General features: G+C 36.7%; 1 protein-coding gene across 2 annotated transcripts; it reads right to left on the bottom strand.

The window, feature by feature from the left end:
* Window positions 1–2,309: 2,309 nt before the first annotated feature.
* On the bottom strand, window positions 2,310–59,712 carry DNAJC13 (DnaJ heat shock protein family (Hsp40) member C13). 2 transcript variants are annotated; one of them, XR_008354249.1, is made up of 57 exons: window positions 59,508–59,712; window positions 51,783–51,863; window positions 46,066–46,141; window positions 45,006–45,155; window positions 44,013–44,054; window positions 43,086–43,286; window positions 41,549–41,755; window positions 41,344–41,439; window positions 41,022–41,113; window positions 39,565–39,731; window positions 39,135–39,214; window positions 38,832–39,001; window positions 36,698–36,797; window positions 36,141–36,248; window positions 35,560–35,715; window positions 35,107–35,163; window positions 34,593–34,714; window positions 34,409–34,484; window positions 33,627–33,722; window positions 32,700–32,843; window positions 31,868–31,950; window positions 31,045–31,198; window positions 29,358–29,461; window positions 29,104–29,263; window positions 26,501–26,563; window positions 25,319–25,420; window positions 24,913–25,017; window positions 24,185–24,387; window positions 23,322–23,406; window positions 23,024–23,178; window positions 22,318–22,363; window positions 21,038–21,192; window positions 20,346–20,547; window positions 19,730–19,845; window positions 19,248–19,326; window positions 18,783–18,918; window positions 18,153–18,334; window positions 17,754–17,828; window positions 16,956–17,075; window positions 16,377–16,556; window positions 15,907–16,074; window positions 14,850–14,963; window positions 14,295–14,411; window positions 13,817–13,994; window positions 13,581–13,672; window positions 13,200–13,299; window positions 12,421–12,495; window positions 11,775–11,887; window positions 11,285–11,454; window positions 11,082–11,124; window positions 10,433–10,606; window positions 9,743–9,922; window positions 9,509–9,649; window positions 8,837–8,980; window positions 7,960–8,059; window positions 5,295–5,403; window positions 3,137–3,250 (listed from the first exon to the last, which is right to left on the bottom strand). XR_008354249.1 is itself a non-coding variant. In XM_053466329.1 (56 exons), exons 2-56 carry the CDS (start codon window positions 51,848–51,850, stop codon window positions 3,153–3,155), a joined length of 6,720 nt encoding a protein of 2,239 aa, XP_053322304.1. In that variant the 5' UTR covers window positions 51,851–51,863; window positions 59,508–59,712; the 3' UTR covers window positions 2,310–3,152. The 2 variants fall into 2 exon arrangements, 1 of the variants encoding a protein (XP_053322304.1); XM_053466329.1 differs by lacking the exon at window positions 5,295–5,403 and having other exon boundaries at window positions 2,310–3,250.
* Between the last annotated feature and the right edge of the window lie 1,556 nt (window positions 59,713–61,268).

Raw genomic sequence — 61,268 nt, 5'->3', positions numbered from 1 at the left:
CGCGCAGTCGTGTGCAAGGGCAGTGTATGTGTATATGTGTGTTTATGGGCAGGTGTGTGTGCAAGGGCAGTGTATGTGTATATGTGCGTTTATGGACAGGTGTGTGTGTTTATGTGTTTATGGGCAGATGTGTGTAAGGGCAGTGTATGTGTGTGTTTATGGGCAGGTGTGTGTAAGGGCAGTGTATGTGTGTGTTTATGGGCAGGTGTGTGTAAGGGCAGTGTGTGTTTATGGGCACATTTGTGTAAAGGCAGTGTGTAAGGGCAGCATCAATAAAATAACCTCTGTTGAGGAAAAAAAAATAGCGAGAGGGGGCACAATTTTCTATTCTTGTGTCATGCGCAAAAGGTGATTTCTGCTCACAACAACCAGGCATGCGAGAGCCTGTCGCTCTTTCTCTGCACTTATTTGTAAAGTATAAGGAAAAGCTTGTCAAAGCCGCTCAGATCCTTATGCTTGGTAATTTTTCCTATTTATAACACTTTAACTTTGAGGACAAAATGTTCACTTGCTGCCTAATGTATCCCACCTACTGACAGATGCCATGATAACAAGATTATCAGTGTAAGCCACTTCACCTGTCAGTGTTCATAATGTTATGTTAACGGTATGTCTGTGTATATCTGTGAATAATTTAATGTGCATTCTTCCAAAATGAAGAAAATGACAGTTCTTACTTTGCAGAGATTGGCGATGAGCATATCATGTGCGGGGACACGTGCTCATCTGAACATTTAGCTGGGAAAGGGGCAAATGCATATTAAGGGGATTCTGCAGAAACAGACCACAAGAAAATATTAAGGGACGATGCAGCTATCATATTCACTGTGTGCACAATTATTAGGCAGGTTGTATTTTTTAGGATTCATTTTATTATTGAACTACAGTGCTCTCCCGTCAATCCAAAATGTTAAGAAACCTTAAACCTGAATATTTAAGAAAGTAAAAGTGAGGTTTTGGCTTTCTTAGTTGGGCAATAATAGATATTCTCCTATCAGTGTGCGTAATTATTACGCAACTAAATGAAAAAAGATCATTTTCCCTTGTGTTCATTTTCATATATTAAAAGTGAGAATACTAAACAAACAACTCAAAACAAATCAATGACCAATATAGCTCCCCCTTCTTTTCAATAACAGTCATAAGCCTTCCATTCATGGAATCTGTCAGTTTCTTGATCAACTTTTTGCACAGCAGCAACCACAGCCTCCCAGACACTGTTCAGAGTGGTGTACTGTTTTCCTTCAGCGTAAATCTCGTGGTTTAAGAAGGGCCCACAAGTTCTCTATAGGGTTAAGGTCAGGTGAGGAAGGGGCCATATCAATGTTTTCATCTTTAAGGCCTTTATTGGCTAGCTACGCAGTGATCCATGCGCTGGAGCATTGTCCTGCCTAAAAATCATGGTCTTCTTGAAAGATGCAGACTTTTTCCTGTAACACTGCTTGAAGAAAGTGTCTTCTAAAAACTGGAAGTAGGCTTAAGAGTTGAGTTTGAGCCAGTACCAGTACCCCTCCTCTACTTTGCTGGCATCTGAGTCAAAGTGAAGCTCTGCGCCTGTTACTGATCCAGCCACGGTCCCATCAAATCACTTTCATCTCATCGGTCCATAAAACCTTCAGATATTTCTTGGCCCAGTCTTGACATTTCAAATTATGTGTCTTGTTTAGTGGTGGTCGGGTTTCAGCCTTCCGTACCATGGCCATGTCTGAGCACTGAACACCTTGTACTTCTGGACATTCCAGGTAGGTTGCAGTTCTGGAATATGACAGCACTGGAGGATAATTGTTTCCTGGTAGCTTCATGTTTGATTCTTCTCAAATCTCTGGCAGTTAATTAGCATCTTTTCTCAACACGTTTCTTGCGACCCTGCAATTTCGATGCTGCATCCTACTGAAAGACTTTTCACAATTTTTGACTTTTCAGAGTCAGCTAAATCTTTTTCTGCCCATTTTGCCTTAGCAAATGAAGCTGCCTAATAATTGTGTACACCTTGTCATAGGGTGTTCATCTCCTTAGGCCACACCCTCCTTCATTACACAAATACACATCACCTGATATATTTAAATCCAATAATCATTCAAGTTTATACAGCTTGGAGTTAGAAAATATGCATAAAAATGATATTGTCAAAATACTCACTTGCCTAATAAGTGTGCACACACTGTACATTAAAGTGCATATGATGGATGGAGTGTTCCTTTAATAGCACACAGATCATATCAAAATATTGTATGGCCTCGTTACACAATGTCTACATTACTTATTTATGTCTATACATCACAAATTCAGAAGTTACAAGTAGAACATACTTAAATATAAAAGTCTTTAATAACACGGCAGTGTTTCTATTTTAACAGTGGGACAGAGATCTAATTAACAAGGTTGCCAATTCCCTTTATTTTCTTAAAATTTTATGTACATGAAGGTTTTGTATAATGTACATTCATAGAAATCTCTATAATAATGTTTAATGTATGAATCATGTGACTATTACACTAGGTTCTTTCATAGCAGGCTGACATTTTATTTATTTTGTTCTTCATACAGATACTCATTTTATGTGTATTTGGTATAGCTATGCTGTACAGGGAATGACATATCTTCTTCATTGGATAGGATAGTGTTAATGATTTATAAAGGACACAACAAATGAGATAGAACACAGTCAGTAATGTTCAGGGAGGCCTACCATGTAAAACATGGAGGAAAACAGAAATGCCCTTTAGACCATATTTTTTTTACATGTTTTACTCCACAGCTCTGCCAATCCATGGAGTATAAAATGGAGAACAGGGAGACTATTTTTTGATTCACAGTTTTGTAAACAAATACAGATGAACAGAATCTGCTCAAGTAGAAAAGAAAGATGAAAAAAAAAATGTGGTTTAACCTGACAACTGATCCACAGAGTGCTTTCTTGTTTATATTATATAGTGATACTTCATGAGAATCACATCCCAGATTTGTTTTTTTTTATATATCCCTAAATAAAAATAGATTTATTACAAAAAATGAATAACACTTTGTCATAAAACAAGGAAGGCAGAAAACAATAGTCCTTTCAATCACTGGAGGGTAGGTTTAAGTAGCTATCCCTTGTGCAACAAGTTATCAAGTCTCTTGAAACTTCATGGGTGGAGAATCGGTGTCACCTAGCCAAGGTCACCCACTTCATGGTCCACAGGTGGTGGAACACTGGGCAGAACTGTTGATGACGATCCTGCAGTAAGGTAGCCAGCAACTCCAGGTCCTGTATAAGGATTAAGAATAAACATTTTTAAGTTCCCTGGATCTGGCTGGTGGAAAAGAAAGTAAGTAAGCTATTCCTCTCTCTTCACTGAATAAGTGTATACAAAACATCCATGTCAGGCATCTAACGGTGTGCTTACTTGGCCGTGAAAACTAAACAAATGTGCTATTTTCTAGATGCACAAAATCCCTTTCCAAGTCACCAATAAAATAATTGGTAACTCAAGAATTTAAATAACCAGCACTTACTTTACTGACTGTGTGTGTATTGCTGAAATGTCACAGGCTCCAACAAAGTTAAAGATTGCTGGATAAAGAAATGTACTTTAACAAAAACTTGTCTGTCATCATGGCGTTCCCTGCTCAAACACCAGTGAGCTGATTTCTTATCGCAATTAAGTCCTTCTTGTACAATACAATCATCCATATATTTTTATTAGTCAATGCGTCAGGTCTTGTGATTAAGACTGAGTCATTTATTTATTAACCACATGTCAATATGTCAAAGAGTTATGTCTAGTAGACTAGGTTAAGATAACATACCTAGGACACATACACTGACATATGCTGCTGTCTGATATGCTACAGCCCCAAGCTGACTAATCTAAGACTGGATGGGCCTTCTGGCTCTTATCTGCCGTCACTTTCTATGTTTCTATGTTTCTATGTTTCTAATCTAATGTAACAATGCTCTTAAGCAGAACACTGTTAAAGGACAAAACCAAGCTTTTAATGCCAAAGGGACATTAGAGTGTCTGACACCCCCACTACTTTAAATCCCTTCAAGACCATTTACATACAAAGTACGTCATGAAAGGATGTCCCCACAAAAACCATGACATACCTTGTACGTCATTGGTTAAAAACACTTTGTTAGGGTTAGGTAGGAGTTAGGCGTGCAGCAAGGTTTCACCAAGCCAGCGCTGGAGCTAACTAGATATGTGTATATCATGGGAAGTGAGATGCATACAGCCTAAACACATCTCCTGCATAAGCTAGGTGTCAGTGTATAAGTGTATCTAAAGCAACGTTCATCCTCTGGCAGTGAAATGTGTGCCCTGAACCCCCCCCCGATCACATGGCATTAACTATACCCAAGTGGACTCAATTTAACCAATTACATGAAATCTGAAAGCAGTTGGTTGTAACTGTCAAGATTTGACAGTTTTTAAAAGTAAATATTCCTTGTAAAATTATTTTAAGGTAATCTTATGGCTCGGAGCAAGGGAGAAAGAAACCACAGAAAGACGTTTAGGTGAAGTGCTGCGTTAAGGGCACAGTCGTGTGTGTTTCAGGAGCGCTTTTTTTAAAGGCTCCGTTTAAATTGTGAGTACGCACTCTGTTGGATACATATATACTACTTCTATATACAGACATACTGCACTATTATTTTTGTATTTCTGTTTTTTTCATTACATGTTACCATCCAGCGACTACTTATAAAGGGTGAGTCAAAAAAAAAAAAAAAATTAGGTCTATAGAGACATGAAAAAAAAAACAATGGGTAAATGGGAAGGGTCCCCTTTGTTATAGGATTAATTGCAGGCACCTGTCCTAAAGGGCATGAAGGCATTATTACCCACTTGTAAGGCTACCGCATAGAGGCTAGGGAAAAAAAAGGCAGCAACATAGAGAAATCTAGATTGTAAAAACCTAAACCTGAAGGTTAACTGTCAGTGCTGAAAAGCTAAAGCTGGCAAATTTCCCAAACATCTTCTGGCTTCTGCAAGTGTGTTGACTCTCTAGAAGGGCTCTTCAAAAATATTTTTTGAGTGCAAGGATCAAGCCAGGCGCACAACGAAGAGCAAAACATCTAAAGACAAACTGTAAAATACACAGAGCAAACTTGGAAACAAGCATACAGAAAGGTACACATAGCTTTATATATTCAAGTCTATTACTACATAAGCCAGGTTCGGTTATTCTTCTTATAACCACTTTTTACTTCAAATGTGCTTAAATTGTCAATGTGCATAAAAAGGGATTGCATAGGAGTGCCCATTATTAGCATTAAGAGTACTGGGAACAGAGAGGACATGCTCTACCTGCATTTAAAAGCTACACAGCAGTTAGCAAGCGACTTGGAAGAGAGCATCTAAAGCCCACTTCTCAGGTGATGGGGACTGCTACCAGTAAGAAGGGAATGGGAGACACCTGAAGGAAAGAAGAAAAGAAAGGAAAGAAGCAAGGGAAACAAGTTAGGAAGTTGCAGAAGAATAGGGATACAGAACACGAGGACATTCCCTCCTAAGGATGTTTGTTACAGTGTGAAAGGAAGGTTTAAACACCAAGTACAGTCAAATGTTAGAGTAAGGGGGCCCTACATTGTTCTCTCCTCACATTACAGCACACTATTCAATGGCTGGCAACATGCACTAATATATATATATTTATTAGCAGCCATCCCTCCTGTGTTCCAATGGCTAACGTTGTGTTATCTAATTTACATTTAAAAGCAGGGCCGGCCCAAGACAAAATGCTGCCTGGGCGAAGTTTAAAATGCCGCAGCCCCCCCATTATCTACCCCCACCCCCTGTACTTACCTTTCAGCAGTCCTGTGGCGAGTCTCCCTGCTCTGTCTCGGTGCCGGTTTGTAATCCTGAGCACCGGAAATGACATCATCTTCCGGCGATCAGCATTACAAGCCGGCACCGAGACCGAGCTAGAGGGCTCGCAGAGGAGAGAGAGAGGGGTGCCGAGCAGGTACTGAAAACTTGGTAAGTGAAAACCACTCGGCGCCCCTCTCTCTCTCTTCCGCTTTAAAAAAAAAAAAAAGGGGCTCGGGGCAGCAAGGTGCCGCCTGGAGCAGTTGCCCCACTCGGCTCCATTGTCGGGCTGGCCCTGTTTAAAAGGCTAATTGGTCATTAGAAAACCCTTTTACAATTACAATCAAAACCACACAAGTGTCTGCGCACCCAAATATTTGGGTGCGCAGACACTTGTGTGGTTTTGATTGTATTTAATTTGGAACATTTTGGGGAGTTTGTTCCTGTGTTTTTGCAGCACCACTTCACCAGAAGGTGTAACATTTATATTTAATTAGAATATTGCGCTTCACTTTTTTTGTATTTTGCCTTTTACAATTACGTTAGCACAGCTCAGCTAGAAATTTCCTTGCATTTTATGAAAGCAGCTAAGTCACCCAAAACATTTGAAATGTAGTGTACATGCATATGATTGATAGATAAAATTGGAAAATCCAGACTAGTGTGTCAGACTAGAGATAAAGCAATCTTGCAAAGGAATTTTGTTACACACAGAATCCCATTTTAATTCAATGACAGAAGAGGTGGGGTGTTAAGGGTTTTGTAGATAGTGGGCAACACCTTGCTGATGTATCTTTGTACCTGATCTGTGCTTGGTAAGCATTTCAGGTTATGAAAATACACGTCAGTCTAATACAGTGATGCAGAGTGTTAGCTGTAGTTTCATATGATCAGAGCATTTGTTTCAGATTTTACACTAATGTAACCAAACCAACTTTACTCATTGATTCAAACAATAATTATTTTAGATGGTTGATCGATATGTATCTTTTTTGAGTTTCTACCTTTTTAACTTGTATGTGTATTTTGAATCTCTACATCCCTGAGGATAGGGGAGGAGAACCACAGGTGCAAACAAAACGCTCATAGTATAATGGAATAGTGTTAAAGAAACACTCCAGCCATTATATGCACTATAATGCATTCCATAGGTGCATGGTCCCTTAACAATTTCATGTGGCCCATTTTGCAAATGCATGGGGGATCCCAAAATGCATTTGCCTCGTCAGCTAACAGCCCTGCAGGAGATGCATTCGGCCACCTTCATCTCCATCAGCTGGCTTTATCACCTGCTCTGGTTAACACTGCGTACAAGGGGCTTTTTTTAGACCCCAGTATGCATGTTTAAAGTCTTCCCCTTGATTGGGAGCACATTCCTGACACAGATTGGCTGCTTGAGCTGTCAATCATTGGCATGATGTACTCCCCTTGGTTTAATTGGAAGAACTTTGTTTTACAGATGGACAGCTTAAGCAGCCAATCAATGGCAAGAAACTTCAGATCATGAAGAAATAAAGAAGATTTTGCAGCATGGCTGCAGATTCTGGGTAAATTCCGGGTAAATGTTTTTTGTTTTGTTCATTTTGGAAGAATGCATATTAAAGTACTCAGAGTACTATAATATGCATACTTCTATGGTAGGACCCATTACATACGTTTTATAGATTAATGCACAATACTTTATTTAGAATTTCAACTTTGGGAGCCCTTTTTATTTCAGCCGTATGGTAGATAACTGTAGCCATGTCTGGTGGAGCTATTAAGATAAATGGGGGAACGCAGTCCTCAGTAATAAGAAGAGAATCAGCTTTTTAAAATGGCAAAAATGTTGAGAAAAAGAATACAGTAATTAGTAAAAGTAATGCAAGAGGTTACAACGCCAGCAAGTGTTAGTGGTGGTTAGATATTACGACATTTTTTAGGAGCAATGCTGGGGATAAAAGGCAAGAGGCTGAAGGGTTGGAGCTGCTGCCATAGATACTAGAGGGGCAATCCCACCCAAACGCTCTCTGATTTCCCCAGCAACATGCAAAGCAAACAGCCAATATATTTTATGAGCCCATTTTAACATTCATTATCAACTTTCAGAAAATATTAGTCAAATAAACCACTTTATTAGTTTGCCTAGAACCAACTTGAAGAGACAATGGATAAAGCGGTTTACCAGTGAGGTATCCTGCTGTTTGTGATTCAGAAATGAACAGGTCGTGTTTCTGATCTTTAAAGGCACTCCAGACAGAAGATCGAGACAGGATTTCATTTACCTACAAAATTAACATCATTGAAATAATCACAGTCCAGATTGAAGTAAATAGATTTACAGTTCACATTTATTGCAAATACATAATTGAACAGCAAATAGCTATCAACCATTTGTACATCTTCTGGAATTGTTCTGAAAATGAAGAAAATAAACTAGAAACTATTTGGCCAATCTATTCTGCCTGTTTTCTCCGATGTAACAACTCAAACCTTAATTAGTCCATGGTCTCGTATGAGATTCAGAATAGGAACATGCCTATCCCATTCCTGTACTTAGATACCACATTTGTGGAACAGTAAAGAGAAAAACGTACTTATGTTACATCAGCTGTGACACAATTTTGGACTATGACTTCTTCTAACATTTCTTCTCCTTTGAAATGTACTTTGTTAAATCCTTTTCATGTATTTAAATGTATATATCAAATCCTCTCTCACTCTTCTCTCCTCCAAGCTATACATATTTAGATCTTGTACTCTTTCATGATATTGTTTTACCCTGAAACCATCAGCCATTTTAGTAGCCCTTTTCTGAATTCTCTGTAGAATGTCGACCTTCAGAACTATACATAATACTCTAAGTGAGGTCTGACCAGAGATCACAAAAGTTGAAAACCGTATGTCAAAAACAAATGAATCAGTGAAAAACGATTAACAAAAAACTGACTTTTTATGTTTTTGTAAAGATGTGTAGTATTTTTTCTAACTTCAATTAAAATAATAACACAAGTAAGTAAGGAAGAGGACCATGGCAAACCCGGCAGAGTATGGGTACTCACCTGTTCTCCATACTGTAGACTATGAGTCATAGATTTAAGGGCTTTAACAATCTGAGCCTTTGTAGCTGCAGGGCTTTCCAAGTTCTCAAGGCCTTGCCCTTCCAGCAACCTTAGTAAATATGGAACGAGGTCAGCTTTCAAAGCCTGAAATACATTTTTAATTAATCCATGTGAAATCAAGTCTGCATAGATGTTAAAGTAACTTAAATAAATATCACTCCATAGGAAAGTTTAACAATAATCAGTAAATAGGTTTAATGTTATTTAGTTGTAAATAGATCCACAGAAAAAAATGATTCTTCCAAATTAAATATATATAACATTTTATTGCATATGTTGCCTTTTGTTCTGGAACATCTACAAGTCAAATAATGACTATATAATATATATATATATATATATAACAATATTTTAATAATAATTGTTAACAAAATGCACCAGTTAACATGAGGTACAAGGGGGAAACACTTTTAAACACATTCAATTGTGTAACTAGTCCTGTGACGCACACAGAATAACACTTTGTGTAAAACATTCCTAAAATTGTAAGCTAATTAGTTGAGATATTTTAAGAACACTAATCAGTAATCTACAATTATGCCCAGTGGCAAACAGCAAGGTTGCAATTACTAAATGTTCTAACTTCTAAGATACATTGAATATTCTTCTTACTTGTGCAACTAGCTCTGTTTGCTCCTTCTGAAACATTCTATTAAGTGCTTCACAGACCAATCCAATCACGTCTGAACGTCTTTTCATTCCACACATTAAAGGCCCGATAGTTTCTAATGAAGCCATTGATCGGACACATAGCTATAAAAGAAAGGGGGGATAGTATATTAATTCAAAAACCTCCAAAAATAATGCATAAGACATATAAAAATGCTTGTCAGATGTTAGAAATACCTCATTATCTGTCATAGTGTGGATCACTCTTATTGCACACTTTGGGATGGCATTGTTCTTATGGCTCATGGCCTGCAGAATCTTGGGCAGGTGACCCAAGGGTGGCACTTGATCCAGTAGCTGAGGTTGCGCACTAAAAAGACATACCGCTGCTGTGGTCACAGTTTCTAAAGTTTCACCCTAAAGGAATACAGATTTAAGCAAGTAAGTCAAAGATATTAACACAGAACAACTGCAGCCTAATATTTTTATTTTTTTAACTCACATTCTATTTACAAGGATAAACATTTATCAAAGAAAAAACATGACAATATAGTGTATTTCATAATGCAAGCATACATACGTATTACGGTTAATGTTAAAACTTAAGGCAGATAATGAACAAGGTGAAGATGCCAGCTAAAACGAGACAAGAAGAGAGCAAGCTCACAGCATGAGTTGTTGACCCACTCTCCCGCCAAATCCATTTTAGTAGACACCAGACTCTAGCCAAAACCAAACAGGATGGCCTGAGGACATGGCCTACCTGAGGGAAGGGTCACACTTAAGATGGCTTCAGCATTGTTTACTCTGAATCAAAGATAATGCCATCATTCTGACTTGTCTGTCTTTCATGTATTATTGTGAACGCCTGCTCAGTACTTGCCCTTTACTAACATTTATAGTTCATCCTTTTTAGCTTCAACTTACATGCGCATTATTCTTTTCTAGCAGTTCTGTGAATTTTTCTAGGAGGGCAATAAGAAAATCTCTTGGCTTCCGAAGCACCCATGCTGGCTGTGCAATGAATATTCTTAGGAAGACACCGCCTATGGCCAGTTCCCCTTGTCCCTCTCCAAATGCAACAGTGAAATCATCTCGCAGCTGTGCGGTGACAAAAAAAACGATGCTGTTAACAACTTGCAGGCAACAACATACCATGTATGTATTAAAAGGAAGAAACGAAAATAATACAAGAAAACTAAAAACACATTTATTGATAGATTAGGCACAATCATACAGCATATTTCAGCTGGTATCCCCTTAAAGGTATTGTTTTCTTCCTCTTGCAAATGTATTTGGCATCCCAAGGTCTTGCAGAAGTATTTTAGCTAAACAAGTCTGCTTACCAGTGCACATTTGTGTGCATTTTTTTTTCTTTCAACTGAAGAAGAGATATTATAGTACTTAAAATATACTTTAATATGGATTTTTCATTGAATTACTGTTTGCTGATATATTAATACTGGAAAATCGTTAGTACCACAAAGATGAATGTACTGCTTTCAATATAATGTAAAAGGAAAAGTTTAAAAAAAGTACACACAATATACACACACACAGGATATGAAATACGTACCTTCCAGTTTACATCAGGATTTTCTGCTTGTTGCTTAAAGTGTCTGAAAGAAATATGTTATTGCATTAAAAAAAAGTATAACAGGCAAAACATTAGATCAAGACTTTAAGAAAATATATAAAATAATCAATGAATGCATATGATTGGAGGTAAGACTTGTATAACATGAGGATCCTACACTGAACTTTCTTTTACCCACTTACTCTAACATCATTTCTCTAACTGTCGTAGAAACCTTTTCCCTGGAATTATCATTCCAGATTAGTTCCGGATTTTCGTGTGTTCCCTCAAAGATATGCACGGCGGCCTCCGGGTTGTCCCTCATGGCATCCATAAACACTCCAGGCAAAAACTTAGTTAGAGCAATTCTAACCTGCAAAGCCAGAAGAAAACCATTTTCAAGCAACTTCTAATGTATTTTACTTTCATTTTTATGTTTGGATTACAAAGTCACAAACAATTAGCTGGCAGTGAATGTTAAATGTTATCAAAAGCTCCCTATGCCTTCCTAGAATATCCCAGAATGCTAGGCAGAGCTACTTTGCTTTTGCAATAATTCCTTCCTTAGTAGAAGTAAGCAAATACAAACTTTCTTAACATAAATGAGAAATGTGAGGGAAAACCCGCCAAATCCTTGTAAATTTTACAGCTATTTTTTTGTGTGCATATATTTTTACATGTGAGCTAGCTCACCTTTGGGCCGATAAGTTTATCTGTAGTCATCTTGGCAAATAACTCAGCTGTTTGTGTTCGGACTTGCGGATGGGTTGAATTGCAAAACATATCTAGTAAGTAGATTAAAGCACCTGTGGGGAGATAAAAGGTTTAGCACTGGGAACAAAATATTGCTTAAAAAACACAATGTTTATAAAATAAATGATTCTTATCTTTCTTTAGAGATCTGACAAAACATTTGGTTTGGTAAGAGATGCAGAGGTAGAGCCAATCAAGAACTAATAGGAGTTCATGAAATTTGCATATGGTTTTATTGTGACTTGCTTCAAGTCTCATTTCATATATTGAAATTCATTCAATACAATAGTGATAAGCTTTATGTTTGAGTAATTGTTTTGGAGGTATTAGGTTGAAAAGATCACTTGAACTAAACCACAACAATCATCAACTTAGCAACAGAGCGGAGATAAGTCGATGCGACCATAATCATTAAAGTTAAGATACTTTCCTCAAGGAGTAAAAATAAGGTGGGATTTATTACATTTATATTGATTATTCTATTCTGTAAACACTGCTAAATTTGTACATAGTTGTAAGATATAAGATTTGGAAACGGTGACTGATTTAACTCCCGTATATTTAAAATAAGTGAACCACTAGATACCTTTTGCCATGGCCTCCTTTATAATTTTTGTACTTGATGTCAGAGAATATAGAGTTGCAAGAACAAGCTGTCGGCCTACAAAATGTCATAAGCAAACAAAAAAAAGGTTAATCAACAGTTTTTAGGTATTTAAAAAGGTAAAACTTTTTGAAGCATACTTACAATAATCACCAGTTTGAGCAAAATCATTATCATTTTATGGTACAATTATAAAAACTATTAGGTTTTGGAAATATTTCCAAATTCCAATACAGGCTTTTTTTCTTTTCATAAAATGTATTTGCACAGTAAGCATATGGAAACATTCTTTGTGAGAGTTTTAGAGGTTGGCACACAAAAGAACATTATTGTATAAAGGCAAGATTTTTATGAAAACTTTCCCATATGAAACAAATTATTGTTATGTATAACTAAGCTTAAACATAATTCATAAAACATTGCAGAAAAGATGTACAATTTTAGATGGACCTATAAGCATACCTAGGAACTTCTGGGCTCCGGCTTCCCGGAGCCCTCCCTTGCGGGACACGGCCAGGACTGCACACTGACGTCGGCGGGCGTTCCCGCTGACGTCGGCGGGCTTTCAAGACCCCGCTCCCGCAACCCGGAGGATTCGGATCTTGACCCGGAGAACCGGAGGAGCAGCGCTCACCAGGCAATCTCTGGGTCAAACCCGGAGAGTTCCCAGGTATGCCTAAGAGTACATTTAAGGACGTGGAATTAAGCCCAAATTCCTGTTTACTATAGGTGGGCATTTGTAAGGAGAAGCCAGTACTTACTTGTTGGTAATGAATGCAAGAGAGAGAGCAAGCTGGACAGTACCATAGACTCTGCAATGTTGTTAACACACTCCTGATTACTGGTCACTATATTGACAACCTATTGGACAAAAATAGAAATCACAAATTCTAAAATAAAGAGTACCTGTTTATTTCACAAACTATTCACATGTTACAGTTACATGATAAGACTCCATTTTGAGGAATGTAAAGTCTACCTTTTCTGAATAGCCTACTAGTAGGAAAGAACTTGGGCCTTCACATATAGTTAAGAAACCAGAAAATTATTTTTGCTCATGATAGACTCAGTTTAAGCAGGTCAATTAACACTTATGTTTACAAAGCAAAAATGCTGACATTACCACTGATCTAAGTTGTTACCTCTAAAGCAAGTTGCTGAACTTTGCCTGCTCCATGGACCCGCAACAATGAAAATAATAGTTTGAAATGGCCAATGCATTCAGTCTCAGAACCTAAAAATTAAAATCAAATAATGAAACCAGTGTTATTCCAGGTTAACGGGAAACAAGATTAAAAAGGATGTCATGATAAAAAGAAATTATATTTCACACCAATTTCACCATAGAAAAGAACATTTATAAAATGATGTCCCTTACCAGGGTTGTGTTTAATGACATTCCTCAAGGCTTCCAAAGCCATTTCCACTCTTTGTAATCTGTCCACATGCTGATCAGATTCCACCTTCCCTGTCTGGGTAATGGCCATCAACGTGTGGAGGTACTGTGCTTGAGACCCAATATAATCCAGAAGACTTGCTGCAAATGATTTCGGATGCTGGTCACAAAAAGAGACAAGTTATAAATTTAGGCATTAAAACCTTATAATAGCAGGCATTTTGTATGGCCCACCCGTCATTCATTCCTACACAAAATGTGTGAGGGGAAAAAAAGTCTCAATTCTTGTATTCAAATTTCACAATTCATTCAAAGCCACTATTCAAATCTTAAACTAGACGGAGATATTTTGTAATTCTTGCAAGAATTATTTATTTGATTAAGATTATGGCATTAAACACACTTTACAGAGGACACTCCCCAAAAAAGCCAACATTTTGGTGACGGGGCAGATACTCACTTCCAGTTGGAAAGTAGGCTGCTCGTTGTATACCCGTACAAAAATCTCACCAACAATAAGTTCCTTTGCATGATCGCTAAACACAAACTCTGCTCCATAGCTTTTGTCACAATCTCCCTAAAGATAAACAAAAATAATGCAGAGAAGATTAAATTGAGAAACGTAGGATTAGTATACAAAACCTAGTGACAAAAACATTGGTGATATTTCAACAGCAATTCCAATATACCATCTTAAACTGTACAAGGCCAGATTCATATTCAAGACCATTTGATCACTGGACCATTTTACTGGAGACCAGTGGTAAACTCTGTACAGAGTAAGTGTATACCGTGTGCAACAAATCAAGCTGACAAACTGTACTGAATAGTTGAAGGACAAGTAACAGACACATATTAGGCACACATCGTAATTCAAAATAAATTATTACTGGACTAAGTAATTTCCATACCCACAATACTATGATAAACTCAGCCCTGGTTTCTTCATTTAAAGGTAATATGTAAGTCTCAGGGAGACAAAGGGACTGATATGTGTAAAGTATAAATGTCTCACCCGTCTGATCATACTCTCCTGCTCGGTTTCAAGAAATTCCAAAATCTCAGCTCTTGTCCCGTTGTTCCATATCAGATAAGGACTCTCTGTGTTACTGTTGAGCATCTTAAGAATCTACATATACAAAATATCAGATACATAAAAAAGTGCTAGCTAATAATGAATCAGAAATGCGTGAATATGCTCTCCCACATTCTAAAGTTAACGGCTTTGTAATTTATTTGTATAAAACCATGGTAATGTATCCTAGGCATGTAACTCCTGCATACTGCAAACAGGTTAATAGACTAATTCAAAGTAATCTCCAACTCTTCTATGCACATTTTTATATATTTCATGCCAGTGATTTGTTGCTGGGATTGTGGAGCAGACATTATGTTGCAGACGTTGGAACTTCAGATTTCACAAACCCAAAAGAAAAATTCATATTAAAGTACTCACAAAGTACTAAAAAAAACATTTATGTTTGGGGTGAGGCTGCTTGGAGAAGTAGATTATCCCTCTCTTAAAAAAAATAACAAAAAAATCTTATGTCAAATTATTTGAGGAATGTGCTAAATATAAAATGAATAAGCATGATACAGTTTTGGGAATTCAGTGATACAGTAAAGGGACAATAATACTCTTTGTATCCAAAAATGATTTGTTGGATGGGAGATTCTGATTTTTAGAGGCAGGGTTGGACATCTCCTGGGACTAAAATAGCTACAGCTCTTAAAAGTGTTACTGCTGGTGTCTACATCATTGTGCTTCTATAATGCTCTTTAATAATATCAAATTATACCCATTTGTGATACATACATACTTACTTTATTTTAATAGAACTTAATACACTTCTGCTTCTAGAGTTGCTTACTGTCCTTACCATTTATTAGACATATACTTTAAACTTTAAAGTTGGAAGCATGAGTCAGATGTTAATGTAACACTTTACTTAATGAATCAGTTTGTCGTTGTCTGTCAATTGAAGTTTTGTTGTACCCTGTAAATATGTATACTGCAAGAAGCGCTGCGTAAATTGTTGGTGCAATATAAATAAAGGACAATAACAATGTACCTCTGGGGGAGATGAAACAGAGAGTTTCCTGGCTATGTAAGGGGTCAGCATTCCAGCTAAACTTTTCCGTATGGCCGGATTTTCAGGCGTCTCATGGTCTCCAGATAAATAACCACCCAGTCGGCTCAGGGCAAGAAGGCTCAACTTGGCAAGGGTGTTAGCAACTTCCTATTGAATAGGAAAAAAACATTTTAATTGCAACCAATCAAAACCAACAAATCTAATGCTAAAATGCAGGATAAACATTCTAAAGTCTGTGAACCAAAAATAATAGTATTAGAATATTTAAGACTTCAGTGCAAGTACTACAATACACTATGAAACTAGCATAGCAGTAGAAGTAACACATTACTCCTTTACAAGAAAACACTTTCAATTTAAAAAAAAGCTTAGTTTTTGCTTACAGATTTTAATATACAGTTCTTGGTACATATGATAAGGCTGTGAGTACAGTGGGTGGTTTAAAGTACCTGTTGATTAGTGTCTTCATTCTTTTGAATTCCACTTTCCTCTAGTGTAAAATCATAGTTGAAAGGGTAGACCAGCAAATGCCACAAAATCCCTGCTTGAAACAAGTGTGTCTGTAACCAGTAATCCACCGCAAAGGAGCTGACGCATTCCACTGCCAGGGCAGCCAACCTTTGGACCTTCTAAAAAAAAACAGAAATATCACCCTGTTTTAACAATATTTAGATTTTAGCTTTGAAATATCATTTTAACAGACAAGTACTGCCTTGATATTAACCTAATATTGATTTTTATGATGGACTATATTAAAAAAAAATTGACACTAAGTGGGCATAGACATAGGGGGTTATTGCTTACAGGTGCACCATATGCAAAGCCTAAACCAATCTTACATATAAACAGAACTACCATTTCATACACAGGATGTGCCACATAGTGGTTTTTTGCTCATTTTCATTTACAGATATTTTATCAGATGCAACCCAGCTTATTATATTCTTATTTTTTGTTTTCCATTACTCCTGATGTATAGGAGGCACCAATCTTACTATAATATCGCAAGCAGTAACAAGCAGCCGTACCTTGCCATAATAAAGAACTCTGCAGAGGTCTTTAATGATATTGGGCATCTCTGTAATCTTCTCCCTGCAATCTTCAAACTGAGCCGCAACACTGTAGCACTTACATATATACCCACATACCTGTAAAGAAGTGTGGTCAGATTATCAGAAACTTGAAGTTTAATATCTAAATTCGATATTTAACACAGGGTTATTTGAGAAACAGAATAGCATCACTTGGGGTTGTAATATTAGTTATGAGTAGACACAAAGTGGTCACATGAATTCATATGTTTTGGAGGGTTATTAACATTAAGTTTACTAAAGTGAAACAGTTGGTTCTCACTCAGAACTTCTTTTCCCTGCCGGCCCCTGGCGACACTAGTAGATAGGGCAGGACTCACAGAGCTCACCCCCAGTCCTCCCATGACTAAGGCCGCCTGTCACGAGAGTGATTGCCTAGAAAAAGAAATGCAACGCTCCCAATGCCGCTGGTCCACCTAAACCCCTCCCCACCACGGCAGAAGAGAGAGAACCACAGACCCCACAGGGTCCAAGTAAGACACCAGGCCAGACAGGGGCTAAAAGTACAGAGGATATCCCCTGACCAAGGGGGCTTAGCCCAAGGAACAATATACAAGAACAAAGCGTCACACATATCATTTCATGTATGAAAGCGGAAGCTATTCGTGTCACCTGCACTTAACGAAAGCTTTCCACATTTCAAATATAGCACTGTTGGTGGGAAATAACTTATGGGTGATGATAGCACCACTAATGTAAAAGGATTTATATTCCAAAATATAGCTGGTAAGATACCTGTACAAACATGTCGTCTGGTTTACTTGACCATGTTAATACTGAAACACAACGAGAGAAGGCCTCTTGCAGCACCTGAAACAGAGAATCCGGACAAGCCACTCTAAAAGACTTAAAAAAATCAGCATTTTGTAAATAAAGACCCTCAACAGAGAATGTCATGTTGTTACTAAACCACCCTAAAGGCAACCAGAATCAGTAGACCAATAAGTGAATTTTTCATAAAATAGGTTATTTGTGCTCACCAATACCAAAAAAACTAAGATTAAAACAAATGGTTCCAGTTAGCATTATACGTTCGAAACTTTCAATAGCGTGAAATGTACCAATGAAGGGGTAAACAGGAATGACTAAACAAGTAAACAAGTAATTTACAGTAATTAACAATATTGTCTGTACCTCTATGCCATTCTCTCTTCTGAGTTCTTCTGCATTAAGTGCCGAGCAGTTGACTGTGTGAAATGCCAACTCAGTTGCAGCAGGCAGCAGAGACACCTTTGAGAAAAGTTGTTCATCAGATGTCTCCATGGTGATGGTCCTAATGAGCATGGGGTAGCCAGCATACTTGTAAGGCTGAAGGTCTTAAAAACAACAGTATACAGGTAAATTGAGAATTGTGTTTTCATTTTAAATCTAAGACAGGAGATGGCACCTCAGTCTACAAACTTTCATTTTTGCATATCCAAGGAACGACTAATGTAACTTAATCTGCAATTACTTTTTACGTAAAAACCAAAACTATATCTAATCTCTAGCCTTACATTTTCTTTTATGTGAGACGGAAAGAAATCTGGAAACAGAATACCAGTACCAGAAATATAGTTATCTTCAAAGCTGTCTGACCGCAAATTAGAAAATGGTTTTCCAGCCTACTGTACTTTTTAGCTGTGACTAACACAACACAGAAGCCGAGTTTCCAAAACGATGACAATGGAGAAGATCAAAGGTTCTAAATAAATGTTGTAAATAAACACCCTCAACGGAGGCTCTATTAATTATATCTATGAAGATAAACCTGATTCAATTTACCTTCCTTGTGTCTGTTGAAAAGGATGCTTTGGGTCTTCAAAATCAGGATTATATTTTCCGGATCTGGCCCATCTATGATCTTGGTAGATTTTGTGCACAAGAACTCGTATGCCTTATTGACTTTCTCAAACATATCCTACAAGATGGGAAAGGCAACAAGCTGTGGCATCATACATACATAAATACACACACAGAAAATATATAATATGATTATATATATATATTATATATAAATTGTACAGTTTTTTTTACACAACGTAAAATCATAATATATTGAACAAGTTTGGTTAAAAAGACATTTTGTACTGACTCCAAGACATAATGGCATCGATGATTGAGCAGTTGGCAAATACATTGACTATAATGGATTTTTTATTTCTGTATTTATTATTCTGGATTATGGAATCATTACCAAAGCAGAACCTTTCCAAAGTACAATATGTTTATTTTTTTCCAAATACATACCCTCCCTTCTGGGTTCTTGTCTGGGTGATATTTTTGGGCCAGTCTGAAATAAGCTTTCCTGATCTTACTCTCATCATGCCTTAAAAATAACAAAATACGCATGGTATAATTGCCATTTGCAGAAGCACAAATTTCTAGCTATTTTGTACTGTGGTAAGCACATAACAGAAAGATACATTAAACTGATTCAGTCATATAGAAATTCTAGGATTCTAGTATTTAATTGCTGGCCTAACATTAGACAGGTAATGGTAGCACAACATATCAACAACAAAAAACAGACAGGATTGTCAGGAGGAAATGTAAAACAGGTAAAAAGGATAAATATTTAATATGCTAACCTACAAGATACAACACATTAAAACAAATAGAACTGTTGTGTCAGGTCAGTGCTCTCTAAGATCATGTGAAAGTTACAGAGGGCACATTTTCAGGAAAAAATACTTGGGGGTGTCTAACGTACAATAAAGAGTTTTACTTACTGGCCCTGGCCTTTAGGAAGCCCAAGGACTTCATAGGCATCATCAATAGACATGGTTGGAGGCTTTTTCTCTACCTCCTTTTTCCATGAATCAAGAGTATCCTTCAAGAGTTTCACCTGAAATGACAAAACATCTGTTTTAGACACAATACAATACAATGAAAAATTATATAGGAAAGTTCTAGAACAAAGTACATTTAGACTATTAGATCTCAAAGATCCAGAGTTTTTGATAATCTGTTTAGGGGTTGGGAACCAGTCAGACCAGGAATATATTGCTCAACATAAACACAGAATGATACACTAGGTTTTTACATTCCTGGGAGTTATCCATCCCTGTCTAGATACAAGAAGTATATGGTCAGTATATTTTGAAATTGTATCAATACATTTTAAATATGTTACACTGATGTTATCACTGTTTATCTTAGCTCGATGTAACAAAAACATCAAAGAAAAAGCTACATGAAACTGGTCTCTGCTTTTGAAAATGGATAAACAGACATGTGCTAATAAAACAAATACAAGTTTTTTTTTTTTTTAACTTGCTAGCACTGCTAATTCATTTCAATAATATGAGTGAAATTTGTATTTTCAATTAAATGCCCATGACTTACAGGATCCTTTATGGGCCAATCAGGAAAGCGGAGTGTGTCACAGAAGTGTTTCAGGTAGTAAATGTTACAGAACAGTTCATTCTCCAGTTGAGGATAGTTGATAACTGGTATAGGACAATACTGATAAAGTGCTCTAGTGTTACTCTGAAGCCGAGGGCTGAAATCTGCCAAATGAGCAGCAATCTTCTCTATCATAAGACGTCTGCAAACAAACATATAATTATACACTACCATACAGATTAGCAACAAATGTTAAAAAAGCAAAACAATTATGTGACTCAGATGTTCTATAGCATTTCAAATAAATGGACGTGCTTAACTTAAGGTAACTCAAAAGGCCTCTTTGCAAACAAAACATTATACGTTTCTATTCTTATGTTTGTATCTGTGCATGTACACAGATATTCTGTATGACCCTATAGCAATGCACATTGCAAAATAATGCATAATGAAAGCAATGTTCAGTATCATATATTTTAATATTCACAACACAGGCGGTTTGCAGAACAATAAATACTTTTTTGTTATATGCATACTAATATGTATAATTAAAGTAAAAAAATAACCAATCAGTAAACTACACATAATTATATACAAACAAGCATCAAATAAATACAATTAATAAGAAATCATTTTTATTTTTTTAACGTTAAGGTAAAAACAAGAGAAAACACAAAGACAAGACAAGATACCTCATCTCACTGCTCCATATAGCTTCTGGGGTGTCAAACTCTCCAAGGAATATTTCAGAGAATTTTTCTGGTTCATAATTTTCCAGATAGCACACCATGGCTTCAGGAAGAATGTGGCCAAGAATGCTCCTCTGAAATATATCAGTTCCTTTGCTCTTTAAGAGAAAAAAATGTTCAATGTTAAGTTAGTGGCATTTTTGGTTTCTCTCAGAAACTGTAATACATGGTTTAAAATTGGAAAGAGACACACGGGACACACACTTGGGCGTAGGAACCCCTAAAAAATGGAGGGGGTAGCATTTTTCCCCATCAGATACCTCTTTCCTCACTATGCCCTACCCCTCTTTCCTCACTATCCCCTACCCCACTTTCTCCACAACTCTTTTTTTTGCAAACAAGTACAATAATATATAACTTGAAACACTGGTAAAAATAATGTACATTTAATACATTAAATATAGGAAGAAAACAGCTAATATTTTTTTAAATATTGGACCCCAGGAAAGCATTTCCTTGGGCCCACCTCCTTGCTCCCTAGCATGCACTCACACCCTCCCTCCACTCCCACACCAAAAGAAAATATATGCCACACAGACTGCAGATTAGGGGTTGACTGTGAGTGTCAGTGCAGTCTTCCCTCCTTCTGACCCTACAGGTATACATAATCTATGGAAAAATAGCATAGCAGGTATAGATCAACAGCAAAACACACACACCCAGCATTGCATGTATAGATCAACTGAAAGTCTCATGAAAACTCAGCACTGAGGGTATAGATCAAATAAACAACATGGAAACAGCACTGAAGGTATAGATCAAATAAATAACACATGGAAACAGCATTGTAAGTATAAATTAACTGGAAATCACATGTAAACTCAGCATTAAAGGTATAGATAAAACCCCCTAAATTACAGGCATATATCACAGGTTGCACACCACAAAGGCCAGCCCTGGCGTCTACATTCCCCACATAGAACCTGACCAGCACCCAGATTACAGAAACAGATTACAGTCCAGAGTGAGCCAACTTTGTCCCCAAGCAGCTCAGCGCGAGCCAACTTTGTCCCCAAGCAGTCCAGCAGGAGCCATTTTTGTCCCCAAACAGCCCGCTCTATACCTTGTCCCATAAACACCCTGTCTGTGCCATCTTGGTCCCCAAGGCTCAAACACCCTGCTTGTGCCAGTTTTGCCTAAATCACATCCATGATACACATATCCATTAATGCATTCTCACAAATCATTTTCTAATAAAATGTAGTTGCTTAATATGTTCTTACTTCTTCAGATCGAAATGCTTGTTTTGTGTGTGCATACTTCAGAAATCTACAAATAAAACAATATAAAACAAAAAAAACTGGTTAAACAATGTACACTTTGTTACAATTTCTTTTGCTTTAGAATAGTAGGTGTTATCACTTAGTTGAGTACTCATCCCCCCCCCCCTTGGAAAGATAATTAAATTTCCAAACATTTAAATAAACTAGATAATTAAAAATTCTTGGGATGAAAAAGACTATAACAAGACTATAACATGTAGCCCTTGGGGGTTAATATTCCTACCAAAGCTTAAAGACTGGTTTGTTTTTAATTATTACATTCAGGTACATAATGTGAAATGCCTTAGCTATTTGTGGTAGAAATGCCATAGTATATTTTTTCCCAAACTAGATAAGAACATGATTTTAATAATAAAGAGTCTCCCTTTTGAAGGACACAAGAAAACAGCTCTTATTGTATATTGGAGGATGTTCGCCACCAATATATATGGAAATGAAAATATAATAAATACAAAGTAATTTGTATTTAAAAAGGACTTGGTGTTCATATTTTTGTTGTGTAACTGTGCAGTTATGTCATTACTGGGCTTGTTTATTGCACCTTCCCAAAATCCTGCTTTGTTTGCTTTCTAGATAAATTAAAAAGAGCAAAGCAAAGTTATTCCAGTTTTCACAAAAGTGGTAGTTATGCTCAGTTCCCCCTTACCTGGCTACAGGAAGAACATTGGAGCCTGTGTACATCATAATGAAGAAGAACACTCCAGTAAGATAGAATCTAGGCAGCTGTGGGTTGTCTTGCATGATGTGATAGAGCAATATGGAAACTTTCTCAACCAAAATGGGATCAAATGTCAGCAGAAGCTAAGAAATGATTGGGGGGAGGCAAGCAAGAGAGTTAAACATAATTTTGATTATTTAAGTTTAAAACATCAGCCCCTAACCTAAAACCAAAACAGGTAAAAAAAAAAAAATTGGGAGCATTACTAATGAAAGTAGTAACGTACCTGTGTTATGTGAGGCAGGCAGGTGTTGTCAGTCAGCAGTCTCTTTATCTTGGGCAGTGGTCTAATAATGGCATTATCCTGATCCCTAGAAAAAATATTTACCTTTTAACCACAAATATTAAAACATAATAAACGGCAACTTGTGTTGTGGTGCACTTAATAGTTTAACAAAATGGATACTAACACCACCAGAAACACAAACATAAGGGGAAGCTTGTGCATTGCAGTACTACACTACACCCCAGGAAAACAACATAATTTATCTTGAAATATTTGAGGCATACATCTAACATATATATCATCCCATTATAGAGTCAGGGAAAAAACAGAAGTACACAGTTAAAGCCTCAGCTGGAAAACAATCATTTAATTGTTTACAAGATACAAATAATTGCAATTTTATGGTACCATAAATACTTCCTGTACCATATTAACCATAAAACATTTTATTTTTATTTATAATAGGTAGAGTATTTTGGCTGATATATATATATATATATATACCGTACTTACCGGCGTATTACACGCACCCTCGCCGGAACCGGAAGTGCGGGAGACGCGGCTGCAGAGCGTGCAGCACAGAAAGTTATCGGCGTATAACACGCAGGTAGGGTTTAAACTTATTTTTTTAGATATAAAAGTGCGTGTTATACGTCGATAAATACGGTATATATATATATATATATATATATATATATATATATATATATATATATATATATATATATACACACACACACACATACATACTGTGCTGGTATTTTTTATGCATGTTCATCTTATATATAGATAAATACCAGGAGTGTGGAACACTACTCATGCGGAAATGTCTCACATCTCGGATCACGTGTATGTTTTGTTACCTGCTGGGAAAGTATCCACACATGGTGATCAGCATATTCAGTATTAGGGTAGCAAGATCAGTCTCATTCAATACAGCTTGCCCAGTAGCCAACAAACACCACTTCAGCTGGGGTATAACTTGGAGAGGTCGCCAACCATCCATACCCTGGGCCCAGCAGCGTGTTTTGGGGCTCAAGGCTCCTTTGGTCCAGAATTCTTGCATCTATCAAAAAAATGATGTCTTAGAAGCTTACTGTATTTTCCATAAGGGGATGCTGTTATAGTCAAGATTGCCTCAAAAATGAATTACTCCAATATCTAAAAAATCAAAATTGTCTTCTCTTTTCTTGTAAGAGCAGCCACTACTGGGGAGGCAGATGTAATGTCAAGGGTAGAAATTACAAGTCTGAATATTAAAGAACAAATATTTAAAGAAAGGAATCTGGATCTGCTTATAGTTTTTATCTCAGATATGATAATTCCTCTGACAATTTTGTCATACCTCATTCTTTATTGCACAACACATACATTCCAATGATGCCTTTAATAAAGATCACTGGAAGACAATTTCACATTTCAATGATACTTGCACATTTTCTGCTCCATTCATCAAGTATAACAGTTCCATAAAAACACACACACACACACACACATCTCTAACATCCATGTGTATAAGCATGCATAGTTGTACGAACAGCATCTCATACACACATTATACGGGCATTGGGTGGTATTTCAGGGAGACTACCTCAGTAAAGCTGTATGGTCCACTTCTTTCTTTGTCAGCATTACCAAAGTACCACTCTTTTTCACTTTCCCTCTTCATATCAGGTGATGCTTCAATGACATTGCTCTGTAGAATGAAATAAAAAATACCTCTTGTGTGTTGGAAATTATGCTAGTCTGTCAGAATATAAACTTAAATTTAAAAAGTGTTTTAAATATCTGCATGCTTAACAACCAAATAAGAACACAACATAATTGCAAGGGCCCATATTCTCATATTCTCGACCATACATAATAGAGGCATGTTGGTATTCATTATTGTATATAATAAAGAATAACACACGGTACACAAATCTCACGCAATAAGAACGAGCACAGCGGAATGCTGAGGCTACTTTGACACATTCACATAGCAATGGCCAACATACTTGTAGTGGAACTGTGGCTCGGCTGGTGTGAAGATGTGCCAGGGTCAGAAGATCAACCAGGATCCTGACACCATTCGAATCCATGACTTCCTTCACATTTTTCTAAGATGGACAAAATTCATTTATAAGGCGAGGAATACTTACAGATAAAAGGAAAGCATTTTGATATAGTGCATCAAAGGGTTATGACAAACAGTTTCTAAATATATCTGGTTTGGGTTTTTTAGAAGCAGTTGCCACATTTTTAATGAATATTTGAGAGGTAAACCTGTGTCCATTTTCATATCTACGTCTAGAACATGTAAATCAGCTTGCGTCTGTCCTTTAGACCTCAGCTAGTGTAGAAACAAATTTACTCATGTGAGAAGAAAAGGTAAACCTACTCCTACTGGAGAAAGTTCAGAGAAGGGCCTAATAAAATGGTGAATGGGTTGCAGGATAAACATGATCAGGGAAGACTAAAGGGATCTCTAAGTGTAGCTTGGAGGACAGAAGAAATGGGGATGTCATATGAGAACTAAAATACATTGATTTATCTTCATTTCAAAGGAGGGGAAATATCAGAAAAAAGGTCATAATCTAAAACTAGAGGGTCAGAGGCTTAGACGTTTTACTTTACTAACAATGTGGTAGATGTTATAAGAGTATGGGAATCGGATAGTTGTATAATTATCCTGAATCTAATACGAGACCGATGACTGATTATGGATCGAGACTTTACAGGAGGAATACCGGGCAAACTCGATGGGCTGAATGGTACTTATCTGCTATCACATTCTATGTTTCTATGAACAGAAAGGATAAAGATAGGAAGAAAAAACATCTGCCATCTGTTTTGCACATTGAGTGTTTAATCGTAGGCTAGTCACCACTTATTAAAACTGCCCCAGAAGCAACAAGAACAGATTTATTTTTAGAGTATTTTTTTTAATTGCTGTTGAGTCATGTTTTTGTATAGATCATTGCCTTCCCCATTTTGAGAAGCAGAGTTCAATGTCATGACTTCTTTTGAAAACATACCATATTGATTATTACTGTTCCCCAAAGGTCATTATTGTAGCTATTAACCACTGTTGATATTAAATGTGTTTTATTTATAATGATATTTTAATGAGTACAAAAGGGTCAAACATACATGTTTTTTAATACAGATAGAAAATGCAATTTAGATGCATAAACAACCTTATTAAGAATGAGTTTGTTCAGGAATAAGATGAGTCTGTCTCTCTCCAGTCTGTCTGTACACTGTCAGAAAAAAAAAGAAAAATAAAGTTAAAACTGACCAACATTGAAAACACCAACTATCTGTTTAGAGGTACTTAAAATTCTCATGCAAAAAGCAACAGCACAATTTGCAATTCATCGGAGCTGTGGTATTCAAACTACGGTAAACGGACCCACAGCAGTTATCTTCAAAATAAGGAGAGGTGTATTTTTAAAATTTAAGAAAATTGGAGCAGAAGAAAACCATTTAACTATTGTTTTTGGTTTTATATTAGATACCAGTCTATGTAATTTAAATCAAAATAGTGTGCCATACTGCTTTCCTCCTCTTGCCTACCCATTGCTTACATATACACCACCCTGCTCCTGCCTACATGGATCACCTTTCACATTCAGATGGCTTCCGTGATGTTCATAACTTCATACACCATGGATTGCCCATTTAGAACTTCCCTAAAATCTTTTACTGTTGGTAACAAAATCACACACCACAAAATCATCATACAAAATCTACAAGCCTCCATACCTCACTCTGTATGTTCAACAGCAGGGAACTGCATTCTTAAATGGGGTATGAGCCAATGGGTGTGCAGCAATAGGACCTTATATTATGCATAATTATACTCTTGGAGTAAGATTATTAGACTGGTCTAGCCAGCTAATCCCAGTCCTATATAGTGTAAACGGGCCTGGTGGGGAGATGAGAGATCTCACTAAATTCAGCTCACTGAGAAGTGTAACACCGGCAAGACCCCAGTTTGGTGCCGCAGGTCCAATTTCTCAGGTTTTGATTAACTGGAATCGGGTTCAGACCAACCCTGAAGGTACTGAAGTAATGAAGCATGTTGTGCAAAAGTAATTAAATAGAAAGTAGAAAGAAATAGTAAATATTTGAGAAACAAGAAAGACTAATGGTATATGCTGATGATGTGTCTGTATGTCGCCTATTCATATTCGGGTCCTGAGACTGGTTATCCCGTGAATTTCTTCTGTGCAGATGGCCAGAAGAAAGATTTCTATAGCAAATGCTATAATTTGTGCATTGAGCGGCAGAATGATTCGTATCAACACCGACCCCGCATATTATGCCAGGACCTTTGGATGCCTGAAGGCTGAAGGTGACCTTTCAAGCAGATAAAAGCAGAGCACGGCCATTGTAGAACATCACGCTGCCTATATCAGCAATTTTGAATACTGTAGGATATCTTTTTTTTTGTAATATCTTGGGGTTAAGCACCCCATCTAGCACATAGGTACCTCATTGAAGGTGTTCAATGCTTCAAAGATTGCAGGATAGCCTCTGTGTTGTCTAATCCTAACTGACAGGGCCAGTCCTGGACCAAAGAGCACCCCAGACAAGAAGCCCCTTTGTCGCTCAAACCACTATACTCCACGACCAATGTAGGCATAAATCTTTCTATATGGCCCCCCAAACACAAATTGTCAGGCATTCTATTGCACCCGTCAGGTACCAGACTGACTTCTACACATTGGGGTTAACAGTCGGCTCTCCCTGGTCCAGGCACCACAGACAGTTGTCTGACTTCTCTGGTGCTAAGAACGACCCTGAACAAATCCATTGACAAAAGGATACCTTTATCTGAAATATTGTCATTTTGGACAATGCTATGCTTCAAAGTCTGTAACACCAGTTTGAGGAAGGCCTTTTTCTATTTCAGCATGACTGTGTCCCAGTGTATAAAGTAAGGTTTATAGAGACATGGTTGGATGAATTGGTGTTGAAGAACTTGACTGGCCGCACTGAGCCCTGACCTCAACCCCATTGAACACATTTGGAATGAATTGGAACGGAGTTTGCGAGCCTCGTCCAACATCAGGGCCTGACCTCACAAATCCTTTTTTGGCAGAACAGAAACAAATTCCTACATACACTTCAATATCTTGTGCAAAGCCTTCCCAGAAGAGTGGATGTTTTTATAGCCGCAAAGCAGGTACTAACTACATATTAATGCCCATGATTTTGTAATGGGATGTCCGACAAGCTTATATAAACTACTGTTCAACAGTTTTAGGTCACTTTTAAATGGAGAACAAAGACATTTCCAGCTGTAACATAATTGCAAAAAAAAAGGTTTTCTAACGATCAATTAGCCTTTTAAACTTGGATTAGCAAACATTCCATTAGAACCCAGGAGTGATGGGAGTGGTAAAGGGCCTCTGTACGCCTTTGAAGATATTCAATTTTCAGCTCCAATAGTCATTCAAAAGATTAACAAGGTCTGCAATGTATTTCTGATCTATTTCATGTTACTTTGTTGGACAAAACTTAATTTTCTTTCCAAAACAAGGACATTTCTAATTGACCCCAAACTTTTGAAGGGTGGTGTGTGTGTGTGCGATATATATATATATATATATATATATATTTGAAAAGTACTGATGCTCCATCTTAATTACAATACCTAAAACATACACTTCAAAATAGAACAACTAATTGCTTAATTATTTACATAAGTTTGTTTAGGTTGCTTTGCTTTACATTTACATTACATTCCACATTCATCAAGATAGGGGAAATAAAAAAAAAAAGGAATTCTCACCCTCTCGAGCATCCCAACAATATACCTAGTGTCACCAAATGGGCCAATCTCTTCATGGCACCTCCCATATACAATAGCCAGGGCTTGTAAACATAAGCACTTCATGTTCACTTTTGGGGTGAGCAGAAATCGATGATACAGTTCATTGAAAAACTCAAATCTAGACGCAAGGTAAGAAAACACATTTGGAACGGAACTCACTTTAGTAACAGAATAAAAGATTTTTCAATACTGTGCTTTAATCGTTTACTTACGATTGTTTTATTGCTCCAGTATCCTCATTATCATCCTCTTCCAGTAGTAACCGGAGATAGTAGTCTCCTATTTTAATTTCATCAGCCAGGCACTCATATTTTACCTAAATGAAAACGGGTTACACACAAGGATTCAGCTTTTCAAATATGTAAAATCAACTTATGTTGATTCACTTGTGATATACGCTCTAGTCAGTGGTAAGAACAGCAGCAATAAATCTATATATTTATTTATATCTATCTATATCACTTTCCTGCTAACATAATTGCAAAAGGGTTTCCTAGGGCTCAACTAGCCTTTTAAGCTAACGCGCAACATGCCATTGGAACACGAGTGATGGTTGCTGATGGACGCCTTTGAAGATCATCCATTTCCAGCTACAATAGTCATTTACAACAAAAACAATGTCTACACTGTATTTCTGATCAATTTGATGGGTTTTTTTGGCTTTTCTTTCAAACACAAGGAAATTTGACGTGTGTGTAGATATATGTATGTGTGTAGATAGATATATTATGTATAATGATAAGTTATTAGGTTTCAAATTGCAAAAAAAGACCCACAAAAGTATCTTGTCAGACTGGGATTCATTAACTTTGAATGACATTCATGTGTCATTCATACTGTGTAGGATAACATGAAAATATTAACCTATTGAATGGTAAAAACTCCACCGTACCTTACACTGCTTATTATTCCAGTAGAGTAAAGCATATCAATCCTTATCCTGCACCTATCACTTATATGTTATATTAATGGTTTTTTCTTCACTAAAATGTTTGCTCTTGTCCATTTTCTTTATCCAACAGGCATTTAAAGTAGAGATTTGCGATATGTTTATCCTTATTTTCTTAAAATGATTAAAAGATATATTTATTAAAGAAAAGGGCGTATGTGCAGATATACACAAATGTTAAAGAAATTGGTGTATAACTCAATAAAGATACAGTGCCCTCCATGAATATTGGCACCTTTGGTGAATATGAGCTCTCTGGATATCAAGCAATTGCAAACACAACACGTTTACCCCCCAAAAAAACGTTTAAAATTTGTGTGGTACAATTATTGGCACCCCTATGGATCAATATAAGAAATATATATTTGAAGTACATTTCTATTGACATTTCACAATTTTTTAGCACATGAATAGGAACAAGAAATTGTTCAACCATGACACATTAATACTCCATGACAGGGGTATAAATATTAGCAGACAATTAGGCCAAATTCCCTTAGCCATTTATCAAATTGGGTAAAACCAAGGAATATAGCTGTGATGTAGGCAAAAATGTGTTTAGCTTTAAAAAATAGGAAGTGGCTATAAGAAAATAGCAAAGGCATTAAAAATTACAATTTTCGCCATGACGGCAATAATGAAGAAGTTCAAGTCAACTGGAAATGTTATGAGTCAACAGGAAGGGGATGTGTGTCTATACCGTCTCAACACACTGTGAAGAGGATGAATCGAGTGTCCAAAAACATTCAAGGATCGCAGCTTAAGAATTGTAGAAGTTAGTTGCGTCTTGGAGTCATAAAGTCTCCAAAACTACAATCCAACGTCACCTACATCACCACAAGTTGTTTGGTTTTGGTTTCAAGAAAACAGCCTCTACACTCAAAAACAAACTCTATTAGTGGAGGACGCTGTGTGTACCATAAATACAAGTACATGGGTAGCACAGATACCTCAAACTCATGATGATTCCAAGATATCACTGTGGAGCTTCCAAGTTCACGATCTACATTAAATGCTCTCATTTCTGCTTCCAGGGAGTCTCTCAATTCTTCCCTGGTTTTGAAGTTCCAGATTAAATCCCATCGCGCATGGTCCTGATGAAACCTGAAATGCCAAGAGTATCGTTTTACCAGTTGTTTCTGAAACTCATTGCAATTTATATTACACCCAGGTGGTTCATTTTATGGTACTCCAAAAATGTATTTGGAGGTCTCCATCACAATGTATTTGAGGTCTCCATCACAACATGACCGTACGTACATAACTTCAAGTCTATGACTGTTAATTACATCAAAAATTAACTATATGTAAGGTGGTAGATTGAATGTAATGTAGTTCCATGTAGTTATTGATAAGCTCGACAATATTTTTCTTGTGTGGGTACTTTGCATGAATTCATAGGATCATCCGCAGACAGCATATAAGATATTGCCACAATTAAAACAGCCACATGTTTAAAGCTTTAAGCCATGTTATACAACTGGTTGGTAGCCTTAATGTTTAGGGTGTACTGTATTACATCATTAATGTAATTGGTTCTGCCTTTAACTGGTACAAGACCCTCCACACTGTAAACTTGGACTATTCTCGAACATCTTGTTCAGAGAGTATATCTGCTTTGTATGCTAAGCATGTTTGCAGCTTTAACCTGTACAATACAAATGTATAAAGTAACAGGTATGTGTTAAGTAAGAAACAAAGGGTAAAGTATTAAAAAGTGACTCATTCCTTCATTGATATGTATTATGTATATTCCTAACTAAGAGAATTTACCTGTAGTAGAAAAGCTCCCAGTTTGATTCTATTTTTATCCGTTGTCGTCTTTTACGAAGAATAACCGGCTTTTGGGCAATATTCTGTTAATAGAAACCAAGCTTGTAGATGGAATATAACACATCAGGACAATTATTAAAAACAGATAATATTTAGTACATTTAGAGAAGAGAGAGCTCACAGCTACAATGGCATTAGCATCCAAACACAGGACAGGAAAAATAAGCTTGCTATATTATTTCTTAATTAACGCAATTTTGTTAATCTCTTTACCTTTCGTTAAGACAGGATTGTTTCCTCTGTCTTTTACTTCAACCAGCTGGTGGAGAGGCTGCCTGGCAATCCTGCCGGTCGTTAAAATGATTTGTCATCATGAAACACAGTGCTGATGTTGCACAGAGCTGATTAAAGGAGCTGGAGGAGCTGACTCTAAAGAGTCAATCACTTCCAGGTACCAAAAGTCAGCTTTTGGCAGCCCAAACATTCTGTGTCATGATGAAACCCAGTCATTCTAATGACAGGCAGGATCTGGGTGAAGAAAAGGATGAAGGAGACACTCTTGCCTTAACAAAAGGAGGAAGGATTAACAAAATGGGGTCAACTCAAAGGCTCAAGTAAACCCAGGAGTAAGAAACACTGGGTCCCTAGGGACATGCCAGGTAATCCTGACAGAATCCTCCAGCACAGAGAAGCATGGTCCGCTAAATAAATAGTCTACAAAGACTTGCTGCTCAAGTGCAGCTAAATGGAAAGCTACTCATCCCTGTTAAAATATAATGGTGTAACAATCTTACACACAGATTATTAAAATTTCTTAAGCTTAGTATTTTACCTCTTTCTGTGCAATTCCCATCCTGTCTCTCCAGTGCAATAGAACAATGTCAACTTTTTCCTTGGCAAACTTCTCAACTTCTTTAGCAGCTTTACCAGCAATCCTTTGCCACTCTGGAACTTTGTTAAATTTGCCATATTGGTCCTGCGGGACAAGAGTAATGTGAAAACATTACATCATTGACTTGATGTGTGTAAACAACACAACAGCTAATCACCAATTGTAATGTAGTTCAACCATGTTCCCTACAGCTGCCTTAAAAACTAAAAGGGAAACTACAGCTATTGATTTATGAGCAAATTGTGTATCCATTAAACTAAGATTCAAACGTTTGGGGTCACTTAGCTGTTGTCATGGAAAACAAGGACATTTATGCTGACATCAATGAAAAAGGGTTTTCTAATGATCAATTAGCCTTTTAATTGTAAACAATTTGTACCATTGAAACACAGGAGTCGTGGTTGCAAAGGGCCTCTGCATGCCTATGAAGATATTCCATTTCCAGCTACATTAGTCATCTACAACATTAACCATGTCTACACTGTATTTCTGATCCATTTTAATTGACAAAATGTGCTTTTTTTCTAAGTGACCCCAAACTTTTGGACGGTAGGGTATGCATCTATATATGAAATAAATATGATTGAGATACCATATATTATATATAGTGAGAGAACCACAAGAATAAAAGCAAAAAGGAATACATGAAGTGGTTACACAAATGTCATAAGACTGTTGTCCATGTGAGGAAAGAGCATAAATTCAAGCCTTATAAAATAGTCTAATGTGCCCAAATGGAAAACAGAGAAGTAACACAATTACAAATATAATATTCTATTAAAATGTGGAAACATTTTCATATATTTGCAAATTAAAACAAAAAAAGCCACAGTAACCACATGGCAGACTATATAAATAAGAACTTACTGAAGCAATTTTCAAATTATCCCTGATGTGCATTCGGTCGACGTCCTTTTCGGGAACTAGATCAGGACTGTCCAGGTATGCCAGCAAACCTGGAGGCTAGAAAGCAAACCAAATGTAAAACACACCAAACACACGCACACTCATCAATTCTAGAACACGGCTTCTAAAGTCATATCCTCAAGCCTGACAAAAGGTCTGAGCTTTCAATATCTTCACACGTTAATACAAGTGAATATATTGTGACTTTATAAAGGCGGACTTTAAGATCCTCTTGCTTAAAAGGTTTCTTTTCATGAAATTCATTTCACCAAATTTGTACACATTAGGTCCCATCCTTAAAATGTCTCTGAAACACTGCCAACACGCAGATTGCAACAGAGTGTAAAAAACAACACAACAAAAATCCATCAGCATTAGATACAAGGGACAAACTCATTTGTTATCAAGAGTGTCTTTTTCCGCACAAAACCCATGACGTAAGTTTGTTTGCCCCTGACATGACGTGTCTTGAATGAATGAATGAAGTGTGTTGATTTTACACGGTCTTTTGTTTGGTTATAGCTACCCGCTGTAAGGTACTCGCAACCTCCCTGCTTCGACTGCAGCCGTGCTTCCCCTCCACAAAAGGTTCCCAACTACTGTTGTCCCCTCATTGCTGGTTTCCAGTCTCACAAAAGTAAAACAAACATCTGTTTATAACATTGCCCCCAATGTTGGGCTCTGAAAGGTTAAAATATGTCTGCAAAAAATGGCCAATTTACGCCTACATAATTGTTTCTTACCAAAATACGTTTCAGCAAATTTGAAGCCGTCATATTGTCCGCTGTCCAAAGGCCCACTAAATGTCTGCTTAGCTGTCTGAAAAACAACCAACCTTTGGATGAGGTTTGCTTCTCATTAAACCAATATAATAAATATTTATAAAATTATAAAGGACTATAAACATAAAAGATGACAAGCATTCACCTGTTTGTGAGCATTCTCTGATCAACGCTTATGGTAAACATAGCAGTGTGCAAGTGTCGAGGTAAGGCACCTTCACTTAGTGCAAGTTCCTGCATCTTTGTAGCTATTTCTTTATCAGCTTCCTTAAGGGGGAGTAAAAAATGGAAATTAGATGCAGGTTTATCATGTATTATATTTACTTTTTAATACAAAAACTTATTTAGTGGCCAAACTGCAAAAACTGTGCTGCATATTTATATGTTTATACAGATCTTGTCAGTCAGGATATGAATTCTGCATGTGACCTTTAGTTTTACAGACCCTGGAGTCTTTTAGTCAAAGGTTATACAGTTTTAGGGCCAACGTTGTAAAAAATGTAAAGTTTTAGGGAACGCGAATGTCTCTTCCACAGATCTAACACAGCAATCATACAATATACTTGCATGAAGTAGTTCTGAGCTTACTACTGGGTGATCACATATCCGAGAATGGTTGGTAACGTACATTCAACAATATACATACATAAAACACTTACCTCTATAATAGCTTTCATCACTAAGCCGGCTCCTTTCACAATAGCCATAGAGGGATGCTAAAATATACAGACAAGAAAAACAGTCTTAATACTATAACAAAATAGGAACATGGCAACGTGCATTAGCATATTACATCTCTATCCTAATACATGCAGCAACAAGTACCTTTCATCGATTTAATCAAATGGAACACACACCGAATGACTCGCCTATTCATGCTAATTATGTGCACATCATGTAAAATATATTTAATAAACAGGAAATATTTAAAAAAATGCAGAGCAAATATTTTTTTGGAAAAAGTATTAAAATATGGTAAAAATATTTTTTACTGAATTTGTCAAATACCTTCTGTAAAAACTGAGCAGTTATGACTACTTTTTAGGTCCATTTATGCTAAACACAGTACTTCTGACAGTCAGTCAGACTACTTCTTACTTTACTGATTTTACCTGGAACAGCTTGAAGAGGGTTCTCCCATTAGATGCCACCATCTCCAGCAACATGTCAAACTGTTGCCCTTCCGTTGTCTCGCTGTATGGAGCACATAGTGCAAAGGTGAGGAAGTCCAGTAGTGAACTGATCACAAGAGCACCTGTTCCATAATTCTAATGAAGAAGGGAGAGAAGCTTCATTTAATTTACTGCCCATGGTACCTTGTTCTAAGAATATACTGCTTTGCATGGGGACACTTCAACATGAAAGCAGTGTAGATAAAAAAAAATATACGGTATATGGTGATTCTAAAAAAATCAGTTACATTTTATCAAGAGATCCCAGAGCAAATAGACCATAGGTGGAGAAGATATAGATCTTCAGGGTCTTTGTATGACCCACAGCTTATGTTTCACTGCTTTCAATCATGAATGTAATGATAGCAACGATAGTTACTATTAATTTGATGCTTAAACTAGTGGTTTAGTACTGGTTTTCATAAGATACAATTATTTTTAGCTAACAAAAAAACATTTTCTAAACAGTCTAATGAAGCATTGTATGTTTCACATCATCATAGAGTACAAAACCTGCTTACCACATGGGAATTAAACTTTTCAAGCAAGTTTTCCAGAAACTTTTTAGAAGAAAGAAGGGATGCTTTGTTCAGTTGCTCTTGCCTCAAGTCATAGTCATCATGCATCGGCTGTAGAATGAGCGAGTTTAAAGAAAGTGTTAAACATTAAGCAGAACATTTCTGCTGCTGACACACAGAAGTACTTTGGGAGTCCTATAGCTTGACACAGGTACGCTCTTAATCTCACTAGCTTGGGAAACTGAACCTAGTTTAAGTTATAGGTCACGGTATTGACAGAATACTGAAAAGGTTAAGTATGTTCCCAAAAAAATATTCAAAAAAGACATGAATAAGTTGGTTGTTATATGATGCTAAGGCAAGAAGCTGTGATCATCTACATTATTAAATACAGTAAAAAGGGGATGCAGAATAGGTTAGGAGGTTACAAGATAAAAAGCTAATTGTATGTCCAAGAAAGACACAGCATGCTGTCTTACCCCAGGTATTTAAATACAATTTCAAGAATGTGTGTTTTTTTCCCCCCAGACAACTAGAACAACAGAAGTTTAAAGACTTACACACATCAGCGCACAAAGCATATCAATTGCAGCATGGGTCACTCCATCATTGTTTCTCTTCAGAGCCTTCACTACTTTGACACCAAGACGTTCCCTGAACCTTAAAATATTTGTAAAAAAAAAAAAAGAAGAAAAGAAATTATACATATCTGTGTGTATACATCCTTATATTTTAAACACAGTAGAACATATTATATAGTTTATGAAAAAAGGTAACATATCCTAGTAGAAATGTAGAATGGAAGTTTTTCTTTCTTTAAACTGCAAGGCATGGCGTAGTTATTTGCCTTGATCAACATTGATAATGCCAAAAAAAACTTTATAAAAAAAGGTAGGACAAGAGGAAATGAATGGAAAAGATGATGTGGTAACACATTGGGGTTTTATTGTACTTTTTTGTAATTTATCTATTACTCTATAGCTATAGTCTATGTGCTTTTGCTATAAATCCACAACGCTTACGTTCATTGACTTCAGCAGTTAGATATTTTTATTTAAGCACACCCCATTAGGACTATCATTTTATCACTAGTGGCCAGAGAATATTAGGTTCCAATGGGAGACCCTACACTTGTCACATATGGATTAAGTGATCAATTCTGACTCAACAATACTAAAGCATGATTCAGAGCATATATAGAAACTGATCTGTAGCATAGCTATGTATGAAGTATGTATCCTTGCATTCCTACAAACAAGATAAGGAAAACTGATTAACAGTAGTACCTGGATCTGGCAGATGATTCAGCAAATATGCCAGAAAGTGTGATCTATAGGTTACTAGGAATTTGGTAAATTCTGCAAAGTGAGCTATACTACTGGGCTGCTTATCTGCTAGCCCTATCTGAGATCATTTATGATCTTGGGGCACATGATCTAGCAATCCCCAAGCTAAGCTAAGAAGAAATGATGGACTCAAGCCCGATTTTTTACAAAGAAACAATTGATATAAATGTTCCTAGTGCTTGATAAACATTTTACTAATAAAAACTAATAAGTGTATAGTGTCTAATCAATGATAAAAATAAAAGAAACACCATAATGTTTAGAAAGTACACTATTGATTGTTCATGCAGTTGTAGTGGACGAGGACATGGGGGATCATTACTTTGAGTTGCCTGAAATCATAATAATAAGAAACCAATATCAAGTCAGAGTCTGCCATGAGAAGCAAGATTTCCAAGTGAGGCATGATTTAAGAGTAAACAGCCAAATAAAAAGAGATTGCTAGAAACTACATGTTATATCTGTATCTTTATTAAACCAGCAAGTTAACCAGCCAGAACACATTCCCTAAACTGTATCTGTGAGTGCTAAACTGGAAGCCATTTTCTATTGCCTTTACTTTACCATCTTCAGATACGGCTATGTAGTTGCACTTGCTTTCAATACCTTTGCCAAGACCGTATGTTAGGTTGTATGAGGCATAACATTATTACTTTTTATTAATGCTGTTATGACATAAAAAAGGATCAACAATATTGTCACATGTGCTAATAGAAATATATCCACAAGGAATTCTAGAACCTGAACTTCCCAGCAATCCATCCATTTTTGCATTAAATACAGTGAATAAAATAGTTTTAGACTTCTACATGAACCCAGAATACTCACACAATTTACCTTTTTGTCACTTCATAATAAGTGGAAAGATTATGAATTAGGGTATGGTATGATAATGTACCCAATCCCAAAGCAAACATAACTTCACCTGTCTAAAGTACCTAACAGTAATTTCATGCCAATTTTATTTTAAATACAATGCAATGTTTGGGGTGCATTATTTCCTTAGCAGAATATTTTATTTAATGCTAATTTAATGTAGATATGTGGGCAAATTTTTACTTATTACTACTTAGGACACTAAGAATACGGTACAAACTATGACTCACTCAGCATTTTATACAGAGACAAAACTCAATGAAACTGAAAACTCAGAATGATGAATAAAGTATGGTACCTTAACATGGAAAATGTGCAAGATGACAGCTTATAAGTTCTACAAATAGACACCTATAACATATTTGTGCGCTGGTATATAAAGTTGTGACGTCATTAATAAAAAGCCTAAAGAAACATGCGTAGAAGAGGCCGAAGGCAGATTTTCAGTGCAACAAGCTGATTAGCTGCTTACTTTGGGAGCTGAGTGAAGGCCAGGAATCCAGCTTTGGAAGCCACTAATCGTCGGACTGCCTGGAATTGGCTTTCCAGTTCGGCACTTGATGCTGCAGCATCTCCTTCTTGGGACAGTAAGGATGTTATGGCATTATTAATTAACTTCTCTTTGTTCTCAGAAAAGAGACCCTGTTTTAAAAACAAAAATGAATTAGGTTCTACAACAGCACTTGGACAAGTGTAAAAAAACAGAATAGTGACATTAAATATTTATCCTACTTTAACATAGTATTTCCACATGTACAATATATCAAATACTTACATCTTGTGTTACAGCATGCAAAACTCCACTGTAAGATATGTTAGAGTTGAATCTAAATACTGCATCAGCAAAGACACCATCTAGAAAAGAAATAACATTTTAGTATTCTACCAAATGTTCATTATACTAACAGACATGCATAATCATTCAGATCCAGGTAAATAAAAAGAGGAAGGTCAGCAATGTGAAGCCATAATATGTGAATGAGATTTAACATCATAAAAGCATCAAATAACAGAATAAAGACAATGTATAACGGATAAATTAAGGTACAGGCTAGGACCATCATGACAAAATAAAGTAATACATATTGTTTCAGCATACAGGCAAGTTCACAGGCAGCCTTCTAAAGGGATCTTCCAAAACACCCTGAATTTAAATCTGTACATTTTCTATATGTGGCATAGGGATAATCCCATAGTTCACTTACTTGGTGGTGTAGTTAGAAATCTTAAGTGAAGACTTTCTACTTCTTCATCCACAGGAACACTCATTAAACCCCAACGCTGACCTCTCTGAGTTGGGGTCATCTTGACACAAACATCCCTATTGCCTGAAGCTCTAACGCCATCCAGCAGGCTTGCCAACAATGAATCTCTGGAAACAAAATAAGTACAATGTAAATCCTATTAGTATTGAGGAAAGCTGACAAAAAAGAGCCAACCAATGCGTTTGTGATAAAGTACCGAACTCATCTGACATCATTATTTGGAAACTTAAAAACCAAAAAAAAAACATTAATACAGTAAACTTAGAGACAATTTAGATAAACGCATATTAAAACACCCTGAACATTCTTCCAAAATGAATACAAAATGAAAAGAATGTTTGCCCGACACAGAAGCTGCAGGCCTGCTGCAGCAACTGTCCTCTTCCTCCATTGTCTGACATTTCTTGCCACAAACTGGCTGCTTGTAACAGTCATTCAGTGATAGGAAAGTACTGAATCAAAAGAAGTGCCCTAAATGTGTGGGATCAGAGGTCAGCCAATCACATCTCTCATGCACATTTAACTAGGGTGACCATGTCCCTTTAATAAATGTTTTAAGAAAATCACAAAATACATTGACTTTTTCAATTATTTAGATGCTAACAAACACGCTACAATTTTGTTAAAATAGGAACATACACAATACCTAAAATCTAAAAGATAGGTCAAAGGTTTAAAAGAAAATGCTTTAAAATATCTTAGTTTATGTGGCTATATTTAATTTTTTTTTTTTTTTTTAAAGACAAAAGAAATATAAACAAAATTCTCATATTCCAGAAAACCCCATAGAGGGTGAGATTATCAGTACAAGTGCTTATCTTCCTAAGAAGTGTTTATAACAGAAACATGGAATTCAATGGCAAAAATTTACTGGCATATGGTTCAGATTGTATTTCTCTATTTATTTTTAAGTAAAAAAAAAAAAAGTCATATTCATATTTTAAAGAACACAGTGTTGGCAGCGGCACAAATTAACCAATTTTTAGATCTAAATAATAACGCTGAGGTTATCCTAACAGGCTAAACATGAAAGATGATTTGCAAATCCCAAGAGCTAGTTAATAGCACTTTCTGTAGTATTTTTTCTGAAACAGTATAAATATTGCCAAAAGGAAAAGATTTCCCTATACACTTAATTCCTGGTACACAATGGAACCAGTTTTTGTATCAGTTTTCATCGACTAGATTGTAAGTTCGCAAGAGCAGGGCCCTCTTCTCCTTTGCACCAGTTTGCTATTGTATGGGTTTATAAATTCTTCTAATGAATGTAACAGCTCTGCGGAATAGGCCGGCCCTTTATAAATAAATGTAATGTAAATCCAATTAGATGGCAATGTAGCATTAAGATCAAGGAGATAACATGGACAATCGATGGATCAGTGCTGGCTGAATTTTACCTTTCAGTTGAAGAGTATTTGCGAATTTGTCCTTTGATGAACTCAATGGTAAAAAGCTGAGGGTTTTCAGGGTCATATACAAGTGCAAAAATCTTTAAGAGAAACGAATAAAACACATTAAAATGCAATATCCATACATTTCATCAATGCACATGTACATTTTGAAACGCCAAACAGGACACAATTTTAAAGAGGCATATTGGGGCATTAGTTGATTACAGGTTGTATGCAAAGACACAAATGGGGACTTATGAAAAACTGACAAGCTCCTAGGATTGAAAGATGTATAAGGTCAAAGAACAAAACCACAGCAGATACTAACCTCTCCTAGCGGTTTAAGTGTTACAATATTATAGGTGGCTGGGTCCCGCTCCACTAAGCAAGTTTCAGTAAGTGCTAGCAATCGTTTCACTGGCTCCTGAAAATATCCAACCAAGAAACAAAGTCACAAGCGTCCAGATTTTATTTCATTACAAAAACTCAGAATAATAATGCATAAAATCTTAATACAGCTGTGTAACTCTTACCGAATGCCTTGGCGTGATTTTTTGAACAATAAATTCTGCTAATGAAGTGATTGATTCGTCATTGCTATATTTCCCCAAGCGAAGGCCGACGTATTGTTCAAACTCTATGGGGTCTTTTCTTATCCTTAAGGAGATGCCAATATAGTTCCCAGCATGTTCTATGGCACTTTTTATTATCTCTTCTCTCTGCTCTGTTGCAAATAAGTGCTATAAAATAAGGAACAAATATTTTATGTAATAAACCAAAAAAAAAGAACCCACAACGAACAGACTAGACAGTCCTCTGTGTAGATGCAGAGATGTACTTTTGAACAGTGTTTTTAATGGTCTTTTGCAAAAGTAACAAGTTATAGTAAGTTTTATACAATTTTAAAGTAAGTGTAAATTGCATAAATGTAATGATGCTAAACACCATGTAGGTGACAGGTCCATTTTTTATAGACTGTTTTTTTTTTTGCTTGGAGAAACAATAATTGGAAGATTTTTCATATTTTTCCATACTTTCCAGGGTACAGTGTTGTGTTTTAATCATACCAGTGGTTCTCAAAAAGGGGCACACATTGGAAGGGACCCATGTGGATCTGCAACTGTCCACCTTTCCTTATGCATGGCTTCTGTCAACAGGACTATAAGCAAAGTCTGTTGTTGCCTATACCTGATCATGATAAGTGCTACAATAGCATTTGTCATAAAGAAAAGCTACATAGAACTTTAAGAACTGAAAGGGAGGTAAAATATGATTTGCCTCCTACAATGTATTTAGTGCCTCTTTAATGTTATAACTTAACAGCAACAATGTATTCAGGGAGTGCCGCTGTGGGTCAGGCCAGAGCCCAAATTAAATACATTACTAGTTAACAGCAATATATGCATTAGTAGAGGAGAAAAAAAACTAATAAATGAAATAAAAATCAGTGTTCCAGTCCCACAAAAACAAACTCCATATGCACAAAAACATATTCTTAAAAAGAAAGAAAAAAAAACGGGGGAAAAAGAAACATTTTCATACAGTGGGTTGGCATTGACAGAAACATGGTTTTATATGACTTTGCTCCAGTAAACTTCCATTATCTGTAGACCTAGTGGCTGCCATCTGTGTCAATCATGATATTTTGTATGGCTTTCCCCACACAACACTGAGTAGATTCTTTATGGCAATCCTAATGAAGTCCTGCTTGTACAGTAAAACCCTTTCCTGTATATACTTTCATTATTCAGAATTTCAGGCGAGGTGATTAAGTCTGAGAATAAGGCATCAGCGTGTTTGTATAGTAGATTGGGCCAAGAAAACACAACTAGAACATATACAAAACTATTATGCAGCTGTCTGAAAACTTAATGTAAAAACAGCACAATATTTTTTCAACATTTTTTTTTAAATGGGATACTAGTAATAAAAAGAAAATGGGTGTGGTTCCTTTTAAATATTGCTTAGGTGATAAAGTTCTTTATATGTTACATTTTATTAGTACTATAGTTCTGTGACAACCGGCTAATTCAAACAAAATGATAAGTGTGAAGGAAAGAAAAACCTTACCAGTCGACTAAAGCCCCCATACAGGATACAAAACCCCCCTTGATAGTCAGACACATCTGCAAAGCCTTCAATATTTCTATAATCATAAGAGCAGAGGAGACGATTGGTTGTTGGGTCAATTTGATCAATGCCTCCAGGAGTCACTTCCAGAATGACTTGCTTCCTTGTATCACTCCAGTGATGCTTATAGCAGTTGTACCGCTAAAAAGACAGGGGAAATAGTAAATTCATTAAGCTTTCATGTGATTTCTGCCACTATACCACCTGTTGGCATAAGAAGCATCACGTGCTGTTGCATTAACAAGGGAAATAAATATATTAAACGGTACACTTTGGTCATCATATGCACTTTAACACATCTTTAAATTAACATTTTTGGGGGGTTTGCAAATACATAGAGGAATTTATCAGCATTCTCTCTATGCATTTGTTCTCTTATCTTAACTTTTCCTGCCAGTGATGAGCGGCATCATATGAGGACAGAGGAATGACCAATGAATTGCAGCATTTTCATAAGGCAAGTGTTTTAATTTCCTTTTCAGGTGAAGAATGTATACTTACAGATAACTTTAATACGCATTCTTCATTGGTGGGGTTGTTATGGGGCATTAGTCTGCACCTTTAATATATGTTAAAGAGCCAACCCAGCATATGTGTGTTTGTATTGTTGGGAGTCAGAATTCACCCATACAGCTCAAATATTTTAGGATAGATAGGATCTACCTGTCTGCTCCATGAGGTTTCTCAAGGTCAGAATTAAGACTAGACTGTTGTAACGGAAATTATTTACGGTCCATTTACCAGTACCCTGTGGTAGAAAAAGTACGTCTACAACTATGTAAAAAGTTGGGTTTTCTTTGCATCTTAAATAATAACGTTTTCTTTGCATCTTAAATAACGTCAAAAACGTCAAAAACATTTACTCACCCTTCCAGTAATCTTTCCTTCAGCGAAGTCTGTTCGGAATCGCTGTGGGAAAGAAATTATGGGGTTAAGTCTTGTTAAAAACCAAAAAAAAAAAAAACATCTGTTTTGAGGGGGGACAAAGCATAAATTGCCAAATCTTTTCACTTTTCATTGAGCATTCTTGTTAAAACGTTTTGGGTTTTTTGCACAAACTTTCAACATGACTTATTCTACGATGATTATACCACCAGTCTGTATTGTTTTGTTATCTTGTTCTGAATCTAAACCTTTTTACTACAATTGGCAGGTTACCAACAAGTTTACAGCATAATAGCTTTGTTTTACTTACATTTATTAACTTCCATTGTGAAAACAATGTTAAGAAAAAAACCTTATTCTAGCATGCTGAATTTAACCCTTTATAACAATGTAAAGTTAAAAAAAGTCTAGTACTGATGAATGTCCCAAAGCCTTCCCAGGAATAATTCATTAATCATGTTATATTTTGCCTCATCCATGATGTTTTCAGGGAATGCGTAACCAGCAGAAAAAATCTCAAACTTATTTCTGCTGTTCTTAAATGAGTAACACTTTAACTCTTTGGGACTGATGACGTACCAGGTATGTCATAATAAAATAATCCCACAGGACCTGTGACGTACCAGGTACATAATCTGTTAAATTCGCTCCCACGTTGCCGGGGTTGATGTGATGGTGGGTTGCTAGTGTGGAATTTGTTAGATAGCATAAGTGTTTAAAAAAAAAAAAAAAAAAGAGAGAGAGAAGAAAACTAAACAAAAATACTTCAGAATCCTATAGGAGTGGCTTACAAACCAATTAATGAATATATTCTTGGTATTTTCTCATTCGCACTGGCATTATATAATTTACCTGTAAAATTGTGAATGTTATTTTTTAAAAACACTTTATTATATACACATACGTGTTATTGTGATCATTCATTTTTTACAAGTAAATAACTATTTCTAAAGGCCAGCCTTTGAAAAATCTTACCAGTGCTTCAGTGAGAAGTTCTGTTCTGTGCTCTGTAGAAAACTTTAGTGTTTCAGATTTCTTCCCACTGCCTTTCCGAAAAGTAAGAGCAAATTCCGTTCCTTGCCCTTTACCCACAGGGCTGATACCGCAAATGTCTCCATAAGGCCACTGAAAATCCATAAGAAAACAATTACTCGGTTAGAAACTCAACAATAAATAAGGATTTTTTTTTTTACATTTGTTGAATAAAATTATGCTTTTGCATGTACAATTAATCAAAATATGGGTCATGACAGACAGGGCCTTATTTAGGATTGGCTGTGTTTGAAATATCAAGTCAACCAATTTTTTTAGACTGTTAGTTAGACTGTTTGGTGTTAACCTCATTTGATTTAACTATTACCGTATATAAACACAAGATATGGGTTTTCCTAAAGCTGATATATCTGGATCCCAACATAAAAAAGTCATAAGTCACTGAAACAGGAATTACAATACGAGGAAAAAAACACTATGAACGTGTGAAAACACAATATGAAATTAATTACAAATGTTCTGATTTTATTTCATTTATTGGGACGAGGGTGGTAGATGCTCAAAGCACCCACCGATCATAGTAGTATTATTCCAGATGTGATCTAGGACCTGTGTCTAAAAGAAGGGACAGCTCAGGACAACCTGGTTTAACTTAACACTTTCACGTTGTACTGTAATAATAACATTTGGGATTAGGTAACGAATATCTAGTTCTTAAATTGTTGAGGAAAATCAAATCCAAGGATGGTCAGTAAGCATTTTTAAACAAAAATGATTGCATCTATGGCAAACATAGCATTATGCAAGTTGCTGTTCCATAACACTTGTAGAAAATTGCTACCACCCGTGGCTAGAAGAAACTATGGTTGGATTCCTCCCTCTGCATTCTGCCATTTTCAGTGATCTAAGACATTTTACATCAAGTCAGTTTTACAATCAAGGGTTAATAGGGAAGTAGACTCTCCTGTCACTGTATAAAACATGCACAGCAAAAATAAAATATTATATTATATAAAATATTGAAGAAGAAACATATACACACCTGATTTGTAACTTCGAGAGTATTGGGGTTATATGTAGTTATAGCATGTGTTCCAATAGAAAATACTCTTTTATACCTGTAACAGAATAAAAAAAACAGGTCGTCAATTATAATTATTACTATTTAGAGAAGCTTTTTAATGAAACCAAAACTTTGCCTTATGACTGAACTCAAAGTTACTAGTATCTTATCTACACAGGCACCTTAATGCACCATAAAATCTCAGGGATAATACACAGTCTAACTTGTATGCTTTATTCAGAACTAAGTTTTGTAAAAGCAGAACATATTTTTAATATATCATGCAACCCTTACTTAGTCTTAAAAAGGGAAAATATTTGAGTGAAATAGTTTACTAGCACAGCTAATGTCGAAATACATGTAGCTATACAAAGGCATGTACATGCTTAAAAAAAACAGATTAAAAATGCAGATGCACAAATGCCAGCGACATAGAGGGGTCGCTCAACATTTCTACATATTGCTTTTATAGGTTGAGTAACAGATTGTAACAGATCGTAAGCTTGCGAGCAGCGCTCTCTCCCACTAATGTATCAGTTTGTCTTAGTCTATCAATTCTAGTCTTGTCATACCCCTTAAATATATAATAAATATATAATATATTTGTAAGAAGCGCTGCGTAAATTATTGGCGCTATATAAATAAAAGATTATAATAATAATAATAATATTTGGTACTAGGTTTGAAGTTAAAAAGTATATGTGGCTACTAGTGAAGCAAGAAATGATGACAAAATATGCTTCCTGTTATCACCAGGGTTAGTGCACAGTACAATGCAAAACCTTCCTGCTATTGTTAAATCTAGTAGATTCAGCCTATAGAAGCAAACCATTGCTATCTGTCACATGATAATTGTGTATCCCTTGTAGACAAGGCAAAATTTGACATTTTTAAATAATTATTTTGGGAACAGATTAACTATCCTGTAACATTAGGAATGATTAATCTAATTCTGCATTTGGATAAACATGTGAATTCAGCAGTATAGGCAGTTGTTCTACCTTCTTACAATATCTCTAACAGTAACTCCATATCAAAGACAACAAGTCTTTACAACAAATTATAAAAATTTGATAAGCATCTTTCTGGAGAAGCAACTAGGTATTTCTTTGGTACTATCTCACTCTAATCCGATTTTCATTCCCACAAGTTCTTTAACCCGCTAAGGAACGGGCTGTTTTTATCTTTTTTGTACCCTTTGTGACCCCTCTCTATCATTTAATATACCTACATAAGTTATATATTAGGTTCTCTTTCAGGACAAGAAGGCCTTTCTTTAGATGCCATTATTTTGATCACATCATGTTTTGAATTTACTATAAAAAAAACCATGACCTTTATTTAAAAAATCTGTTACTCATATAAAAAGGCTAATAAGAAAAACCTGCTAATTAGATTCTAATATTTGTCTTGCGTTTAGAAATATCCAAATGTTTTTATGTCTTTTTGCAAGTTATAGGGCAATAAGTACTAGTAATGATTTGCTATTTCAAAACCATTTTTTTCCCAAATCTTGCCCCATGTCCTATTTGGGAAATCTTTGAAGCCAGTCAATTTAATTGACCCCAATCAAACAAAATATTTGTTTAAACTAGACACATCAGGGTATTAACATTTTCCATGCAATAATTATACCAGCCTTTGTCAAGGTTAGTGGTAGTAATTGTTTTTGCACACATTGTACTTCAGGTATGAATTTAAAGGTTCTGGTATATGTCACTTCAACACAAAATGCCAATTTAGCAAAATCTCCTGAGTACAGTGATACCACACATGCATAGGTTTGTTGGGTGCTGAAAAAGCTACATTTGGAAGGTCTCCATTTTTTCTTTTGAATTCTGACATTTGGTCAGTCTGCACCCATATAATATAATATTTGGGACATCTTTGAACACGGCCAATTCAATTTATCTGATCAAACCATACATTTTTTTTTTTTTTTTCCATTTTGTTGGAACTGGATAGTTCTCCTGATGGTGACATCACTGGAGAATATTTTTTACGTTACCCTTTTTTTTTAAAATTTTTATCTATTTGTATTATTTTATATATTACTCACATTGTGATTAGGCAGCCGGCCTCCTTAACTTTTATGGTTGAATGCAGTACCTGTATTTATCCTGCAAGGGGAGCTCAGCGTTCTCATTAGGGTCTTTCCCTATGATGCTTGTGGTTGCTCTCCGTAGTGCATCCTGGTAGTATTTCAGCAACACCATTATAGCAGGTATCTGCTACCATATTGTATATGGAGCACGTGGATGCTCCGAGGAGGGATCACACAAGGTCCCAGGATCAGTTTTGGGGGTTGATGAATGCCTCAATATGTAGATATTACAGCAACACTGTTTCTAAGATCATTTAATGCCATGGCGTAGTACGTCATTGGTTGTTAAGGGGTTAATTTTGTTTTAGGAAAGCATCGTTTTGTGCCAAAGCCGCCGCAATGGTACCATGGACAAGCTACTCTAGGGTTTATTGAGGGTGTAAAGAGTGTGAATGGTGTGGACCAAAAAAAGTGACATTAAATTATAGCAAATTAAGCAATAGAGAAAAGAAAATCTGAAATCAAGTTAATATCAGATTACATTATAAAAATATCACTGCCATTACTAATGCTGGAAATAAGCACTAATAAAAGGGCCCTCCATCCATTATTTGCACATTAATGCATATGATAGCAGATTAGTCATTTAAAAAATGCCCCATATGCATTTGCCCCTTTCCCTTGACCTCACTTACGGCTTTTAGAAGATTTTTTTTAAAAAAAACAAGGTTTTACTGAATGCATATTAAAGTACCTGCAAAGTAATAGAAAGGATACCGCACAAGGGCATTTTTTCTATACATAACTAAAAAATAAAATTTCCACTTTCCCCATCTTAATACAGTAAACAGAACAGTATGCTTCAGTGACCTAACCGCTGACACAGCATTTGGCTCATGTAACAGGCTACACAACAGGAAAAGACATGGACACTAGCCCCTTTCTGTTATTTTTCTACTGTAGTTAGAAAATGCCACTCCTGTCTTATTTTCTTCTTCCGCTAGGCTGCCTTTCCTAAACAAATATACTTGGGATGCATGTTGCAGTACATGCAGATGACTACATAATCTCATCACCAACTGACACGGAGGGGATTAATACATTATTTCGATTGGAAGTGTGATTTTACTAGTTGAAGCTTGAGATATCAAGTAGTCATACTGCGCACTGCTGCTTTAAACACAGCTCCGCATGAAAAGTCTAAGTAGCAGGCTAGCAATGCAGGAATGATTCTAGAATTGGCCTTTATATACTAGAACACTTAATTACCATATTTAACTCATCTTGTTCTTCTTTTCACAACTAGGAAACATCTTTCATGTCTTAAAACTGGAACTCATTTGTATTATATACAAGGGGCCACAATTTATGTATAGGTTTGCTTAAGTGCTTCACTAACACTCTATTAGCCACAAAATATTTGTTTCCATTATTAGTATGTATAATAAGGTATAGTAGCTGCAAATCTATGAGCATCCCTAAAATTCATAAACATTTATTAAAACATTAGTATAGTGACCACATCGGCCATGTTTTTCAGGACACATATATATACTTTTTACATATTGCTGTCCAGCCCAGATAAAGTGTTGTCCTGCAGTATGGATGACGTATAACTGACTAATTGGTTCCCTTACATGAGTCTATACATCCCAATTACTGCAGGGCAGCACATTACCTGCACTGGTCATCAATATGAAAAACATATACATGTCCTGGAAAACATGGCCGATGCGGTCACCCTGATTAGTAGTCATTATTAAGTACCTATCAAAATTTTACACTGATCTACAGTAGAATAGAGCTAGTTTGGGCAATGTATTTAGGATGCCACTATCCACACCTGTAAGCTTTTCCAGTTTAATCACAGGGTATCAATATTCTATTGAAGAAATGCATTGAACAGTCCCCACCTCCCTATGCACCACAGAGCGTTTTTCTGTTATTCACCATTAATTTATTCATTATCTAATGAGTCACTCGGGAAACTGTTCATCTATATCTTTTATTTATGAAATGCTCAAATTCAAAAACTGTGAACAGAATAAATATTTGTATAAAAGCACGTACTGCAACATGTGCCATGACAGAATTCAGCACTTAATGAACGCAAAAATTAAAATATAAAAATAGAATCCTTCTACAAAACAGCTATTAATTTTACTTGGTATCAACAGATCCCATGATGTGAATTCTTCAAAGTGGAAATCACAAGCTAACATGGGTAGTAAAGTCAGATTCAGTAATGCAGGGATCGACAAACTTGGTTTAAAAACAGCCAAAAAAAAATTGGAAGCCAGCTTTTTTTCTTCCCGAATCATGTTTTTTATTTGATTATATTACCACCTGGTGTTCAGTTAGCCCCTTAATGACAAGCTGTATTTTTCTTTTTGTATCCTTCGTAACTGAGGCTGTTTTTACGGTGCTCGTGCTTAGCTGTTATTTCCTTCTCTCTCATTTAGTGTTCCCACACAAGTTATATATTGGGTTTTTTTTCAGGACAAAAAGGGATTTCTTTAGACATTATATTGATCATATCTAATTTTCCATAAAAAAATTAAATTGTGAAAAATTGAAAAAGAAAGGCACTTTTCTGAATTTTATTTAAAAAATCTTTTACTCATCTACAAAGGCTAATGAAAAAACATGCAAAATAGATAATATTTGTCGTGAATTTAAAAATACCCAATGTTGTATGGCAATAAGTTCAAGTAGTGTATTGCTATTTCCAAACCATTTTTTTTTCCAAACCTTGTAATCCTGATCCTGCCCCCATATTCTACTTGAATATCTCTGAATCCGGCCAACTGAATTTATCCCCATCATACCACATATATTTGAAAAACTAGACACCCCAGAATACTGAAAATGTTAGTAATTTATTTCCATGCACGCATTTTTAACCAGTCTTTGAGAAAGTTTGCTGTAATCATTTTTTGACCCTAATATGTGTTCAACCTCACCTCCCAAGTACAGTAATACCACCAGTACATTGGCTTGTCATGTTTTTGGAGTGCTAAATGGCAACATCTGGGAAATGTGCAATTCAGTTTTTCAACTTTTTGACATCTGGTTAGGCTGTGTCCATGGTCCTATTTGGGACATCTTTGAACCCGGCCAATTCAATTCACCCCATCAAACCATACATTTTTGTAACGCTAGATACCCCATGGGTATTTTATATGGCAGTATTTTAACTTAACTTTTGGAAGATAATGGTAACTGCATGGCTCCTTTTGAATTGGAGAATCATTACATAATGTCACATTTTATTTACTTTTTTTTTTCCTACCATGTCCTGGTCTAGGTTTCTGGTGTCGAAATCCAGTAATAATGTTTAAGCTTAGGAGGCAAGTGTTAAATGAGCTCTAAATGCCTGGTTGCCATTAACTGCACATTTCTGGAATGAGGTGACTTAAGAAATCTCACTTTGTACAGGGCCAACCATGCTATTCTTGGAACAGAAGGTCACAGAAGCTAACAGGAGTTGTCCCTTCAAAATGTGAAGTGAGCCAGTGAGATGAAACTGCAGCTCTCCTCCAACTCTCTTGCCCTCTTTTAGCGAATAGACCAAAAAATATAACTATCAGAAACACTTTATTTGCCTGAAACATTAACAAAGACCAAAAGAAACTTATTAAAAATAACTTACTTTCCCCTCCAGGAATGCTTTGTAGTATAGAAACAGGCCAGATCCTTGTTCTCTCTAATGATGTTCATTTTGCATCGAAACCTAAAATGAAGACATTTTCATCAGCAACAGTTACTACCAAACAAAATATTTTAGAGTAGCTTTGGGTGTGTATGTAACAGTAGCCTTTTGATCTAGCACATGACTGAACTGCAAAATTTAACATTTTAAATTCAGTATCTATTCCTTTACATGTAATTAATGGAGATTCCATAACTATTCCATTCCATAGTTCCATAACTATGGAAATGCAAGTAGGTACTAGAGTGGAGCAGAAGCATCTTGCCAACTAATAATCACGAGGCAGTAAATTTATTATATATTTTAACAAAGCATACAAGAAACTTTCAAATATGTTTCCGAGAATGCACTTGGCCAGAGAGAATTAATTTCATTGCAATTGATTGCATGATTATTTCTTCCTATCTCAGAAAAAAATTGTCTAAGGCCCCATAACAAAGTTGTAAAAGCGTTACGGTCCCAGCATAACTTTTTATTTGGAGCACAGAGGGATTGCACAGAAAGCGTGACCAGCAATTAACTAATTATGTTTTAATAATGATGCAAAGCATATTGGCTCTGCACAACCTACTCTACCATGGGTTATTAAAAATAAATCAATGAAGGTGTGGCTAGATAGAAGAAAAACCAAGTCAAGAAGGAAAGGTGAAGAATGAAGCTATATGAATGATCTAAATATAATTAAGGAAGAAAATGAGCAGAGCTGAATTAAGGAGAGAGAGAGATGGGTATTGGGACTCTTGAGGGATATGCAGTGGTGTTATATACATTATACCTGCCAGATATTGCAATTTATTATACAAGCAAATGTGCATATTCTATTATAACACAAGCAGATGAGCATACTATTTGTAGTAGCATTCTAATAACATCACTGTCAAATTACAAGACTTAACTACATGAAACTCTGGCAGTTTTAAGGGGACCAATTGCTTAAGAACTCTGTTTGTAAAGAAGTCTCTGTTCAAAGGTCTTTAATATTTACTCTACAGTATAAGCAATGATACACATGGGAAAGCACTAGCTATGTGAAACTTTGCTGACACTTCAGCCCGCTGTGAATGTTCACCTACGTAATAATTTTCACTAGTGTTCATATCTACATTACAAAATAAGCAAAAGCATGTCAACGGATTGAAAATTATATATCGGTGGCTGAAATATATCGGCCGAAAAGGGCATTATCAGCAAAATGCCGAAATAAAAAACGTCCGAAAATAATCGTCCTCAGGGGCTGGGCTGCTTACCTGCGCATTGGTCGCACACTGTGCTAGCAGCGTCTCTTGTACCGGTCAGGAAAAGCAGGAACCCAGCAGAGTCACATGACTCTGCTCTGTTCCTTCTCTTTCCTTCTCTTCCCCAGGGGGCAGGGCCAGAGAAGTAGTTCGAGAGGAAGCAGTAGGGCCTCTGCAGTAGTCTACTGAGAGATCTGCAGTTCAGGTAATGGGGGTGGGGGAGACTGTATGAGCAAGTATGTGTGATTAAGGGAATGAATGAGTATATGAGTGAATGTGTGTGGAGGGGCCAGGGGGGGGTTGGCACGACATAGGGAGCCTGTAATCACACTTCTAATATGCCCAGGTTCTAGCATGTGCTGACTGCCTGGGCATGATAGGAGTGTGATTGCTGATCATGTTTAATAGTATAGTACAGAAATGTTTGCTTTTCTTAACCTATATTAGTGGTTCACAGAATTTGCTATGCTTAGTACAACAGTAGTATATAGAGGAATGGCTAGATGTGGGTGCAACCAAACTTTAAGCATAGAGTGAGGGGCCTATAATGTCAATTGTTGCAATTCTGCTTATACATATCATGCCACAAGTATAAATGTATGTGTTATACACATTATGTGTTTCCAGAACCTTTATAAAAAAAATACATTGTTCCAGAACTCATATGGAACATCCAGGTTCTTTTTGACAAGTATTTCTTTTATTCTTATAGAACAGTGGTTTCCATCTGAAGGTACCTGGATGTTGTTAGAGTCAATTTTCACTTACTAGATGATTTCAACTATTGCTACGCAAAAGCTGAATATGGCGCTACGAGTGGTGTTTAACTCTTTCCAAGTTGTTATGCGTCAACAACTGTTTTCCAATAAACATCAGACCTGACTGTTTACATTGGACATTAATAATCCCTTTCATTGAGCTGACCCTATTTTGATGAGGGGGAGGCATTTTTTACACCTGAATTAATGTATGTTTAAAATAATTGTGTACATACGTCAAATAAAACAAGTGGCAAACTATGGTGTCACAAAATGTTTAGGTCACAAAAATGTGACACAAATCTACCACAATATCAACCCATATTGTGTGGCTTGTAAGCAGGAAGTGGCAGTCAAATATCATAAATTATTATGGTTCCAAATCCTCTAATGTACCGTATTTGCTCGATTATAAGACAAGGTTTTTTCCAGAGCAAATGCTCTGAAAAATACCCCTCGTCTTATAATCGAGGTCGTCTTCTAATCAGACCTCAAATGAGGTCTGACTTTGAGACTAAGATCCAGACCTGGATCTCTCTCCCCCCCCCCCCAACTTACCGGTACTTCTGAGTCCCCGGTCCTTAGTCCGGGCAGAGTGTAGAGCTCTACTCGATTCGCGTAGAGCTCTACGCGCTGCCCGGACTAAGCACCGGGCAGCGTGTAGAGCTCTACGCGATTCGCGTAGACAACTTCCGCTGCAGCCGGGAGGAGATGCGGTTAGCGGCGGGGGATGTGTGCGTCCATCGCGCAGACTTTCTCCGGCTGTCAGAGATCAGAGTTCCCCGTGATCTCTGACAGCCGGGGAAGGTCTGTGCGATGGACGCAGACTATCCCCGCTGTTAACCGCACCTCCTCCCGGCTGCAGCGGAAGTTGTCTACGCGAATCGCGTAGAGCTCTACACGCTGCCCGGACTACGCACTCAGAAGCTCCAGTAAGTTTGGAGGAGGGGGGGGTGTTTAATGGGGGGCATAAGGCATTTCTGGAGGCAGAGTTCTCTGTGAAATGCCTTTTATACCAGAGTGGCATATAGGGGTATAAGGCAATTCTGGAGGCAGAGTGCCACATAGGGGGTCAAAAGGCATATCATGGGGCACTGTGGAATTTAGAGGGTTAAAAGGCATATCATGGGGCACAGTGGCATATAGGGGGTATAAGGAATTTCTGGGGCAGAGTGGCAAGCCAGGGGGCAGATGTGCATAACTGGGGGGGCAGGTTGAAAAAAAAAAACAAAATATTTTTCTCAATCATATCTTTTATTAAAAAAAAATTGTTCACATAGTTTACATGAATTAACATTTACTGGTAAAACTTTTTTCCTATAGGGTCGTCTTATATTCAGGCTTTTTTTCATAAATTGATATTCAGATTTTGGGGGGGTCGTCTTATGATCAGGGTCGTCTTATAATCGAGCAAATACGGTAGTTTTGTGTTGCAAAACAGGGAAAGGGTAATACTGGTTTAACAAAATGGTCTTTTGGACCAATACAAAGGTCAAACAGCATGCTCCATCCAGGAGCTATAGTGTCCCAAAAGAAAAAAAAACAAATACTTCACGCCAGAACACCTTTTTTTTTTTAATTCTTAAAGAAAAATATTCAAGCATTTAGAAATCAAAACTAGGAAAAAGTGTATTTCAAAGTAGATTGTTAATAGCAAAAAAGTAGTAGTGTGGCTAACTGGCTTTACAGGATCACTTAACGTCATTTTAAGAAGAAGATTATCTGTAGATTTATTGTAGTTGTGACACTCATCCAGGAGAAGGGCTCTCAACAGTCAGCGTTTACAAGGCAAAACATACAATAGCACATGGGCATGCTAAACATGCTGGCACGCAAGATCAAGGAAGGTGGAGGAGATGGTATGCAGTGTGTCTTGACTATTATGTTAATAATTCACTTACTTAACTTTGGTAAGGAGTAAAGGAGTGGGGTTATGTATATATTTTTATGTAGCTAACCCAAGCAACAAATAAAGTAAAACATTAATTTAAAAAAGTAGGTTTCTCATGCTATCATAAACAGCTATCAAGGGATGTTTGTAGACCCTAGATCAATATTGTTATACCTATGCCATGTTTTAGGTACCAATGGATGACCAATGATAAATTACAATGATTAAGAGACTAGACAACACTAGTAAGGATAATACAGAAATCAGCATCTTGGTTTTTGCATAGTTTTTCAGTGAGTATTAACATGGACATGGGGGCAGAGGTATGAAGAAGGGACTCGCCCCAGATCAGTTTAAAATTTAGCATCAGTGCTCTGAACCACTCAAGCCAACATTATCACAAGGTAAAGCAGAAATAGCAGAAGGATATGAAATAAAAAGTCAAGAGGAACCTGCAAGATTCCGACAACTACTTGAAAAATCTGCTTCCCAATTACCATTCTGATGTTAACTTCATGGCCCACCACATGCAGATGTATATAAAACGATCTTTTTTTGTTTTTGTTTGTAACCACATCTCTTAATTTATGATTATTTCTGAGATCAATTGTTAAGAAAACTGGTACTCTAACCAGACATTAAACCAAAACCGAATATTTTGGAATTACTATGTAAGCGGATATACAGTGGTATATTCTCCCTGAGCATGTTATACAGTAATGTAGGTTAGCACGGACACCTGATTTTATCTCACTTTGCTCCTATAAACTTCTTTCAACTGCAGACCTGGGGCTACCATTTTTTTCAGTCATGTGATATTTTGGTGATCCCTGCTAAAACACGGCACTGAGCAGATCCTTTATGACTATGCTAATGTAGTCCATCTCTCCAAAGACTTTCATTAGTCACAGTGTCCAGATGGGTAAGCCATTATTTTGTTTCCCACAGGCAGTATGATGGTGTTTGTCTAGTAGAGTAGGCTAAGGTTACAGAGCTAGACCACATTAAAATCTCTAATAAAATATAAGGCAAAACCTAAAACCATCACGTTTTCTGTACCACAGACAAATAAACATGATGTAGTTTAAGGCCGCCTACAAAAAAGCATATAGAACATTCCCTCTTTAGAAAACATTTGGAAAATATGAGAGATGCTTAAGTGTGCAGTTCTTCAGAATTGCATTGGTCTCTCAAGAGACAATATCCTTGTTAACATTATTTTAAATAATATATAGTGTTAGGAAGAAGGATCTCAGACCTACTGTTCAAGTAAAGTATAGCGATAAATTGTCAGGAGAGAAGCAGAAAAAATGTGTGTAGCCTTCATTGGTCCAAGATCCACAGGTCATGAATATTAGCTGGGCTAAAGCACATGGTGGAAAACGGGTGTAATTTTATCAAGTCAAATGAAATACCTTCTCATAACTCAAAGGTAGTAATTCATATACTATACACAAATGGCAACATTACTCGTTCTTCATGCTTCGAGCATACAAAGTGAAACTGTAATTTTTTTTACTATTATGCATATTTCTGTATAATAGCATTACTGCTTCTAATTACACAGAAGCTCCGGAATTCACATAGAAGAGCAGTAAGTGTCTACAGGCAATGAGTATATGCTTCGTTCCTAGAACACTATGTTCACCTAAACTGACACTTCCAAACTCATAAAAATAACCATGTTAATAAACTTCAAAGTACGTTGTTCGGGGACCTATAGCAAGTTAATATGTGCTTCGTCATCAACAACACAGCAATGATATGATCCAATCCAAGACCAGATTTCCAACGGATGGAAAAAATACAGCTCATATCATGACTCAATCTGCTTATTCACAAGGACTGAGCCAGTAAATAAATAAAAAAATCATCCCAATGTCCAAGACATCAGTTAAGAAGAACTACTTAAAAAAATGAGTACATTTTTTTTTAAGACTTAAAATTCAAATGTATCTCAGCAGTTATCATTACCAAGTTTATCTTTCAAATATGTTGAAGTCTCTCTTGTGAAAGCATCATGCCTCAGGAAGTTATGGCTTGCATAATTCTGTCTCCTTCATTAACAAATTGAAAAATGTTATTTCTAAACGAGCACACGTAAAAAAAAATAAAAAAAATGCATGTTATAACGTCTAAAGAAAGCCAACTTCAAGCTTTGTCCAGTGGCCAAAAATAAATATGCTATTCCATTGAAAAACAAGGTAATCGAGTAATCAACAGAAATACCCCATTGGTTACTACAGTAATTTTCTTCCAAGTTTCTCTGTCTGAAAATTCTTCATGTTTTGTGTCGCTAAATACGACAAAGAGGGCAAAAGTACTGGAGAAGATAAATCTATTTCTGTACATAGTATAGAACATCCTACAGTAGCTTCGCAGACAAGGATCACAACATAGATTAGCGTAGAAGCTCATTTGTGTAATGACAGCAACCCGAGAAAAACAGACGATCTGGGGGTACAAAAACGTACAAAAATTTTTCATCTATGAAATATTAATGTAGAAAGACTAGCAGATTCTTGCATTTGTGCAACAGACGCTGACCAAAAACATAAAATCAATTAATGGCAGGAAATGGCATGGAACATGTTTTGTAGAAAAAGGCTGGACACACTGCATCACAACATATAAACACAAAGTATTGCTACATGTAACACAAAACAATGAATGTTGCCTTCTCCATCATGATAGATTTCCAGAACAGATCCAGACTTTGAATGTAATTGTATTAGTTAAGATCCCTTACTGTTTGTGTACCCTGACCTGTCAGTGCTCACTGAAAGGAAGCTTTGCTAATCCTCACTAGGAAAGGCTTATTTCCTTCACGTGACCAACAACAGTGACAGCGAAGTGTCAGTTCAGGGGACTGGGAGGGGAGCGGTAACTAATCAATCAGTGACCGTGATCCATGAAAAGCTCCATTCGACAACTTAGCGTTAAACATATTTTTTTAAAATCAGAAAAGATTTCCCAGAGACATCAGACACTTCCGAGCGAATGACCACTAGCTCGGCTGAACACAATTATTGTTGTTTATATAGCGCCAACAATTTACGCAGCACTTCTTGCAGGACATCCATTCGCAGAGTATGACAAAACTAGAAACGACAGACTAAGAAGAACTGTTAGGTAAGGTAATCTAGAGGGTATAATGGTATAGACTGAATAGATTGTAAGCTCGCAAGGGCAGGGCCCCTCCGTTCCTTCGCTTGCAGTAAGTATGCGCGTTAGTGTTATTGCCATTTTAAATTGTTCGTTAAATATTTTCACTATAACAAATCTACGGATTCTGCTGGCGCTACGTAAATAAAATGTAACGCAATCTAATGTGCAATCACATCCTTCCTCTTCAGAACCATTCCAGCAAATGATGACACTATGTATTAATAAGCACAGAGACATCTTTCAATGTGAGCGTACTATCAAAAAAGTAAACAATTTACTAAAACTAGCAAATATTTTTAATTGAAAGAAACAAGATTATAACAAAGGAAACCACCCAATAAATAAGTACAGAGTCTATTTTAAATATGCAGATCATTTGCATGTAAATACACTTTAGAGCCACTTGGGTGTACAGTAATAAAAACACAACCCCCCCCCACATTTTTATCAATAGTGCTTCAGCCCAATATTTGCACATAAAACGCACTGTTTATGAATTATTGATTTGCTAGGGCAAGTCCCCCACGTATCCATCTATGATGACACGTCTAAGCTTATGAATGAGGTGTGCATAAATAAACATGTGATATATATGTTTACACCCATTATTTACCTGAGCTTAGACAGCAAGCTGCACGTTAACTCCCGGGAGCCGCGCGCTGTATCCGGGGCTCTTCTCCCCGCCCCTACTCCACACTGAGGCGGCCCGGTAGTTCCAAGCAATGCTTATGGCTCCTTACGCCAACCACTACAGCCCGTCGGTATAAGGCCCTTGATGACTCTGTCCACCCAGTGTCCCCCTCCCCGCGCCGTCTGCGTATAACGTAGCTCCGACACAGATTCACAGACTACCGCTGGACGCTGCCATGTTGGTTCCCCTCCCCGCTCCGCTAGTCCCTTGCTTTCGGCCTAGGGCACAGAGTAAACGGCCACCCACTACAATGCCACTCCTACCCGCTACCTGTCAGGCGACTGTCAGCTGACAGCGGTACTCTGGTCGGAAGAGTATGGGATGCACAGGCAGCCATTTTTGGTTTGGGCAGATTCAATGAGAACAGTATTGGTTTCGTAACCACATGACCTAAAGGCAAAAATATTTAATTGGAGGCCAGATTAGGAGTGGGAGAGAAGGGCAGCGAGCCAGCGAATTAACAAGATAAAGGAGACAAGTGCATGTTGACAATTATGCATTCCGTCCCTCTTTCCTCCTTTAATGTTTCTCTTTTCTGTTATCACAAAAGTGTGGGTTATTATGGATGTACCCTATGGTTCTGCAACACTGGAAGTGACAATATGTTATATAACTGTAGAAAATATGTTTATGAATTAAATCGTGTAAATAAATTACATTGGAATGCGGACCATGAGTGTTGATAACCGTTATTGGCATAAATGTGCAGTGAATCTTCTCTACTAGGAGATACAGTAAGGCAAGCAGATTTAACCTCCTATATGCTGTAATCTGATCTATGTTGGTGGGAAGGTGGTTCAGTTGGCATATATGCTATATGGATAAAAGTATGGGGACACCTGACCACCGTTACACCAACAGGGACTTTTATTAAATCGAATTCTAAATATATAGACATTAATATGTAGTTGCCCCCCCCCTTGCAACTATATTAGCTTCCAGTCCTCCAAGAAGGCTTCATACAAGATTTTGGAATGTTTCTGAGGGTATTTTTGCCAGTACAGCGTTTGTGAGGTCAGGCACTGGTGATGGATGAGAAGGCCTGGCTCATAATCTCTGTTCCAGTTCATCCCAAAGGTGTTTGAATGGGTTGAGGTCAGGGCTCTGTGCGGGCTAGTCAAGTTCTTCCACACCAAACTCATCCAACCATGTCTTTATGGACCTTGCTTTGTGCACTGGAGGAGTGCAGACATTCTGGAATAGAAAAGAGCATTCCTCAAACTGTTCCGAAGTCCGAAGCCTTGTATTGTCCAAGATGTCTTGGTATGTCCCCTTCAGCATAACAAGTCATTTTGGACAATGCTATGCTTATGGAAAGCAATCCCAGAAGACTGGAAAGTGTTATAGCTGCATAGCAGTGACCAACTACATATTAGTGTCTATGTATTTAGAATGCAATGTAATAAAAATCCATGTTGGTGTAATGGTCAGGTGTCCCAATAAGTTTGTCCATATAGTGTATTTCAGTATTATTACAAAAACCAAACGTAAAATAGATACAGTTGTATTTTTCCAAAAGATGGTCCACTCTCTTGTGAAAGTTGAGAAATTTCATTAGGTCAACATAGGAAGACTTTACATCTTCTTTGATGGTGCTATATAAAACAATAAATAATAATGGTATGGCTCAATGGCTTTGATGTGAGAGATGTCCCTGTTATACTCAACAAGCAAAACAAGGAT

The sequence above is a fragment of the Spea bombifrons genome, chromosome 5 (assembly GCF_027358695.1).
Source record: "Spea bombifrons isolate aSpeBom1 chromosome 5, aSpeBom1.2.pri, whole genome shotgun sequence".
Classification (NCBI taxonomy): domain Eukaryota; kingdom Metazoa; phylum Chordata; class Amphibia; order Anura; family Pelobatidae; genus Spea; species Spea bombifrons.
Note: the sequence above shows the minus strand (reverse complement) of the source record. Positions and strands in the feature narration are given on the sequence as shown.

Excerpts from the sequence above, each read along its gene's own strand:
- DNAJC13 (XM_053466329.1), bottom strand. The coding sequence starts at position 51,850 with ATGAACATCATTAGAGAGAACAAGGATCTGGCCTGTTTCTATACTACA. Across the intron at positions 23,179-23,321 it reads GCCTGCCTCACATAACACAG|CTTCTGCTGACATTTGATCC; the intron begins GTACGTTACTAC and ends ATCATTTCTTAG. Across the intron at positions 11,455-11,774 it reads ATAAACTTATCGGCCCAAAG|GTTAGAATTGCTCTAACTAA; the intron begins GTGAGCTAGCTC and ends CTGGCTTTGCAG.